The 55,167-nt window shown below is 31.2% G+C and overlaps 5 protein-coding genes across 6 annotated transcripts; 3 read left to right on the top strand and 2 right to left on the bottom strand.

Annotated features, from left to right (window-relative positions):
- Positions 1-306: 306 nt before the first annotated feature.
- On the bottom strand, positions 307-5,885 carry LOC124928065 (coatomer subunit alpha-1-like). Of its 2 annotated transcripts, XR_007098448.1 has the most exons (5): positions 5,710-5,885; positions 5,269-5,508; positions 4,150-4,644; positions 636-3,691; positions 307-486 (listed from the first exon to the last, which is right to left on the bottom strand). XR_007098448.1 is itself a non-coding variant. In XM_047468598.1 (4 exons), exons 2-4 carry the CDS (start codon positions 5,474-5,476, stop codon positions 738-740), a joined length of 3,657 nt encoding a protein of 1,218 aa, XP_047324554.1. In that variant the 5' UTR covers positions 5,477-5,508; positions 5,710-5,885; the 3' UTR covers positions 307-737. The 2 variants fall into 2 exon arrangements, 1 of the variants encoding a protein (XP_047324554.1); XM_047468598.1 differs by having other exon boundaries at positions 307-3,691.
- Positions 5,886-7,822: 1,937 nt separating this feature from the next.
- On the bottom strand, positions 7,823-14,090 carry LOC124923741 (coatomer subunit alpha-1-like). The gene is made up of 4 exons (XM_047463705.1): positions 13,868-14,090; positions 13,437-13,666; positions 11,776-12,270; positions 7,823-11,309 (listed from the first exon to the last, which is right to left on the bottom strand). The coding sequence occupies exons 2-4, from the start codon at positions 13,642-13,644 to the stop codon at positions 8,353-8,355; spliced, it is 3,660 nt and encodes a 1,219-aa protein (XP_047319661.1). The 5' UTR covers positions 13,645-13,666; positions 13,868-14,090; the 3' UTR covers positions 7,823-8,352.
- Positions 14,091-20,189: 6,099 nt separating this feature from the next.
- Positions 20,190-22,172, top strand: LOC124924812 (protein MEI2-like 1). Its single transcript, XM_047464802.1, has 4 exons — positions 20,190-20,764; positions 20,841-20,960; positions 21,045-21,192; positions 21,954-22,172. Exons 1-4 carry the CDS (start codon positions 20,190-20,192, stop codon positions 22,170-22,172), a joined length of 1,062 nt encoding a protein of 353 aa, XP_047320758.1.
- An 8,211-nt stretch (positions 22,173-30,383) lies between these two features.
- Positions 30,384-31,265, top strand: LOC124924811 (mitogen-activated protein kinase kinase kinase 20-like). Its single transcript, XM_047464801.1, has one exon. The coding sequence runs from the start codon at positions 30,384-30,386 to the stop codon at positions 31,263-31,265; it is 882 nt and encodes a 293-aa protein (XP_047320757.1).
- A 5,734-nt stretch (positions 31,266-36,999) lies between these two features.
- On the top strand, positions 37,000-37,902 carry LOC124924809 (mitogen-activated protein kinase kinase kinase 20-like). The gene has a single exon (XM_047464799.1). The coding sequence runs from the start codon at positions 37,000-37,002 to the stop codon at positions 37,900-37,902; it is 903 nt and encodes a 300-aa protein (XP_047320755.1).
- The last annotated feature ends 17,265 nt before the right edge of the window (positions 37,903-55,167 follow it).

Below are 55,167 nucleotides of genomic sequence, written 5' to 3'. Positions count from 1 at the left end.
TAAATATTTATCTGTCAATCTAGAAAACAAGGTCTTCTGGGAAAATCCTGTTTGATGAAGGGCCAACTTATCCCATTCTCATTCAAATTAAAGTATAAAATCCATAATAATTTTAATTTTATCTTTTAAATATTAAATACAAAATGGGTATTTTAATCATTTAACCCAAATAACCACATAAAATATACCTTTTCAAATAACCCCCTACATGAAACAAGCACAAAGAGACTGCACCTTTCCGAGAAAAATAAGAGACATGAGAAACCTTACTGGCTTTAAAAACACAATAAATAATAAGGTGGGTGCTTGAAGAAACATTTCAATATTCAACTGACAAAGTGAATGTGCACAAAAACAGTATAATGGTGAGAACTGAGAAACAGAGTAAGCAACTTCACCAAAAACACATCTAGAAAACGTAAGAAAATATGTAACATATAAACCACCGCCTTATCTACTACTTTAACAAAGACCACCTCCTCCCCTCTACAAACAACAAACAAAAAACGGTTCCAATGAAAATCTCTATATGGTAGTGGGTAGGTTATAGGTAGGTTCTTAATTATTATTATTATTACATGCAAATTTGTAATCAAGCAGGAAATGAGATGTGGAGATAGAAGAAAAGTGTGTACCTTTTAAACTTTGTTGAGTTTCTTCCTTTTAGTCGTCAATAAGATACCCAGACAAGCCTTATCGGATGGGTACAATGAAACAAGAGAAGAAGAATAACAGGTTTATCTTACTTGAGAAGGAGAACAAAGCAGGCCTGATGCATCTGCTCCAACAACTGCAAGTTCACAAACATTACAAAGCTGCCCCTCCACATTTGGCACAAACTTAGAACTACAGTATGGGCAGGACACGTCTTTCTGTCCCCTGTAAATAGGAACATAAGTAGCCCCACAAATAACAAACGGGTTTCTGAAATCATAGTTCAGCTGACACGCATCATTCATGCTCTTCTCAGAAGCCTGCAACACTTGCCTCGCCATTTTCACCTGTTTATCATTAGTTGGGTTTGTTTCTAGAAGCCTCCTGGAAAAACTAAATGCTGTTGCGAAATTCTTAGCCTTGAAGCAGACAGTCATGGCATTCTGCAAAGCAAGCCTCAAGTGAGGCATTTGGAGCTTGCAATGGGTGAAATAGGCAGCAAGCTCCTGTTGCCGCACCAAGTCATCTTTGATTTCCTTCCTTTTCACCTCCATTTTTAAGCCCAATACATATTCTTTCACTATGTTAATCAATTCCTTCACTTCATCAACTTCTCTCCTTGACTCAACTACGATTAACGGAATTGTGTGGAAGATATTGAGGAAAACTCGAAGAGCCTCACTGAATTTTCCACCTGTTGTGGCAGTGTATCCAGCCTTTAACTTTTCTTCCAACTGAGAGAAATTGAAGATAAGTGAGGGTGGCCCCCTTACATTGGGACTAGCATTTTCACTCCATCCACGCTCAATAGCCAGCGAGATGATTGGCGCAGACGAAAATGCACGTAAATGTGAATGGCTACCAAAATGAAGATCGAGAAACATGGGTTTCATCGGACCAAAATTCCTTATTCCCAATTGCCGGCTCAGCAACCTCATTGCAGTATCAAAGTGTCCAGCTGCTGCATGTTCAGCAGCAAGGGATGATTTTTGTGTCCAGATTTGGCTCACAGGCATTCCAGGGGAGGGGGGAACAAAAACCGAGCTAGTGCTAATTGAAGCCTTTGGAGTTTCGCTCTCAGGAAGTCCCAAATCTTCAAGGTCCCATCCTCCATCTTCTTCTTCAACATCACCACCAGCTTCTCCATCCTCCAAAACTGCATGAGAAATGCCATTTGGCAAACCATCTACATCAGCAATCTCCAGTTCTTCACCCCAATCAGCATCTGCATCTTCATCTTCTTCATCTGCCGCACCCCCCCTTCCAATAGTATCTAATCCACCCTCAAATATGCCTCTCATGACCCTCAAGAGTGGCCAATCAGCACCAGAAAGAATCGGGGCAGGAGGCATCAAAAGGGAGGGAACTTTCCCTTCTGGAAGATCAGGAACATTATCACCTAACTCAGCAGCTAAGCGTTCAGCTACATCCTGTAGGCCATGGAGAGATGCAGTGATATAAGCAAGAGGAAAATGACCGGCATTCTCCAAGACTTTAACACGTTCTCGGACATCACCAAGATACAGAGCATTGTGAAATTGGCCCATAACATCATTCTTCACTTCAGCAATTTTTAGCATCTTATTTAACTTCTCCGTATTCCCAGTAACGAGATACAAAAAAGATAGCCTCTCAAAATTCTTCGTCCTTTGGTAGGCATACTCCACGATCCCTGTGTTACCTTGACGTAGAGCCTCTACACCCAGTTTATACCAATAATCCTTTTCATCAATTTCCTTAGCTGAAGCAACTGCAATCTCTATGTTACCACTAGCTAGAGCCAAATTAAAACGAGTTCTCTCATCTTTGACAAAATGAAGAGCAACTTCAGGGAATCCTTTCTGCTGTAAATAAGCAATCATTGCTTGTCCACAGAGTTGATTGTTCTTTATCATGCTCATAACATGATCATACCTCTTCCTCAACAACGAGAGCTTAAATAGATACTCTGTTGCATCAATAGTTATAACTTGATTCTTTCCATCCCTGTCCAGGCAAAAGATGTTATTTCCTGAAACTTTGGAGATATATATTGGTACGTCTAGAGTTCTCACTATTCCACTATCTCCATTGGGAAGGCAATACTTGATATGATTCAAGGTAGTATAAATGAAAATTCCGTTATCATCCCAGGCTCCACTTTTAACGCGTATAGTTTCGTGGAGAGTGCACTGGTGCACGAGTTTTTTGTTGGCAATAATTACAGCATGTTTGCTGAGCAAAGCCACACTTTCCATATCATTGGACCAAACAATGTACTTAACAAAAGACGCCTGAAGATCACCAAGGATAAGTCTCTGCTGTAGGTCAAAAATTACAACTTTATCATCTGCCCTACACAGAAGGTTCCCTGTTCCAGCATAAAATATGGTGTCAGTAGCAAAAGGTAGACTACTTTTCTTAACAATCTCATTCTTGAGATTCTTCACTAACACTTGATTGTTGCTTTTGTCGAGTACTGCAAACCTATTTCGTGCCACAAAAACAGCTGATCCTCCCAGACCTCTTTTAGCTTCTGGCACTGTATCACTTCTGCTTATATTGTCCTTTGGTACAACATACAGCTCATAAGAGCCACCATCTGTATCAGAACAGATCAAAACAGCATTTTCAGTAGGACTGTAGGAGAGAGTTCTTGGACCCTGGTTTAGACTGGTAGATCCTGGACGCCTAATGGGAATAACTTGAGTGTCTTTTTGAGTGGAGAATTCATAGAATCGCAAAAATCGATCTTTAGTGTAGAACAAAGTATCACCACTCACAGAGAATGCAGGCCTCTCCCTTTCCAACTTAAATACAACCATACCGCTATCATGACCAGCAGCCAAAAGATTCATTTCCGGGTGAGCTGAAAGAATCCAAAAGCGATCATGCTCACGCCGAAAGGTCTGCAGACTTGTTCGCTTTGTTGAATCCCAAACACGGATACTCTTGTCCTCTGAGTTCGAAATAATAATATCATGTTTGGCAAGAAACATGACACATGATACATTGTTCATGTGCCCCCTCAATGTGTCCACTTCCCAAGCCTTGGTTTCTGAAAAAAAGATTATTAAGCATCATTGTTATCACATAGACATATATTAAAAGTTAAAGGTGCATGTTTCTTTCAATATCATGCTTTGATAGCAGATCACATTGATCATGTGGCTTAATAAAGATTAAGGAAAACTGTATGATTGAAAATGGAGTAAGAAGAAAAATGTAGGGGGAGAAGAGGGAGAACTCACTTCTCCACAGTGGATTGTTTCAGTACATTTTTGTAAATCTCTATATAAAGTTTTTGCCTATGAAAAAAAAAACAAGTTCTAAATAGAAACTACTTTTAATGACAGTATTCTAAAACCCTTGTTTGCCTAAACCTATTAAATGAAGACAATAGAAATAGGAATAAACAGTGCAATGCAAGCTCATCAAAAGTTTAGTTCTATGATTCTAGCTAAAGAAGTTGGATTATGATGCACCTACACAACAAGCTGAAGATTAAAACCTTACCATTCATGCGCCATAACTTCACTTGACGATCATCTGCTCCAGAAATAATTAAAGGTAGGGTGGGATGAAATGATGCCCAATTGACACCACGATCATGACCTTCCAATACATATTTAACAACAGCATCAACACCACCAAAAAGATCCGTGTTCATCTGACTTAGCCGCATAATGTCATCTGCAGGGGAGGCTGTCTTTTTCCTCAAGGCACCAATATCCCAAACACGTACAGTCTGATCCAGGGAAGCGGACACTAGAAGATCTTCTTTTGGATGAAATGTGGCACACATTACATAGTGATTATGGCCAGTCAGCACAGAGATGCACGTCCTCGACTGCCAATTCCAAATCCTGATAGTCTGATCGTCACTGGCACTTACAATCCAAGGATGTTCGTGATGAAACTGCACAGTTCTGATGTAATCTAGATGCCCAAGAAGGGTAAAAAGACACCTATGAAGCTTGTAGTTCCAAACCTTAATCTTGTAATCATCTCCTGCATACAGTGAAAAAAACATAAGATTATATCAGATTATGCGGCATCAAAGTGAAACAAAATCTTAACCATTTGAAATTCGCATTTCCAATTAGTATTGCAGGGTCAAAGAGTTTAAAAATAAAATAAAATCCACCCAATCAAACCACGTAACTTGACATCAAATTAGAAAGATGAAGATAAGACAACAAAGCACCTATTATCTATGAATAGATCAATAACATTTCAATCAGATCTAATCAAATACAGAAAAAGATTGTACAAATTGGGAGTATAGTAACTCCGCAAGCCATTTTTTAGCAAACTCACTGGAACCATGTAACAAATAGTAATTGCTTAAACAGCAAAGTTACCCTCACATTTTAATCACGTGGGCTATAGAACTCCAATCAGTCTGCAGCATCAAACAGTTAAAAAAAAGGTTCACCAAATGAATCCCATTTAGCTAGAAACCACATAAAAGGAAAGTTGCTATGTAATTCAAAACATAGAGGTACATTTTATCATTACATAGATCTCTATATAACATAACAATAAGATTGAATCAAATGTCACAAATTTCCAAATCCCAAAATTATGAAAAACAATATTCATGCATCATAAAAGAGTATAAAAAAACAGCACCTCCAGATACAAAAAGTGGCTGAGACTTATGAAAGTGAACACCACGAACAGGACCCTCATGTTCGTCGAATCTATCAATTAAAGTCCCCATACGATAATCCCATAGTTGGACAACACCACTGTGAAGACTTGCTAGGATCCATGGTCTCTTGCTGTGGAAACTCAGTCCCTTAACTCGATTGCTCTTTGTCTCGAATTTCGTCAACATCGCCAATGATCACAGAGAATTTCCGAGGTTCTCTACATTACATTACACTTGGAACATTAAGCTATGGAAATTCCAAAGTAAATAAGAGTATACGGACAAAACTTCCAGAATATAACCATTACTTATAGCGATTGATTTCATGAAATGACATATCTAAGGCGTAATAAGTAGCAACGATCATCAAGAGAGGAAAACAAAAGATTGGAAGTAAAATGAATGAATCGAAGATTTACCTCGGATCAGGTAGAGAATGTTGTGTAATTTCCACCAACGGAGACTGTTAGATGAATGAAGATTACAGGATCGTAGATCGGGATTCTCAGATTAAAAGGATGGAAGAGAATCAAGAGGGTTTTTTAGTTCTCTTTCAGTACTACTAGCAGATCTGGCTGATCATCAAAGTTGAGACTAGAGAGCTTCATTGTTAAAAACACGCCTCGACTTTTTCGGAAAATTAAAATAAGTCCTTCTACTGTTTTTCCAAATCCTTTTGGACTTCGGGCATAAATTTGTCTGTAAAATACTAAAATTTTTGCAGTAAAGGAAATGAAATAATCGAAGGTGAAATAGGTAGATGGTTCATTTTAATTTGGCAGAGGATAGTTGTACGTTGCTTACTAATCATCGGTTAAGAATAATAATTTTAATTGTCGTTCAGAATATTTGGTAAATATTTTTCCGACATCGTTTCATTGGTTAATTCGGCTTGCTCTAGTTCAATACTCAGCATTCGCTCCCTCTTCTAGCCTAGCGGCAAAAGAAGGTGGATACCCCAAGTCCTCAGCCTCTTAAGGTTCTGGGTTTGAGTTCGTCAAACGATAAGTTCTACTCTTCTAGTTAAATTGGTTGAATAAATTTGTGGATTATGAGCTTAATCCGCGTGGACTAATCGTATTCCGAAGAAGCAGAACTCAATGTTCTAAAAAAACTTATCATTAATGAATTTAAATGAGTTCATATAAACGTTAAATTTTTTTTTATTATGAATTTATTTTTATAAATTGTTTATACAATTTGATATTGATATAACAATTATTTATTTTAATTTTGATTATGCCGAATGATATTTGTATTATTTACTAATTAATTTATAATATATAACTCTTATTTGAATTTAATAAAAATATAATTCTTATAAAAAAATGTTCTAAACACACTTTTTTTTTAATACATTTCTTTCAATTAAATTAAACTAGTTTAAATTTATAAGTTATAACAAACTTAATGGACATTGATATATTTCAATTTCAAGTAAAAAGGCTTAAAAATAATGTCTCAAATTGAAAGTTAAAGTGAAAAGTTTTAATTTTAATAAGCAAAATTTTCAATTTATAAGCATTCTAAATTATGTGGAAATATTTTAGCGAAATATTATATTAGACTTTTTTGAATAATAAAACACGATCAGACAACAAAATTACCTAATTATTTCCGTTAATTGAAAAAAAAAATGGTTTAAGAATATTTTAGACTTCCACACCTTGTTGGACCTTCATTGCTATAATACTATTTACATATGCTATTTGCCCCCATCTCATTTAACTATTTCGCACAAGAACGTGAGTATTTTCTTCGGTTTACTCATCCTTTATCGATCTGATATTTGCCCCATCTTATTTCATTGCTATTTGAAATCCTTATTATGTGTATTTAGAAGATTAATCTAGTGTTAATTCCTAACACCTTATATATTCGTTCATAGATCAATCAAGGGAATCAATGAGCATAAAAACCTTCAATAGCCTACACAAATTTAAGGTTTATCTCAACCAAGAACTCCATGCTATAAGTTGATCTCGAGAACCTCTACCATCATTCATGAACTGGCAACAAAATTTCAATACCAATTTGAGAAACATATCAAGTGCATTGGTCAAATTTTCAATCACTAGGGTGAATCATCTAAACATAGATCATGGTAGTGAAATTGTCTATAAGAGAACAGGTCGATGAGAGAATAAACCGGAAATTTATATATTGTTATTATTAAGCTTATTTACTTTTATAAGAGGTTTCTTCTCTCGGCCATGTAATTTCTAAATCTGTCTGAATTTGGATGTAGATAAGTAATCGTCAAGGAAATATCTCACGAGCCAAATGAGATCAGATTGGAAACACAACTTAGTTAGATTGGAATTTCCCATATAAATCCGAATCCATACCCAGATCTAGAAAGTGTTTTCAAATGAGCTCAACAAGCAGCTTAACAAGATTGTATGTTATAAGATAACAAAACCGTATTGACACATACAACATTGTAACAAGAATTAGTGTAAAGAAGCAAACATGACGTTATTCCTGCTGAGGAACCTTACTGAGATACAGCATAAATACGACTTCCAAGAGTAGAAATCAATTCCACCACAACAAGAACCCATTGAATAATACAAAATGTTGTTGTACTACAAGAATTTGGGTGCTTTGAAACAAATATTTGATAGACCAAAGAAAATGCAACAGTATAATAGTGACAACAACAATCCGTCCTTTAACTCAGTAAAAAAAGAAAACTCAAAGATACCAAATGACTCTACATAATGAAACATGTCAACCATCTCCAGACATATTATACCAACCAACCATCTACTAAAACAAAGAAAAAAAAAAGGACCTCTGACCATTCTTGTCTTTAAACAACAAACCAACATTAAAAATATATATCCAGTCAAAATCTCTTGGGCGGTTGTTCATTATAACATTGGAAGAACATATAATCAAGCAGGAAATGAGAAATAGAAATGTGGAGCTGGTTTGATGATGGGTACCTTTAAACTTCAAGTTTCTTCTTCGCTTACAGTCAATCCAATCATATATGCTTTAGAAGGTCCACTACAACAATATAATGGTATTTAAAATATCTATGCTCAGCTACTGGTTTATCTTACCTGGGCAGGTGAACACAGCAAGCCTGATGCGTCTGCTCCAATAACTGCAAGTTCACAAACAGCACACAGCTGCCCTTCACAATTTGGTACAAACTTAGAACTGCAATATGGGCAGGAAACATCTTTTTGTCCTCTGTAAATAGGCACATAAGTAGCCCCACAAATGACAAACGGGTTTCTGAAATCATAGTTCAGCCGACACGCATCATTCATGCTCTTCTCAGAAGCCTGCAGCACTTGCCTCGCCATTTTCACCTGTTTATCATTAGTTGGATTTGTTTCTAGAAGCCTCCTGGAAAAATTAAATGCTGTTGCGAAATTCTTAGCCTTGAAGCAGACAGTCATGGCATTCTGCAAAGCAAGCCTCAAGTGAGGCATTTGGAGCTTGCAATGGGTGAAATAGGCGGCAAGCTCCTGTTGCCGCACAAGGTCATCTTTGATTTCCTTCCTTTTCACCTCCATTTTTAAGCCCAATACATATTCTTTCACTATGTTAATCAATTCCTTCACTTCATCAACTTCTCTCCTTGACTCAACTACGATTAACGGAATTGTGTGGAATATATTGAGGAAAATTCGAAGAGCCTCGCTGAACTTTCCACCTGTTGTAGCAGTGTATCCAGCCTTTAACTTTTCTTCCAACTGAGAGAAATTGAAGATAAGTGAGGGTGGCCCCCTTACATTAGGACTAGCATTTTCACTCCATCCACGCTCAATAGCCAGCGAGATGATTGGCGCAGACGAAAATGCACGTAAATGTGAATGGCTACCAAAATGAAGATCAAGAAACATGGGTTTCATCGGACCAAAATTCCTTATTCCCAATTGCCGGCTAAGCAACCTCATTGCAGTATCAAAGTGTCCAGCTGCTGCATGTTCAGCAGCAAGGGATGATTTTTGTGTCCAGATTTGGCTCACAGGCATTCCAGAAGAGGGGGCAACAAAAACTGTGCTACTATTAATTGAAGCCGAAGCCTTTGGAGTATCACTCTCGGGAAGTCCCAAATCTTCAAGGTCCCATCCTCCATCTTCTTCAACATCTCCACCAACTTCTCCATCCTCCAAAATTGCCTGAGCAGTGCCAATTGGCAAACCATCTACATCAGCAATCTCCAGTTCTTCACCCCAATCAGCATCTGCATCTTCCTCTTCTTCATCTGCCGCACCCCCCCTTCCAATAGTATCTAATCCACCCTCGAATATGCCTCGCATGACCCTCAAGAGTGGCCAATCAGCACCAGAAAGAATTGGGGCAGGAGGCATCAAAAGGGAGGGCACTTTACCTTCTGGAAGAACAGGAACATTATCACCTAACTCAGCAGCTAAGCGTTCAGCTACATCCTGTAGGCCATGAAGAGATGCAGTAATATAAGCAAGAGGAAAATGACCGGCATTCTCCAAGACTTTAACACGTTCTCGGACATCACCAAGATACAGAGCATTATGAAATTGGCCCATAACATCATTCTTCACTTCAGCAATTTTTAGCATCTTGTTTAACTTCTCCGTATTCCCAGTAACGAGATACAGGAAAGATAGCCTTTCAAAATTTTTTGTCCTTTGGTAGGCATACTCCACGATCCCTGTGTTACCTTGACGTAGAGCCTCTACACCCAGTTTATACCAATAATCCTTTTCATCAATTTCCTTAGCTGAAGCAACAGCAATTTCTATGTTACCACTAGCTAGAGCCAAATTAAAACGAGTTCTCTCATCTTTAACGAAATGAAGAGCAACTTCAGGGAATCCTTTCTGCTGCAAATAAGAAATCATTGCTTGCCCACAGAGCTGAGAGTTCTTTATCATGCTCATAACATGATCATACCTCTTCCTCAACAAAGAGAGCTTAAATAGATACTCTGTTGCATCAATAGTTAAAACTCGATTCTTTCCATCCCTGTCCAAACAAAAGATGTTATTTCCTGAAACTTTGGAGATGTATATTGGTACATCGAGTGTTTTAATTATTCCACTATCTCCATTAGGAAGGCAATACTTGATATGATTCAAGGTAGTATAAATGAAAATTCCATTATCATCCCAGGCTCCACTTTTAACACGTATAGTCTCATGGAGGGTGCACTGGTGCACAAGTTTTTTGTTGGCAATAATTATAGCATGTTTGCTGAGTAGAGCCACTGTTTCCATATCATTGGACCAAGCAATGTACTTGACAAAAGAAGCCTGAAGATCACCAAGGATAAGCCTCTGCTGTAGGTCAAAAATTACAACTTTATCATCTGCCCTACACAGAAGGTTCCCAGTTCCAGCATAAAAGATGGTGTCAGTAGCAATAGGGAGACTACTTTTCTTAACAATCTCATTTTTGAGATTCTTCACTAATACTTGATTGTTGCTTTTGTCAAGTACTGCAAACCTATTTCGTGCGACAAAAATAGCTGATCCTCCCAGACCTCTTTTAGCTTCTGGCACTGTATCACCTCTGCTTATATTGTCTTTTGGCACAACATACAGCTCATAAGAGCCACCATCTGTATCAGAACAGATCAAAACTGCATTTTCTGTAGGACTATATGAAAGAGTTCGTGGACCCTGGTTTAGGCTTGTAGTTCCTGGACGTCTAATAGGAATAACTTGGGTGTCCTTTTGAGTTGAGAATTCATAGAGCCTTAAAAATCGGTCTTTGGTATAGAACATAGTATCACCACTTACAGAGAATGCAGGCCTCTCCCTTTCCAACTTAAACACAACTATACCACTATCATGACCAGCAGCAAGAAGATTCATTTCAGGGTGAGCTGCAAGAATCCAAAAGCGATCATGTTCACGCCGAAAGGTCTGCAATCCTGTTCGTTTTGTTGAATCCCAAACACGAATACTCTTGTCCTCTGAGTTTGAAATTATTATATCTTGTTTGGCAAGAAACATGACGCATGACACATTGTTCATGTGCCCCCTCAATGTGTCCACTTCCCAAGCCTTGGTTTCTGAAAAAAGAATATAATTCATCATTTTATTACACAGATGTAAATTAGAAGCTAATGAAGCTATTTTTTCAGCCTCATGTTATGATAGTATATCAATATTTATCATGGGGTTTATGAAAAACATCCACTAATAGGAGGCTACGACGAGTATGTTAACTCATTTCCGGGTTAATTCTGGCACTCTTATCACCTTTTTGAAGAAACTCTATTCAAGCCTTTATCTATGAGCAAAAAAAATTCAAAATAGGAAATCTTATAAAGAGAGTGTTCATGAACCGCTTATTTGGGAATATACGCATATATCTATTGACAAAAGAAAATAAACATTGGATATTAATAGTGCATCCCAAGCTCACCAAAAGCATCACTCTACAATTCCATAGCAATGGAATTTGGATTAACTATTCCAAAATCGGTTATGCACCTACATAATAAATGCACACATATAATAAATCAGAAATATTACCATTCATACGCCATAGCTTCACTTGTCGATCATCTGCTCCTGAAACAATTAAAGGTAGAGATGGATGGAAGGATGCCCAATTGACACCGCGATCATGACCTTCCAATACATATTTAACAACGGCATCAACCCCACCAAAAAGATCTGTGTTCATCTGACTCAGCCGCAGAATATCATCTGCAGGGGAGACTGTCTTTTTCCTCAGGGCAGCAATATCCCAAACACGTACAGTTTGATCCAGGGAAGCGGACACTACAAGGTCTTCTTTTGGATGAAAAGTGGCACACATTACATAGTGATTGTGTCCAGTCAGCACAGAGATACACGTCCTCGACTGCCAATTCCATATCCTGATAGTCTGATCGTCACTAGCACTTACAATCCAAGGATATTCGTGATGAAACTGCACAGTTCTGATGTAATCTAGATGGCCAAGAAGGGTAAAAAGACATCTATGAAGCTTGTAGTTCCAAACCTTAATCTTGTAATCATCTCCTGCATAAGGCGTGGGAAAAACATAAGATGATGCCTAGCTGTATGATATGTCTACATAGATCATACAGACTAAGTGATACTGGAGAAGAGTTAAAAATTACAATTTTTATGAAAACCCAAAATAATCTGCATTGCTTCCTATACTGAAATCTAAACTTCACTGTGAGAAACAGAACAAACTAATCCTCTCGCCAGTTAATTAATGTATCAATCAGAATCTCCCTTCCCCATTGGCCAAACCAACTATAACAAAAGAAAGTGTTTGAAACAGAAAAGACAACCTTGATACAGAGCATAGTAGATTAATTTCATTCCAAAATAAATGACAAATTTAACAGCTGATTTGTTTTACCTACCCTTAAAAGTTAATCTTTCATCACATTAGAACATTGCTCCATTATCAACATATTCTAGTATAAAAGATAGTAGTCATTATATACGCAAAGTTGTACAAATTGTCAGTGTACAAAAAGAATTGTAGACCATCTTAGCAGATTTTCTGGACACCATGCAAACATAGGTGCATATACAAGTAAATACAGATATTAATCATTAGCGGTTTGCAATTCCAATCTGTTGTGTCAAGAGTTAAAAGTCCGTTTGGCTAGACACCATTGTACGGAAATAAGCACCAGGCCAAACTCAAGTTGTGAAATCAGAAATATCAATACAAAACATGCAGGAATTATAGATCTATTACATGTCCACGTTATTTAATCAAATATAAAAAACAAAAAATAAGGAATGTACAAATTGGGATTATAGGAACTCCATAACAACTTTTTTAGTAAATTCACTGGGCACCACCTAAAAAATGGCAAGTCAATAGATCTGTAAGGAATACTCACATTTTATTCATTTTGGAAAATAGAACTCCAGTCAGTATTGCATCATCAAACAATTGAAAATCAAGCCTATTGATCTAGACACCAGTGAGAATTTAGATAGGCCTAACTATTCAATGTTGTGTAATTCAAATCCGAAGCATCAATGCAAAACATAGAAGCAACTAATACCTATGCATAGATCTATAACATATCAACAAGATTTAATAAAATGTCCCAAATTTCCAAATACCAAAATTATGAACAAGTAACTATACATCTATCAAATTGTATTAGCAGACAAAAGAAAGTGAAAATAAATTCAGGTGAATATTTCAGAACCTCCAGATACAAAAAGTGGCTGAGACTTGTGAAAGTGAACACCACGAACAGGGCCTTCATGCTCATCGAATCTGTCAATTAAAGTCCCCATACGATAATCCCATAGCTGAATGACACCACTGTGAAGACTTGCGAGGATCCATGGTCTCTTGCAGTGAAAACTCAGTCCCTTAACTCGATTGCTCTTTGTCTCGAATTTCGTCAACATTTCCAATAATCACAAAAAGACTCTGTGCATTACAGTTTAACAAATTAAGCTCTAGAAATTCAGACGGCAAAACTATATATGGCCATACGTTTTCTAACATGAAATCTACTTAGAGAGATAGTAGATTCATGAAATTTCATATCTAAATCGTGATCATTACCAACGATCAATCAGTAGGATAGCAAAACTCAACAGCTTGAAACTAAGATGATGCAAAATTTACCTGGGATCTGTAGGAGATGCTATCTTTGATCAAGTAAAAATGCTATATCATTGACAAGGATGGAGAAAGATGTTAGCTTTAGGGTATAGCAGATTACAGGATCATAGATCGGGATTCTTAGAGAGTTTATCTCGCAGATCTGGCCGAATTCATCAATGTCGAGCTTTCTCCTGCGGTTAGTCCTAGATAGAGAAACACGAGCTTGTTAGTAAGAAGGCGCGGTGCCAACAGTGCAAGATGGAATTTTATTTAATGTAACGTCATATATAACTTAAAGTAATTTAAACTTTATTTTTTTTTACTTAATTAATTTAGTTTTTCATGATATATTAAATATTTATAACAAAAATAATAATAAAAACGTCATGACACAAATGAAAAGTAATAAAAAAAAACAGTATTAAATAAAATGAAAAAATGAAAAGATGGAAATGTTAGTACTTTATGAAATTGCATATCTATACAAAGTTTTGAAAATTTTGATCAATTTTTGTGAGTATGGCAAACAACAAAAATTTGAACAAGTTTATATATTTTTGATTATATAATAATAAAGATTTTTTATATAAAAAATATGAGGAGATAAGTGAGGAAATTTGGGAAAGGGGAGGGAGTACGTTAATGATTAATGGCGGTAAAAAATGATAAAAGATGAAAAGAGTAAGAATTATGTCACATAATTTCCTCTCAAATTCTCTCTACCAATCATTCCTCCAAAAATAAATCACTATTCAAACATTTCTAGCAACTAAGGTTTTTTTGAATTGAAATTTTTTAAATAACTTTGATGAAATTAAGATTGGGGATAATTTTTTTAATAAAAAAAGTCAAAATATTAATAATATAATAATTTAAAATAAAACATTTTAATTAATAAATGGACTCACATATGAAATGATAATTAATTAGTTTGCTAATAACATGATGCTAATTAGTTTATTCAAAATATTAAAGGACATCTTATAAGTTAGCTCCAAATTATATATATATATATATATATATATATATATATATATATATATATGAGAAATGATTAGGTGAGGGAATGACGTGGCATAATCTTATTCGCTGAAAAAATCAAATAATTTCTTTCTATTCTCTCTTTCCTCCCAATTTTACACTTTTCAACCAATGAAGGTGATGTCAAGTTATTCCCTCACCAAATTCCCTCCCTCTATCACTCCTATATATATATATATATATATATATATATATATATATATATATATATATATATATATATATATATATATATATATATATATATATATATATATATATATATAATTAATATTTTTAAATTAATATTATATATTTATATATTAAATTGTCTAAATAAAAAGTAAAATAATCTAAAAAAAATAGATTAATTCTCATTAAAATGTATTATCTTCTATGTTCACATATAATTTAATTCATTATTTAGATGAGGATGTTTAAATATTTAAAATCTTATTTTTAATAGGTTCTTCTATCAAAATGGTACAGTAGATTTACAACGGAGCCGAATAGTTTTAGACATCGATAATCAGATGTAGTATGGTCATAATTGGACTGGTTAGTTCACCAAAATGTCTAATTATTCAGCGGGGTGTAACATTTGGATGATAATTTATTTTATGTAGAAACGTTTTCGTGAGCAGTCTAGACATTATGGGGATGATTCTTCGATTAGTTTTTGAAACAACATTTGTTGTAGTGTCAAAAGTCTAACTACTATATATCATTAATTTGTTTTAATATATAAAAATGTCACAATTTTAGACAAATTTGACCATCGATATAGTAGTTTCGCTAGCTGAATTAGATATATAAGAAGATTAACCATGATAAAGTTTTACTTTTAATAAAACGCAAACAAGTGTCCCCCGTCTGAACAAGACGTTATGCGTTGACAAAATAAAGATAGTTTTCATGTGAGACATTGCTACAAGTTATTCCCTAAGATTAATCTATATATTTTTTTGAAAAAACTTTGAGGGTCAAAAATTTCATCCAATATCTCGTTATTTGAATGAAACGTTATTCATAGTTAAATTCTTATAGATGATATATGCATGAAAAAAATTGTATTATGATTAGTTGTATTTGTCACGAAGAGATTGAATCGACAACTCACTTATTTTTTATTGTTCAATGGTGACTAGTATTTGGAGTCTTTTATAAAGTATTACTAAAATTAATTGGGTGATGCCCGAATTTTTAGGTGGTTGTTTTAAAATTCAGATTGATGCAACTGATATGACACACCTACATTATCATCTCAATTATTTTTTAGTGTACTATCTGATTGAAAAGAAATCGTCGAACTTTCAATGATTCTTTCAATGATTATTGTCGTCCAATTCGTATAATTCATAATGTTATTATTATGACGTTTTTTAGATTAATTCAGGAAACCAGTAGAGTCTGTCGGGAATTTAAACGTTTTTCTCAAAAATTTATGAGCTAGATAACTTATTTAATATCGTTTTTTCTTAATTATTTTTATATAATGTTTTTGTTCGTTATACTTAAACTATTTTTATTTTTATTTTTAATATATTAAAAACACAACATAAAAAAATTATATATTTATATTTATATGCATATTATTTTTTGGGAAGAATGTCAATTTTATTTATAAAGTTTGATGGAAGTGTCAAATTTGTTTATTAAGTTGTAAAATTATATCTATGTATACAAACTTGTCAAAAAATGTCAAATTTATTGAACTTAACAGATTTCTCTAACAACGTTAACATTTAGTCTTGTTGTCATTGACATGTCATATCCACGTATTATTTTTATATATATAATTTTTGTAATCAAAATTTTCAATTCAAACTAATCTTATCATTAAAAAATAAAATTAAAAATAACTTCAATCTCTCTTCAACCTGTTATGTTACTATTTGCATCTAACATTGCTAATACAACTCCGACAACAACTCCGGCAACCTACACCTTTAAAATGATGTATCTGCACATCATCAAGAATGACGATAAAAATCGCAAGAAGGGAAGATTATTATTGAAGTCGTCTCCTTTCTATAAATAAATGCATAAACCCTAATCAATCTCTTTCGTTCTATGCTATAGCGGATTATTCATCATTATGAGCAGGGGCGGAGCCAGGATTTGAAACCTACCCGGGCTAATTTTTTATTAAAAAAATCTATCCGGGCTAGTCTTATAGTTTGCTGTCACCAATACCTTTTAGCGACGGAAAATAACCAATAACGATGGTAATTTACCGTCGTTATTGATAAAATACATGCATGTTGTTTAAGGCTACCCGGGCTACAGCCCGGGCCGGCTTGTACTTGGCTCCGCCCCTGATTATGAGACTGTGATGAGAAGAGATCAGTAGAAGAGATCCTCGGCCAAGAAATGGACAACTGTGTCGGCTTCGATCCCGACTCCGTTCTCCCAACTCACACGAGACTCGCTTCCGCAAACTTAAATCGTTCCCGGCTCCTTCTTTTGGTTCAAATCTAGGGGAAGATCCACTCATCAGTCAAATGATGATGAAGAAGAGAACAAGAAGCCAGAGCTGGAAAATTGGTATGTTTCTTCACCATCTAATTCATTGAATTCGTTGGCTGTAAAAGGAAAATATCTCGCTAATGAAGGAAATCTGAGCGGCGCAAAATATAGATCAATAATTTTACTTCGGATTCGTTAAATCTGTATTAGTCTTCCCTGTCTCCTTCACCGCCTAAGAAAACGGGTTGCTTATGGTTCTTCCCTAAGAAGGATTCGTTGTCGAAGAAGAGCAAGCATAGGGGAAAAATGATTCCGGTGGCATTTGTGTCAGAATGGGGAAACGACGGCGAGAAGGAGTTGTTCTCAGACCTGAATATGTTTTCAAAGAATGAGCGGAAGAAAGTGTTGAAGAATGTTACGAAGTAGAAAGAGAAAATTAATCAATCTATTGCAAATGGGATTGCCGGAGTTGTTGTCGGAATTGTATTATTGGTGATAGATGAAATGTAGTGAGAGAGATAAAGTTATTTTTAACTTTATTTAGTTTTATTTTTTAGTGATAAAATTCGTTTGAATAGAAAGATTTGATTATAAAAATAATATATAAAAAAATAATACGTGGATATGACATGTCATTGACAGCATGACCACATTTTAACGTCGTTAGAGAAATAGTTAAGTTAAATAAATTTGATACTTTTTGACAAGTTTATATACATAAATAAAATTTTACAACTTAATAACAAATTTGACACTTTCATTCAACTTTATAAATAAAATTGAAATTCTCCTCATTATTTTTTAAACTTTATAATCAGTACAAACAAAAGATTTTTTCTGACTTTTATGAGTTTAATAATAAATAATTCATTATTTAATTTGATATTCCTTCATATTCAAATTACAACTTTTTAAACTAGCCCATCTTTAAACTCTGTTGAGGACCCCACTACGGATGGAAAGAAAACAACAGCAGAAAAAAGTGCAAATCCGGTTTTGTGATATACGGGTGGCTGGGAAAGAAAAACTTCCTTTTTTATTTATTTATTTTTTAATATAAGATTATAATATATTTGTAGAATAATCAACCGTAAATAAAATTAAAGATTTAAAAGTTTAACTAATAAACTGTAAATGATTAACTGAATCAAATAATAGTGCATTTTATTTTTCATTGAAAACTTTTAAAATAAACAATGAAATTGACCTCTTTCTTTTCTTTATCAAAAGATTAAAATATTATTAAGCAACGACAAATAGTAATAGGTCAATGAAAAAAAAAGTCTCAAGCAAGCCCAGGAGTATATAAAAAATAATTGTATTCAGATATTAATATGATATATATAATTGATAGTTAATAAATAGTAACTTGCAATTATCTCATATTAATCTAAATAAATTGATAGACGTTTATTACATATTAATCAATAGCAAAGATATAAAAGCCACAACTGTTGCATTAACTACATTTAATTTCTAAATATTAATATTTAATAGTTTATAATAAATTGTAACATATACATTACTTACTAGCAAAAAAAATATATAGAACGATATTTGAAATTGCATTGATTACCGGTTCAATGGTTTTAATCATAAAAAGATAACAAAAATATTAAGTAAACAATATTCTGTTAACTATTACTTAATTATTATTTTTTGTTACAAAGTAAGATTGTATTTAATTGTATTATATTGAATGAATGAATAATATAATTTATTAAGTCTTTTTTAAAATTAGTATTTTGTAATAATTATAATAATTCAATTTATTTATTTATTAAAATAACATGTAAAAGTGATTTTATTTGTTAATATGAAAATTTTATTGAATTAAATTAACTTTTTAAATAATAAATAAATTTATGATAAAATTTTAAATTATGTTATTGAAAAAAAAACATTTTTTTTAGTCAAACAAATCTTTTTCATAATTTTTTATTAAGAGAAAATTTTAAGTTCTTAATACCTATTTAATATAAATAAAATCACAATTAGTTACTCCAACCAAGGTAGTATAGAGATAGGAGTCTTCTTAATTGACCAAACTGTAAAAAAAAAAAAAATCACAATTAATTAATTATTATAACTTATTTAAAAGTATAATTACTTATCTATCTTAAAACTTATAAATCATATATTTATGCATTCTAAAAATTAGTATCATCTCCACATTAAATCCATAACTAATTATTTGTTTTAATTTAAAGTGTTAATAATTTGTGACTAGTTATTTTTTAAAAACGATCTTTTCCCACTTAACTATATATATATATATATATGTAAAATAATTTATAGAAAAAAGAAATATAGTATATTTTATTATTTTAGCTAGGACTTGTTCTGAATAGATATTTTATTTTAGTTAAATTTATTAATATATATGGATAAAATAAAACTAATTTAATATTTTAATTAATGAAATAATTGTTATAATTTATAAAGGGAGGGACAGGTATGTTCTAGATTTGAACAATTTATTTTTTAATTACTAAAATAATATTTTAAATGTATTTTAATTTTTTAATTTACTAAAATAATATTTTAAATGTATTTTAATTATGTATATATTAATAAATTTAGTTAGTTTATACCTCTTTTTAAACATATTTTTTAAATGGGCTGAATTATAAAAATAAAATAAAATAATGTTTAAATTAAATTTATAAAAAATAAAAAGAAAAGGAAAGAAGAAAATATATGACATTGACGTGTCAAAAAAGGATTTTTTACCATATATAAAGGGAAGGGGAACGGGTTACATAAGTCATTAGTACCAATTGACCTTGTCGACGTCGTCTTCATTCTCTCGCCGCCCTCTCTCTCCTCTTTTCTTGTTCATTCTTTCTCTTCCATGGCTGTACAAAATCTAAATCCGTTTGCTCCCGAATACATACCAATACGAATCGTTCTTTCTCATTCACCAATTTTACTCAATCACCATGCAAACTCACAAATCCATCCCTCATTAATTCCATATAATCCCATCTTTCCATCTCCCCATCTTCTCTACCCATCACCGTTTCCACCGCCGCCACCTCCTCCTCAGGCCGCCTCTTTCTTCCCCTTTCATAACCCACCACTCAGATTCCTCCCTCCGCCGCCGCCATCTCCGGCGGCCATCCCACCGTCGACTTCCGTGCAGGGAAGAGAACTCGTATTATCTTCGGAGAGGGTGAACCCTAGACCGAGTCAAAGGAGAGAGATTGTTAACAATGGGGCCACCCGGCGTGGTAATTTTGTTAATAAGCGATGGAAACCTAGGATAAATATTGGTCATGATCATGATCAAGAAAACAACTCCGTTAGGGTTTCTGATGAATCGAAGAGTACTGTAATGGGTGGTTTAAAAAAACATGAAGTTGAGTTTTTGAGAAGTGAAGATGAGAAGACTACCGTTATGATCAAGAATATACCTTATCGATATACGTCAGTAATTATTATTATTATTATTATTAATTAATCTGTTGGATTTTTCTTTAATAATGTATTTTTTGTTTTTCAGATGGGAAATGCTTTTGAAGTTTATTGATGAACATTGCATGTTTGAGAATCAAAAGTCTAAGGAAGAAGGAGAAACAAATCGATCTGCTTATGATTTTATGTATCTGCCCATTGATTTCAGGTAATCAGTGGGTGCTTGCTGGGTTTATTTGAAAAATACAAAAAAAATATAATGTGTTTGTAATTTTTATTGAAATTTGTGCAGAAGTGGGATGAACAAAGGGTATGCGTTTGTAAATTTCACTGATCCAAAAGCAGCTTTGAAGTTTCACCATTGTTGCAGCAATTTGCCATGGGAATATTTTCCTGAAGCTCATAAGCGAAGTTTTATTGTCAGTGCTAGGATTCAGGTATATATATTTCTCATTAATCTTTCTTATTTGAGCTTCAATGGCTATAATGTTTTTTTTATTATTAAATAATTTGATTCTTGAAAAAAAAGGTTAAGTCTGTTGAAATTAGTTGAATATTATGGGTTATTAATTGGATCAAATTATTATAATATATTTCATAATATTATAAAAATATCTTCAAAGTATGTAAATAGTATTTTGTGAGATGGTTTAGGGTTTTTGTTTGATAGTGGGGTTTTTAGAATTCTTAGTGGGTTTTTTAGAATATTTTTGAAAAAGCAGTTGTTGTTTTTTTGGTATTAATATATATCTTATTATATTGTTTGATTTTTGGAATGATACATGATTAATTATTTTTATATTTAAGAAAATAAAAGTATATGGAACATTGCTATATTTTGTATATTTTTAATAAACTAAAGTTATTTGAAAAAATATATATCTAGATATAATCAAATATTTTGACTTGAGTTCAGGTGTTTCAATGGTTTTTATTATTTGATTACTTAGAGTCGAGACATGTATTAACTTTGGTTAGAAAAAAACATATAATCCGACAAGGTTTATTGGGGATAATGAAGTTGTTCCCTTACTTAATAAAGAAATGGAAAAAACCCATGATAGTGAGATTAAGGGTGGAGAATATATGAGTATGGGAAGTTATATATAATTTAATAAAATGGAGAAATTTGAGTTTTACGAGTTTCTGCTCTCTTGAATCGAAGCCACAATGTGCATATTTCATTGTTTTTTGAGTGCAGGGTTTACAGGCACTAGTGAGCCATTTTGAGAAATCGACCTTTTACTGTGAAGACGATCAATTTCTTCCGATAAGATTCAACCCACCAAGAGACGGCGGCGCCGGTGATGATGACGGCAAGACATTCATCGGAAAACGCGTCAGTCCGGCCATGCGTGCATCGTCGACGACGGCGCTACTAGAAGATCCAGCAATTGCTGTTGTTGCTGATCTGATCTGACATTTTAATCATCCTTCTATCCAACAAAATCTGACCCACCGCCATATATATCAATATATTGCCTGATTTGGTGGGCTGAGATGACAAATCTGAATGATGATGATGACCATTAATTAATGTTAATTCAGTAGTAGAGTAATAGTAGTAGTAGTGTATCTCACTTACTTACACTGTCGCTGCATGCTCCAGGTTTTACTCTCTCATATATTGTTATAGACTATCTATCTCTAGTGTTTACATATTAATTACTTGAAAATGATTGATGGGATTGTTAATTAATTTTATTCCATTATCAAATTTTAATCTCATAACTGTTATTAATTTTTATATATTCTCTCTTTCTTTTAATTAATTTTAATTATTTTAGAAGTTTTAATTTGTTTTATAAAAAAATTAAATACTGTTTCAAAATAACTCAATCATCTTTTTTTACTGAATAAGACTACTGTCATTGCTAGCTACACTAGTCTGTTATTTTAGCTATTTGTCTCTTAAAAAAAAAAAACCTTATCAGATATGATTTATTATTTAATAAAAAGTTAGTAGAGCTTATATTTTTTATGGCCGGTTTATATATGTATAACTATGGGCTATATGGAGTTTTTTTTTATTATTTCAGTCATGTAAATTATTTATTATTATTTGACATAATTTATTGAACATTACTTATCAACATAGGACTAAAAATAATTTTAATTCTAAGATATTAATTTAACAATCAATATTTAGCAACTTTGTCAATTTAAATAAGTTCGTTTACGAAGATATTCTCAACAAGTTTAGGAAGATATTCTCAACAAATTGTTTAATCGTTAATTTTTTTATTAATAATTTTATTTTGTAAATTATTTATACAAATTGATATTTAGATTATTAATGATTTATTTTGATTTTATAAATGTTTTATAATATAATTTTTAATTAAATTTAATGAAAAATAATTTCATATTAAAATAAATAATAAAGATTAAATAAGCTAGAAAAACTAATGATTAATAAATATTAAAATCCCTAAAAATGGTTTTTTAGATATTCTAATTAACTCTAATTAAAATATAAAATTATATTTTTTTTAATAATTAAATAAAATTAGTAGAGATAACAATATAAATAAATATATATATATATATATATATATATATATATATATATATAAAGTAATAAGTGAATTAAAAGAAATCTCACATGGGTGAATGGTGATTAGTGGAAATGTCATTTTTCGAGGCTGAGAGCGGTGTGTTATGACATGAGGCATCGTCTTCTCCTTAACTAATAAATAAATAAATAAATAAAAAATAGTAGAATAAAAATAAAATTTCTAAATGAGAAGGAATGAGTTAAAAGTAAAATACATATTCATTAAAATATAACTTATTATGCAAACTAGGCTTATAAGCTTTATAAACCGATTTAAATTAGTCTAAGAAAATAAATTAGAGTAATTAAACTTATAATAAACTAAATATTATAAATCAATCAAATTAAATCGTAATCAAACTAATCTTATTTTAGAGAATAAACTGAATCAAATTAGTCATTTACTTATTTCAACTAAATAGAATTAGCCCTTTAATTATTTAAACAATAATGATATATATAGTTAGAAAAAAAAAATTAATTGATATTTTTTTCACTATCAAACTTCAATTATTTAGTGTATGGAAAAACACTACTTAATATTAAATAAAAAAAATGGTTAAAATTTAGGGTTAGATCAACTTATTCATAAAACGCTATAATTCTTGTTATTGGATTTAAGTCACATCTGTTTTATATTCTGATAGATTAATTAAGTTTTTTTTTTTTTTTTTTTTTTTTTTTTGTTAATTATGGATAATTAACCTATACCTAAATTTATTAGGTTTCTTGTTTATTTTATATTATAACTTTATTCCTTATGATAAAAATTAGTAAAGGAGTTTTTTATGCATTTAAAAATAAAACAGGACTTAATTAAACTTGTGGGTCGAATCAAGTTGGCCCTTATTTGAGTAAAGGGATGGGCATAAATAATAATGATGATGATCTTATACTATAAAATATAGAGATAGAAAGAGAGCAGTGTGTGTTTTTCATTGCCTTGGAAAAGATTTGCTACACTTAGGCTAATCATTATATGCATCTTTCCATTGCATTAAATGAGCTTCAAATTTATTTATTATCATTTAAGATTAAAATTTTGTTATATGATAGAAAAAATTATTTTTTATTTTTTAAATTTTCAATTATTTTTTCATTAAAGTTCAAAATCACACAATTATATATATTAAAAAATAGAAAAAAACTATTAAAGTTCAAAATCACACAATTATATATATTAAAAAATAGAAAAAAACTTTAAAGTATGTATTATAAGATAGAGGATCATTAATTTATATAGGGAATTTTTATTTTTAAATTTATATATTTATTAATTAAATATTAATATATATATATTTTTTAACAAATTTTTATTTTTATTTTTTTTATTTATCTTTTCTTAGAGTGTTTATTAATGATTATTTTAATTTTATATTTATTCTTACTTTTTAGGTTTTTTTATATTAAATTGATAATTAATTATTTTAAAATTATTTGATTTCAATGATGGGATATAACAATAATTTATTATTTTAACAATAAAAATCCTTAAACACGTAAATAAATAATAATAATAATAATAACTTATTCATCAAATAACAAAAGATTAATAATTAATAATTAAATATTAAATATTAAATAAAATAATATTCTTTATTATTATAATCATGAATAAAAAATTAAATAAAAAAATATTAATTTAATTTTATTCATATTAAATTAAATACAAAATAAACACTTCACTCTCACAAAAAATATTATAGTAAAACAAAATTCATAAATAAATTATTAAAATTTCTTTAATAAAAATTTAAGTAATAAGAGAAATAAAAAAAAATAATAATAAAAAAAAAACTAATATAAAAATAATAAACAAAATTAAATATATTAATAATTAATTAATAAATAAAAAAATAAAAATAAAATAAAAATTTAATATGATTTATTAATTGAGGCAAAATGAGCCTATTATTTTTATAGTAAGCAAGTTTAAATTATATTTTTTTTATTAGTATATAAGTTTAGGTGAGCTAATTGCACAAATATATACGTCTAAGTGAATACAAAATTGAATAAAAACATATAGACTGACTCAAATTCAGTTTATTTTAATAAGTTTGTGTTTTTTTAATATGAAATATTTTTTTGTTAATTTTTTATTATTAAGTATTAATATATAATAATAAAATAAATTTAAAATATATCATATTTAAATATTTTAATTATTAATTGAATGATTAATAAATCACCTTAAGAATTAAATATATTTGATTATATTGAATGATTAATAAATCACCTTAGGAATTAAATATATTTGATCATGTTAAGTTACAATATTTCTTTTTAAATAATTCAACTAACAGGGATAAACGGAGAACTTAAAATAATGAATTATGGGACATCAATTTATTAATTCAAAAAAAAAAAAAAAAAATTTTAGCCAATAAAATTGCATTTTCTGGGCCTATTCCAAATTTCTTCAATCATTTATCTAATCCAACGACCTAATATTAACTCAAATTTATATTGAACATAATATTTTAATACAAAATTGTCTTGAATTCTTTTTTTATGATTATTTTAATACAAATTTTTATTTTTTTCATGTTCATATTATTGTGTTTTTTTGTATGAATTTTTTTTTTTGCACTCTCATAATTTTGTTAATTTTTAAAATTGTTTTTATTCAGCATATAAATTCTTATAATAATTTTTCTGTAATATTTTTCTAAAATAATTAACATCTAGTAATTTTAATTCATAAATAGCATCCTTGTATAAAAATACAACTTAATAGTTTAAAATTTGCAAGTCGTTAAAACACTTTGATCTCATCAATTTTGTTTTTATTTATTCTAGAAATTAAGTTGCACTTACTTTAAAATCATGTTCTCTAATTCATCTTTAAGAAATTTTTATTTGAAAAAACTTGACATGCACTTAGAGAGAACGTAGATCAGGATCATTCCTGTAAAATCCCCCTTAATTCTATTTCATTTTTTCTATGCCCGGATTGTATTTTTCATGTGTTTCAAGTAACAGTACAAGATATCTTATATTTTATTTCACTCATTTTCTATTCCACTAATTATTTTTATTTAAATTAATTATACTTATTTTTTAATTTTAAAGAGGTAGAATTTTCTCGTCTTTATTTTTCTTTCTTTCTAATTATACTATTATTTCTTTCTAATTATACTATTATCCGATTAAATTTTTGTTAATACGTATAATTGTCAACTTAATATGTATATATATTGTTTATAATTGATTTTATGTAAGTTTGATTGAATTACAATCTTAAAAATTTATTATTTTATTATTAAAAGTTTATTTTTTATTTTTTCATCACTGCACTCTTATTATTTTATTATTATTTTATATAAATAATTATTTAAATAAATATAAATAATTAATTGATAATTAAATAAAATTATATTCAAGATTATAAATAAAAAATAAATTAAAAAGTGTGAAAAGATAAAATAAAAGATGTTGGTCTAGTTTGATTCAGCTATGTTAATTTGATTTATATTTATTTTTTATATTTATAATATTATTTAAACTATATATATATATATATATATATATATAAAATGATATATATATATATTTATTGATTTAATTTTAAATATTAATAAATGATTTAAATTAAAAAATATTATATTTGAAATAAATTATATTAATATTTATAAATTATTGTTAATATATAATTTTAAATTAAGAAATAATATATTTTAAAATAAATAATATGAATATATTATTTTTTATAAATATATAATTTTAAATATATTTAATATAAATATGATATAAAAAATATATATAAAATATATATATATATATTTAATAATATTTTAAAATTCCAATCTCTTCTTTATTATTTGAAAATTTCTTTTTGTTTATATTTATTTCTATTTTTAATTTTTTGAAAAAAAATATTTAAATAATTTATTGTATGTAAATATTATTTAATGATCATATAATATAAATAAGTTGACTATAGTAAATAAAGTAAAGTAATTTATTGTTATTATTATATATATATTTTTTCTTTTTACACTTTTCTCCTCACTTTATTTCTATTATTATTCATTTCGGTCAAATAATTAATATATAAATAATTAAAAATAAATTAAATAAATGAGAGAAAATGAATAAAATAATTATAAATTTATAAAATAAATGAGAAAGAATGAATAAAAAATATTTAAAAGTGATCAGAAAGAAAAACGCTAAATTATAAGTTAAAATTTGAAATTAACTACCCATTGTAATTATATAGAGATGTAAATAAATTTATTTATATTTTTAACTATAAAACAAAATAATTGGTGCAAATTATTGAAATATATATACATAACAAAATAATTGGTGCAAATTATTGAAATATATATACATAAGTAATAACTTTATATTAAATTATTGTTTCCTTTGAAATATTTAATTTATTTAATTAAAGGATTATTTAAAAAATGTAGAACAAGTCTTATATTTTTTGTTTTAGTATTTTAGTTAATCATGACCTAATGAATGAGTTTAGAGTAAAATGAAATAATGATTAATTAAAAAAAATTAAAAGTATGTCAAATGTATGGGAAACAGGGATTAGGGCAACAAAAATAATCGTTAGTAAAAAAATTCCAAATTTCTCTAATATATATATAAATATTATAGCAACCAAACATTGCTACATTTCAAATTAATATATATAGATAGATATTATAGCAACTAAACATTGCTACATTTCAAATTAAGATGGGAGAATCTAAACCTGAATCAACATTGCTACATTTCAAATTTCAAATTAAGATGGGAGAATCTAAACCTAAACCTGAATCAATGAAGTTGTGGGAGAGAGGAAGTTGTCATTTTAATATTAATATTTTTTTCAGCACTACACTCTTATTATTTTATATAAATAATTATTTAAATAAATATAAATAATTAATTGATAATTAAATAAAATTATATTAAAAGATTATAAATAAAATGAAAAAATAAAAAATAAATTAAAAAGTGTGATAAGATAAAATAAAAGATGTTGTCTAGTTTGATTCAGCTAATTTGACTTATATTTATTTTTTATATTTATAATATTATTTAAATTATATATATATAATGTTATATATGTATTAATTTAATTTTAAATATTAATAAATGATTTAAATTAAAAAATAATATATTTAAAAATAAATTATATTAATATATTAATTTTTATAAATTATTGTTAATATACAATTTTAAATTAAAAAATAATATATTTTAAAATAAATGATATGAATATATTAATTTTTATAAATATATAATTTTAAATATATTTAATATAAATATGATAAAAAAATATATATAGATATTTAATAATATTTTAAAATTCTGATCTCTTCTCTTTTATTTGAAAATCACCTTTTGTCTTTTATATTTTCAATTTTTTAAAAAAAGTATATTTAAATGTTTCATTGTATGTAACTTTTATTCAATGGTCATAGACCACATTCAATAATAAAGTAAAATAATTTATTATTATTATTATTATATATAATTTTACCTTTTAACACTTTTAACACACTTATTTGACTCAAATTTTTTGGATTTTCTCCCATTCTTTTTATTATTATTCATTTTGGTTAATGAGTATGTAAATGATTAAAAATAGATTAAGTAATAAATAGATGAGAATGAATAAAATAATTAGAAATTTATTAAATAGATAAAAAAGAATAAATAAAAAAATAGTTAAAAGTGACTAGAGAAAATTACTGAAATTATAAATTTAAACGCTAACGATGTAAGTAGAGAAAATTTGAATTTTAACTTAAAATGTGTTTAATTATAATTTTTGTATAAGTAAAATTATTATAACAATTTATTAGACAAACACCCAAAATTATCTGTTATGATTATATATCTCAATGAGATAGAGATATGTAAATAAATTTATTTATGTTTTTAACTATAATTTAGTATAAAACAAAATAATTAGTGCAAATTATTGAAATATATACCTAAGTAATAACTTTATATTAAATTATTGTTTCCTTGGTGAAATATTTAATTTATTTAATTAAAGGATTATTTAAAAATGTAGAATATATTAATTTAATTTTAAATATTAATAAATTATTTAAATTAAAAAATAGTATATTTGAAAATAAATTATATTAATATTTATAAATTATTGTTAATATATAATATTAAATTAAGAAATAATATATTTTAAAATAAATAATATGAATATATTATTTTTTATAAATATATAATTTTAAATATATTTAATATAAATATGATATAAAAAATATATATATTTAATAATTTTTTAAAATTCCTATCTCTTCTTTCTTATTTAAAAATCCTTTTTGTCTTTATATTTATTTTTATTTTTAATGTTTAGAAAAAAAATATTTAAATAATTTATTGTATGTAACTATTATTTAATGATCATATAATATAAGTTTACACCGTAGTAAATAAAGTAAAGTAATTTATTGTTATTATTATATAAATTTTTTCCTTTCTACACTTTCCTCTTCACTTTTTTTCTATTATTATTCATTTCGGTCAAATAATTAATACATAAATAATTAGAAATAAATTAAATAAATGAGAGAGAATGAATAAAATATTTATAAATTTATAAAATAAATGAGAAAGAATGAATAAAATATATTTAAAAGTTATGAGAAAGAAAAACGCTAAAATTATAAGTTGAAACTTGAAATTAACTAGCCATTGTAATTATATAGAGATGTAAATAAATTTATTTATGTTTTTAACTATAATTTACTATAAAACAAAATAATTAGTGCAAATTATTGAAATATATATACCTAACATAATAACTTTATATTAAATTATTGTTTCTTGGTGAAATATTTAATTTATTTAATTAAAGAATTATTTAAAAAATTTAGAACAAGTATTATATTTTTTATTTTAGTATTTTAGTTAAGGATAATCTAATGAATTAATGAATGATTTAGAGTAAAATGAAATAATAATTAATTAAAAAAATTAATAGTCTGTCAAATCTGCGGGAAAAGGGGATTAGGGCGCCCAAAATAATCATTAGTAAAAAAATTTCAAATTTCTCTCATATATAGATAGATATTATAGCAACCAACATTTCAAATTAAGATGGGAGAATCTAAACCTGAATCAATGAAATTGTGGGAGAGAGGAAGAAAGCTCGGCGCCGGCGGCTATGGTTTTGTTAGTCTGGCCCATCCTTTGGCTGGACATCCTCTGTTTCTCCCTGACTCATCGTTACAAGTCGTCATGGCAGTAAAATCGGCAAAGTACGCAACCTCCTCTTCTCTCCTCCGTGAACGCTATCTTTTCAAAAAGTTCAGTGATTGCCCTCACATAATTCGTTATCTGGGCTGCGATTGCACATACGAAGAAGACGAGCGTTTCAGAAATATCTTCATGCAGTACGCCGCAGGTGGAAGCTTGCACGACCGGATTAAGTCGGCTGCATCTAGGGGCACAAGAATCTCTGAGATCGAAGCAAGAGATGTCACAGAATGTGTCTTACATGGTTTAAGGTTTATTCATTCTATGGGATATGTTCATTGTGACATTAAAACAGATAATATCTTGTTTGTTAAGGGGAAGGCAAAGATTGGAGATTTGGGTGCCACAATTAAGGTGGGGAAATACCCTGGGAAGATCATAGGTACTCGTAACTATATGGCTCCTGAGTCATTTCAGTCCGGTGACTACTCGAGTAAAGCCGATATATGGGGACTGGGTTGTTGTCTGTTCGAGATGATCACAGGAGTTAAAAAATGGAGACACATGAAGGAAGATGAAATTCATAAGATTATAGAACGTTCCAGAATGTCCGACAAAGCGCAGCTTTTCTGGAGGAAATGTATGGTTGAGGATCCGGAGCAAAGATGGGACGCCGACATGCTTCTTCAACATCCCTTCATAGTCGATCATCCTCCTCCTTCCACCACTGCCAAACAAGTCTCTAAGATTATGCCGGCGAGTAGTAATGTTGAAGAAGCTTGAAGATTATTATTTATTATTAATAAGTAAAGATACAAATTTTAAATGAAAATTATTTATTTTTAAATGTAAGAAATATCATATTTATTTAATAATTTTAATTTGTATTTATACTTCATTTATAATCCTTAAATTGAAGATAATTTCAAATAATAATTTTACTTAAAAATTTTAGTAAGATTAAAATTTTAATTTATATAAAATTATATCAATAATATATTTTATTTTGAATAATTTACTAAAATACTTAATAATTAAATATTCAACTAAGTAAATAATAATAAAAATCATTTTTAATATACATTTATGATATTATTAAAATATATAATAATTTGTGTTTATATTGGGAAATTATTCTAATAAATAAAAAAAATATATATTTCACACAATTTTATTTATAATATATTATTAAAGGTGTTCATGATTGTATTTTTTAATATTCTAAAAAAATATTTTTTAAATAGTATTTTAAATTTATTATAACTAGTTAATAATAGTAAAAAAAACAAATCTATATTTTAATAATATATTATAAAAAAATAAAAAATATATATATTAGAATTATTAATATTATTATCAAGTTTCAAAATAAAATTATTATATCAACATGTTTAATTATTATTATTTACTCTATTTCTATTAAGTATTTATTTAATAAATATTTTAATAATAATTTAAAATAAAATTTATTATAAATTAAAAAGTTTAAAATTAAATTATTATTTAAAAATATTGATTTAAAATTATCTTTAATTTTGATAATAATAAATCTGATTAAAAAGTAATAAAACATTATAATTTCAATTTTTTTATTAATTATTTTTAATAAAATAAATAAGTTAAAAATATGTAATATATATTACAAACAAATATTTGTTACACGAAATCTATAGGTGTGGATAACTAAATTTATAAAGGGATGATATTACTTGAACGTTCTATTATTGCGTCTTCTTCATCAGAAATAAACACTTCAAATCAACATGTGTTGGACCCATCGATTTTATTTAGGAAAACATAAGAGTGGATGATAACATCGTTTTACGTTGATCGAATATGCATGGTTACATGTTGAAATGCTAGTTGCTGAGATGGAAATTTCAGAAAAAAATAATATGTAAGGGAGAGATGTTGTGCACGATAAGGAGTGATGAAATGAGTCAACATATTTTCGTGAGACTGAGATCGAGTTTCTTGTCTTCACAACCCTCGGACTGTGATGTCACCCCGAATATCAAACAATGGGAAAGCCAATAGGTTGGGGAGTATCAAGAACTCACATCATTAATCCATCATATTTTGGATTTGTTGTCGAACAAAATCGATTAATTATAAAGGAAAATACTAAGATTGAAGATTTGAGTCTCACGATTAAGCCGGGGAAATACCATGGGAAGTTCATAGGGACTCGTAACTATATGGCTCTTGAGTCCATTAAGTCCGGTGACTACATGAGTAAAGTTGATATATGGGGATTGGGTTGTTGTTTGTTCGAGATGATCACATTAATTAAAAAAATGGAGACACGAAGATGAAATTCAGAAAATTATAGAATGATCTAGAATGTCGGACAAAGCACAATTTTGTTTTGGAAGAGATGTATGGTTTAGGATCCGGAGCAAAAATGTGACGCCAAAATGCTTCTTTAACATCTTTTACAGTCACCCATCCTAAGGTAGGTGCGTTTTTGCCACATTAAAAGTTTAGCCCAAATAAATATGTATGTTTGTCAATACAGAGCAAACTCAGCTTGAATTGAAATAACCTGTAAACTTTGTTCTCTTAAAAACTCATCCTACAAATTATCATACTCTCATTAACTAAACTTGAAGATTATTTTGATCATTATAATATTGGGGAATATCATATATATATATATATATATATATATATGATAAAATGAATTATAAATTGAAAATATTTTATCTTTATATATTAACTTTGGTAAAAAATGTATATGCAATTTTTTTTATCATGACCTGTTCAAGGATAAGAGAAGAAAAAGTGTGAATCCTACTGTTTTGGAGGACTCATGTACCCAATTGCCAATCAATTAAAACACTTTGAACTTTTATTTATTAAAATTAAGTTGGGTTAAAAAAAATCTCAAATAAAGCTCCACCCATTCTATTTATAACATAAATGTTCATCTGCTCTATTAATTTATCTATCATAATCGTTTCACATAAGTTTTGTTTTCTTTCAATATCAATATTTTATTACAATTATGATTTCTCTCTCTAGAGGATTCACATGTGACTTGAGAACTTGTTTCACGGTTGATTCGACTAAGGACATCAATTTGAAACCGTCCCGTGGTACCCGAATCGAATTGTCCCGTTTGAGACGGTTTTTCCCCGGTTTGACCGGTAGTTCATCGGGGATGGTATTTGTGTCCCCTGCCTCGAACCGCCCCGATTTCACCCCGATTATGCACTGAATACTAAAAACACAATTAAATGTACAAAAGCACCAATATATTTATTTTTTCATTATACTTTATAAGATTTTTTATAATAATATAATTTTTTAATATATTATAATATATATTATATTAAAAAATATGTTTATATAATTTGATAATATAAAAAAATTATGTATTTTTGAGAATATGATATAAACGGTACTACGCGGGGAATCCCCGAAACCGAATGAGGCGGGGATGGTAGTAAAAAATCCCCGAAATAAAAACGAGACGGAGATGGTAAATGCATTCCCCGCTCCGAACCGCCTCATTGTAAGACATTTGAAACGTGTTTCACCTAAGAGCGTGCTTCACTTAGAGCGTTAAGAAATGTGAAACGAACTTCACATAAGAGCGTTTCACTTGAAAAGGTAAAACAACGACATGTGAAGCGCGTTTCACTTAGAGAGTTAAGATAGGTGCGCTTCACCTGAAAGAGTAAAGTCGCGACATGTGAAACACACTTCACTTAGATCGTTAAGAAAGGTGAAGCACCTGAAAGAGTAAAGCAGCGACATGTGAAGCACGCTTCACCCGAGAGCGTACAGACCTGTGATTTTTTTAATTTAACAATTTAATTTTCAAAAATATTAATTAAAATAATAACATAATATTCTATATAATTTTAAAATAACAATACATAAATATAATAATTAAGTTTTTATTTTTTATTTTATAAGGCTTAATTTCGTTATAATTCAACTACTTATTATTTTTATTTAACAAAATAACATAATATTTTGAATGAATAATTATAAAATAAAATACAAAAATATAAAAAATAAGTTTCCGGTTGTCTCTAAATCTTCCACAATCCTATACATAATCTACCTCTCCACTTTCACGCTTTGTAACCCTATTCCACGAATTTCTTGTCAAAAACAAGCTCCATAGCTCACGAAAATGGAACGTTGCGACAATAACAAAATTGACACGGTATCCGATAACAACAAAAACAACGAAAATATCACGGTATTCGACAACAACAACAACGAAATTATTATGGTACGTTTTAAATATTGTTTGTATAAAACCTTGTTTGTAACTAAAAAATGTTATGTTTTGTTAATATTTAGGAAACAAACAATGAAATCGTTGCGGTCACTATATTCAATAACAACGATAAATCTGAGAGATAATTTTTGGAATTAAACTAATTCCATTAATTAAATGGAAATGATATTTGGGCTAATGAAATTCACACCAAATTCAAATGTGAATTAAGTGTGAAATTAATCCAAATAAAATTCACATTAAATTCAAATATGAATTAAAGTGAAATTAATCCAAATGAAATTCACATGAAATTCAAATGTGAATTAAAGTGAAATTAATTCAAATAAAATTCACATGAAATTCAAAAGTGAATTAAGGTGAAATTTTATCCAAACAATTAACATAAATGTCTTGAATGAGCCAATTAACAAATGGTGTTAATTGCTATTGTAACTATAAAATATTTATTGTAGGATGTAACTTGCAAAGATGATGAAAAGGCAAGCAACGATAACCGTTAGATGAATGGATGGTGGATTAGTGACCGTTGGATTAAAGAATTGATTATGAGTTTAATTTTCAACTATAAATATTCCTTTACATTGTATTCCTCTCCACACATTATCTTATCACTTCTCACTCTAAAATTCTAAAGTCTTTTCTTATTCTTGTGAGTGTTCTTGTGAGTGTTCTTCGAGTTTCTTGACTCGACCATTTTTGTGCAAAACCCGGTGATTGTGATTCATGTATTTTGTCTAGTTCGCTGTTGTAGTGGTTTTTCTGTGCTAAATCATTGCAGGTTCCGTTGTACCCTGGAAAACAGCCACCGACGAAACTCTTCAGCACAAACGGGAGACGGTGAAACTGTTTTAAGGGAACTGTGATTCCACAGGCCTCGGAGCAAACGAGAAGATTTTTCTTCATCTCTTAAATAATCTGTTGTATCTGTTTTATTATCATTGTATTATTTTCATATATTATTTACGTGTAAACTTTATGAGATAAGATTACCAACAATAATGTATTTCATTAATATTGTGTTTCTATTATTTCATTAATATTGTGTTTCTAGTATTTTAAGTTGACAATGATGGTTGTTGTAAATTGGTTTTGATTTTAGTGTATTTCATTAATCAATGGCTATTGTAAACTATCATGTGAAGCGCTTTCACCTGGCTACTGTACAACAACGATATTATATATTCTTCTTTTATTTATATATATCTTTTGTAGAGTTTTGAAGAAGTAATATCAAATAAAGTAAGAGGAATATGAAGTCTACTATATTCAATGATGAATCATTGAAGCCTTTATATCTCCTTGATTTTGTAGCTACTAATTATGAAAATCCAAATTCCCAAAAGAAGGAAGCTTAATTTTGAAACCAAAATCTCCCCTGAACGAACGACTTTTTTAACCTTATTCAAAACCTCTTCAACCAACAAAAGGAAGTCGTCAAGACTATCAGAATTAGTTTCCTTCTTTTATTGGGTATCTCAAAATAGTCGGTTCACTTTTCCAAACACCTCGTGAGCACTTTCCAAGCTCTTCGTTGAACTAGGCTATTTAGGTTAATTTTGCATTGGGATCAAGTCTCCTTAGACAATTTTTTATTATATGGTCATAGATTATTTTTTTGTTTATCTATTGTCAATTGATTTTGTTTATCTATTGTCAATTGATTTTGTGTTTGTACACGGAGGTTATGACATTATTGAAAATGTTTTTTTTAAGATAGTAACATTAAAAAATTCATTACCCAAACATTTTCATAATGAAAAAAATAAATTTAAATGGTCAAGAAGATCTGTTCAAACTAACTATTAAATTCCTCTCTGAAATGTTAAAAGCACTCTATCATGTAAGCTATGTCCCTATTCATATTTGAACTAGACTATTTAACCTTCTATTTTAAGGCTAATACTGTTCTACAAACCTAGGTTTTATTAGAATACTTTTTTAATAAAAAAATAGATATTAATATTCAATAATGAAATAAAAATAATGATAATAATTTAAAACCTAAAATATTTTAATTAATTAATTGAATACTTAATAAAAGAGAGAAAAAAAAAATTATTGTTTGATTAATTTAAATTAATTAAAAAATTCAAATAATTACAAAGTCCGTGTTAATCGGTTAAAAAAGGATTTGTGTCCAAAATAATAGTAGAAAAAATCTTCCAAATTTCTCTCAAATATCAAACTATATATATATATATATAGATATTATAACACATCAATGATCAAACTTTACTTCTTCTCTACATTTGAAAGATGGAAGTATCTACATCTGAATCAATGAAGTTGTGGGAGAGAGGAAGAAAGCTCGGCGCCGGCGGCTACGGTTTTGTTTGTCTGGCCCATCCTTTGGCTGGACATCCTCTGTTTCTCCCTGACTCATCGTTACAAATAGTCATGGCAGTAAAATCGGCAAAGTACGCATCCTCCTCTTCTCTCATCCGTGAACGCAATCTGTTCAAAAAGTTCAAGGATTGCCCTCACATAATTCGTTACCTGGGCTGCGATTGCACATACGAAGAAGACGAGCGTTTCAGAAACATCTTCATGCAGTACGCCGCAGGTGGAAGCTTGCACGACCGGATTAAGTCGGCTGCATCTAGGGGCACAAGAATCTCTGAGATCGAAGCAAGAGATGTCACAGAATGTGTCTTACATGGTTTACGGTTTATCCATTCTAAGGGATATGTTCATTGTGATATAAAAACAGATAATATTCTCATTGTTAAGGGGAAGGCAAAGATTGGAGATTTGGGTCTTACAATTAAGCCGGGGAAATACCCTGGGAAGATCATAGGGACTCGTAACTATATGGCTCCTGAGTCATTTAAGTCCGGTGACTACACGAGTAAAGCCGATATATGGGGACTGGGTTGTTGTCTGTTCGAGATGATCACAGGAGTCAAAATATGGAGACACATGAAGGAAGATGAAATTCATAAGATTATAGAACGTTCCAGAATGTCCGACAAAGCACAGCTTTTCTGGAGGAAATGTATGGTTGAGGATCCGGAGCAAAGATGGGACGCCGAACTGCTTCTTCAACATCCCTTCATAGTCGATCATCCTCCTTCTCCTCTTTCCACTGGCAAACAAGTCTGTAAGATTATGCCAACGAGTAGTACTACTGTTTGTCAATATAAAGCGGAGGAAGCTTGAAGATTATTATTTATTATTAATATGTAAAGATACAAATTTTACTGAAAAATGTTTTTTTTTAATTGTGAAAATACCATATTTATTTAATAATTTAATTTCTATATATTGTATATTTTATTTATTAGAAATGATTGAGAGGGGATTTGAGAGAGGGAATATGAAAGGAAATGATATGATTGGCGCAATCTGATTCACCATTGACCCGAAAAAATAATTTGTTTATAATATTAAAAAGATATTATAATTTAATAATATATTATAAAAAAAATAAAAAATATATATATTAGAATTATTAATATTATTAACAAGTTTCAAAATAAAATTATTATATCAACATGTTTAATTATTATTATTTTCTCTGTTAAGTATTTATTTAATAAATATTTAAAATAAAATTTATTATAAATAGAATTTATATAAATTAAAAAGTTTAAAATTAAATTATTATTTAAAAATATTGATTTAAAATTATCATTAATTGTAATAATAATAAATCTTGATTAAAAAGTAATCAAACATTATAATTTCAAAAATATTTATTAATTATTTTTAATAAAATAAATAAGATAAAATATCTAATATATATTAGAACAACTAATTCGTTACCCGAAATTCATATGTGTTGATAACTGAATTTAGATGTATAAATTGATGGTATGACTTGAACGTTCTATTATCGTGTCTTTTTCATCAAAAACAAACACTTCAAATTATCACATAAGAGTAGATGATAACCTCTTTCCAGTATGATAATATGCATGACTAGCCTTGTACAGGGTTGTTGAGATGAAAATTTTAGAAAAAATTGATATGTAAGGGAGGATGAAATGAGTCAACGGTGAGGCTGAGATCGAATTTTCCGTCTTCCCAACACTCGGGCTGTGGTGTCACCCTGAATATCGAAAAAGGGGAGTACCGACAGGTTGGAAGTATCAAGAGCTCACATCATTAATCCATCGTATTTTGGATTTGTTGTCGAACAAACCGATTGATTATAAAGAAAAAGACTAAGATTGAAGATTTGAGTCTCACGATTAAGCCGAGGAAATACCCTGGAATGTTCATAGGGACTCGTAACTATATGACTCACCCCACCAAGGTAGCCTAGTGGGAAGAGTAGGTTTAAAAGACCAAAATGTCACGTGTTCGATTTCATCTAAAAGCACTTTGAGTTTAAGCGGGTGACCATGACTGTGGGGTGTCATGCTAGTTCTCCTTTAATTCCCTAGAAAAAAACTATATGCCTCTTGACCAGTGACTACATGAGTAAAGTTGATATATGGGGTCTTGGTTGTTGTCTGTTGGAGATGATCACATTAATTAAAAAATAAGACATGAAGATCAAATTCAGAAAATTATAGAATTCTAGATCGGACAAAGCACACAACTTTATTTTGGAAGAGATGTATGGTTCAGGATCCGGAGCAAAGATGGGACGCCAAAATGCTTCTTCAACATCCTTTTACAGTCGATCGTCTTAAGGTGGGTGCATTTTTCCACATTAAAAGCTTGGCCTAAATAAATATGTTTGTCAATACAGAGCAAACTCGACTTGAACTGAAATAACCTGTAAACTTTGTTGTCTTAAAAACTCACCTTACCATTTGAAATATCATACTCTCATTAACTAAACTTGATCATTGTAATATTGGGGAATATCATATATATATATATATATATATATATATATATATATATAATAAAATTAATTATAAATTGAAAATATTTTATCTTTATATAATAACTTTGGTAAAAAATGTATATGTAATTTTTTTTATCATGACCTATACAAGGATAAGAGAAGAAAAAGTGGGAATCCTACTCTTGCGGAAGACTCATGTGCCCCAGTTGCCAACCAATCAAAACGATTTCCAACTTTTATTTATTAAAATTAAGTTTGGTTAAAAAAAATCTAAAAAAAATGTATTTGTAACATAAATGTTCTTCCGCTCTATTAATTTATGTGTCATAATTGTTTCGCGTAAGTTTTGCTCTCTTCCAATATCAATATTTTATTACGATTACGATTTTTCTCTCTAAACGATTCCCATGTGACTTGAGAACATGTTTCATGGTTAATTCGACTAAGGATGATAATTTTAAACCGCCTCGTGGTACTCGAACCGAATTGCCCCGCTTGGGGTGTTTTTTCCTCGATTTGACCGGTAGTTGACCGGGGATGATATTTGTGTCCCCGCCCCAATTTCATCCTGATTATACCCTGAATACTAAAAACACAATTAAATGTACAAAATTACCAATATATTTATTTTTTCATTATACTTTATAAGAGTTTTAAGTTTATTTTTTATAATAATATAATTTTTTTAATATATTACAATATATATTATATTAAAAAATATGTTTATATAATTTGATTATATAAAAAATTTATTTATTTTTGAGAATATTGTATAAACGGTGCTTCGCGGAAAATCCCTGAAACCGAATGGGACGGGAATGGTAGTAAAAAATCTCTGAAATAAAAACGGGACGGGAATGGTAAAACATTCCATGCCCCTAACCGCCCCATTTCCATCCCTAAATTCGACGCTACCCCTTCGATAGTGCCCCCACTCCATATATATATATATATATTAGCCGACACGTGTAATATTAGCTTTAACCCTTAAGCCCAAGAAGTAACCATAATTTATTTATTTATTTGACTGCCGTAGAGTAGGGTTTAAACTCAGGTAAAATATTAATTTTTACACCGCCCGTGCTCTCTTTTTCTTCTTCAGTTAAATTTGCTAACCCTCCCATCCGCCGTTGCTCTAAAATCGGTCTTCTTCTTCAGTTATATATGATAACCCGTCTCCCGTCCGCTACACTAGAATTGTCGTTCGTCGATCCGTTGTCGATCGTCTTCGAATCACCGCTAGCTGTTGATTAGTATATAGTTGTAAGACCTCCTCTATTGCATGGCTCATATGTATGTATCTATCTCGTTTCTTAGATACTAATTTTAAACTATTTGTTACCTCAACATTCAAACAATTATATTTAGCTGATGAAGATATTACATATTTGTTTAATTAAAATGATGCATAATAAGATTATATATAGGGTATAATCATCTAATTCTTAAGTTTAGATTCTGTTTGCATTTGATTGAAATAGTCATCTGTTTCCTCTACCTCATCAGATCTTACAATTATATTTGATTAAAAGGATGCATACTAGGATTATATATAGAGAATAATCATCTAATTCTTATGTTTAGATTCCGATTGAAACAGGGAACCTTGAGAAATGATGAGCGCACAAATACCACATACTACGTTTACAACTCGGATGTGGCAACTAGATATGTGATAATGGTTTTTCCATGTCTTGGTTGTTCAAGATAATTTGGTTGTTCAAGTGATGTCTTGCAAAATAAAAATTCAGGATTTGTATACTAGTTTGTTTGATTATTGATATGTTTAACTTTATTATTGAGATGTTTGGTAGTATAAACTTTATAAACTATATAAGTTTTGATATCTAATAATTGGTAATAACATAGTTTTGTCAAAATATCCAAGCATCATCTTTAAATTTGAACCTTACACTAGAATCATCATCACTATTAAAGAACAATATTATAAGAATATCTTAACATGATAAAATGAGAAAAATAATAAGAGACCCAAACTGTGACAAGTTCATAATTTTGTTTAATAGCTCTACAAATATGACATAAATATAACAGAAATATGACAAGTTTATAATTTTGATTAATAACTACAAATATAACAGAAATATAACAAAAATATGACAAGTATTACAAATGCAGCTATAGAAATATGACAAGTTCACAATTTTGCTTAATAGCTATACAAAAAATTCAGCTGCTAAAGTAGAAAATAACATGTTTATAAATTCTAGCTGATAGGTATGCAAATCCTAAAGTAGAACACCTGTCCAAATGATATTGTTGATGATAGTAATTCAAATAGAAGGTAATCGTAAATCAAACTATAAATACCTCACATAATTTTAAAGAACATTAAGAATAATACTAGTACGCTTCTGTTATTAGGATCGCGCCCCTAAACATTAATTTTTTTTGATTATATTTAAATAAGTTTAATTTGTTTACAACATTTCTTACTTGTGATGAATTAAGACTCTGAAAGTGATATGAGACCCCAAAAATTATGATGGATGAAACCCCCAAAATGAGGTCCCCCAAACTGCATTTAAAATACAAAAAATAAATATAAAATTAAATTTTAATTGTGCCCAAATTCATCATTAATATTGAAAATTAAAAAAATTTAGTTACCATAATGAAATGATAATTGTGTCCGTACGGAGATGTAAATTGAGGAGGTGCTGATATATATTGCAATAAAGTGTAATTTGAGTGTTGTTGTGATGGTATATAGTTCATTTCATGTGTGTTTGTGGCATCTTGTGAATTTTGACCCTTCTTTTTTTGTTCTTTTTGCACCTAACAAATCAAAGAAAATTACAAAATTAATGTTAGATTAACTATATACCGAGAACATGAATAAAGTTATGAAAAAGAAAAACTTACTTGAAATTTTAGCTTTTCCCTTTCCTTTATCATTTTTTTGCTTTTTGAATCCTAATGTTGTGTAATATTTGCATTTGTAACTCCTTTTGTTTTAGCAATGAGTAGGTTACATACATATATTCCATCATTTTGAATATCATCACATGGTGTCTCATCTTCTACATTCAAATTTGAGACATGTTCGGAGATTTCATCCTTTGCATTGTCAAGAAATCTACATAATATTTTTCTCGCATCCTCATGAGGTTTTCTCAGTTGAGTTAGATTGTATATCGATATCATTACTTAGTTGACAAACACCATCTCAGATATATGACCACCACTGTCACTTTCTTAAAAATCAGAGTTAATTATATTTCTTACACTTTCGTCCATCTCTTTAAAATGTAACAGTTTGGTAAAACATTGACATCCATAGAGTTAATCACCATCAAAGCATGCTTACACAAAATTCTCATTATCTCAAACTTATAACAATTTCACTTTATCTCGATCATGCTTCTATTTGAACATAACGTGTCTAACCTTGAATTTTCATCATGAGATTTTTCTTTGATCTCGATCAAATTCCAATCATTACCAAAATAATATGGTGGTTTAACACATTTTCAATTCAAATAATTAACCATTTGAACTTCAAATAATTGGTATATGGTAAGTGTATAAACATCAACAACATGAATCAACAATGAATGTTTTTTCAAAATTTGTGAAGGCTTACCATGACGACAACGAGTATCCCCGATCTTCTCTTTTACCCGCCAATTATCTTCAATATTTAGATAATTCATACAAAGAACTCATTTTATTACATGCCTTTTTTAAAACCATATTTGTGACCTCGCTCCTTGAAGTATTAAAAAGTTCCGCACTAAATTTTTCATTACTAAAAGTAGTAGCCTATTTTCTTTTAAGTAATGGAAACCAATTATGATCATCCATATGATATTTATCAATCATATATTTTCATGTGGTCACAAATTCATCTTCAGATTCATAATATGTCATGCATTTATGCCATAAAATTTTAAAAACTCGATCACTATTTAAACTTCCAAAGTGTGGGCACATTTTGATTTATATGCCATTGACATAAACGATAATGTGAATATGGAAAAACTATTTCAATGGAATTCATAATGGCCTGATATTAGTTTGAAAAGATTGTTTGTAATTCATAGAATCAAGAAATGTTCTAAACTACCATTCAAAAAACTTTCGATTTCATCTGACATAAATGTCAAGCCAAACAAAACATTTTGTATATGATGATTTATACCAACAAATGGGGCACATATCAAATTATACTTGTTTGTTCTACTTGTTGTATCAATTGATATGACATCACCAAAATATTCATCAACTGCATATCTATAGTCCCTAAAGAAAAAGTTCATCATCATATCGTCATCATCCAATTGCATATTCCAGTAAAAGTAAGTCTCTTTATTCGCCTTACTTATAAAATATTGAATAAGTGTAGTAGCATCTCCATTCTTAACTTTCGTATGTTTTCTCAACTGACTCAAATGATCATATACATCATTTCTAACAAAACCTAAATTTTCTGGCCCACATACTTCATTTTCAATAAAAGAAACAACACTATAGATAGATATTTTAGTATTTACCATAGCTTCGAGAGTAAATTTTTTTTGCATATGATATATTGCGTGTCGATCTTAACAAATGAGTTTGATTAAGTGAAAACATCTCATGGTTATGCTCTATAAAAAATCTACTAACCCTCCATTCACCCTTTTTCTCCCTTGTAATTTTCAATTTGGCTTTGCAGTTAGTTCTAGTGACCAATTGATAAAATAGAATTTTATTACTAGACCTTTCTTCGTCTTTCAAACCTTGACATTAACAATTAAATTCCTTTGATTAAAGCTCGTTCGTATGAGGAAAACATCTTTGATCACCCTTTCTCATACTAAATCTCTTGGCATGTGCATATTGACAATATAATAAATAAACATCTTCAAGATTACTCACAATCGTACCCACTAATAGTTTATTCTCCAAAACATCAACAATAGAGTTTTCAGTTTGTCCTTCAATATTTTCTAGCATGGATAAATTTGAGGCTTCTTGACTGTAGTGTCCCTCTAACTCTTCAAGAGACACTAAGTTATCTTCCATTTTAAATCAAGAAATCAATTTATTTTTTGAAATCATACAAAAATTTAAAGCATAAGAACCTAAAATGAAATATTTCAATCACATGATAAACAAACTGTAAATCATACTTCATTCAATTTTTTACAAATAAATATAACTTAAAAGTGTATTTGGGATCTCAATTCTTTATTGCCGATATCCTAAAAGGGTAAGTATAATTTATTTGAACTTTTATTTTCTTTAATAAGCTATGTTGAGTGCTTATATTGTTGCACTCAGTTAGTGAAGAGAATTGTCAACTTCTTGGAGAATTACTCAAATCATAACTAGTGAATTTATAAACGAAGATTTCAATCAAATGTAAATCATAATCTAAATTTAAGAATTATGTGATTATACCATATATATAATCATATTATGCATACTTGAGTATCTAGGAGACGAGATAGATACATACATATGAGTCAAGCAAGAGAGGAGGTCTAGCTTGCAGCTCTATACTAATCAACAACTAGTAGTGATTCAAAGACGATCGGCAATGGTTCGGTGGGCGACGATTCTAGTGCAGCGGTGGAAGGGAGATAGGTTATCATATATAACTAAAGAAGAAGACTAATTCTAGAGCAACGTCGGACGGGAGGGTTAGCAGATTTAACTAAAGAAGAAGACAACACAAGTAGGGTAAAAAATTAATACTTTACTTGAGTTTAAACCCTACTCTTCTAGAGTCAAATAGATAAATAAACTATGGTTACTTATTGGATTAAGGCTAATATTACACGTGTGTAGGCTAATATATGGAGTGGGGGCACTACTTGAAGGGGTAACGTTGAATTAACCATGTTTCACTTAGAGCATTAAAATATGTGATGCGCTTCACTTGAGATTGCGATTCACTTAGAGTGTTAAGACAGGTGAAACGTGCTTTACTTGAGAGTACACTTCATTTAGAGCGTTAAGACATGTGAAGTGAGACAAGTGAAGCGCGATTCACCTTAGAGCACTAAGACATGTGAATCGTGTTTCACCTAAGAGCTCTCTTCACTTAGAGCGTTAAGAAACGTGAAACGTGCTTCACATTAAAGCGTTTCACTTGAAAAGGTAAAACAACGACATGTGAAGTACGTTTCACTTGAGAGTGTTTCACTTAGAGCGTTGACATGTGAAGAAAGAGTAAAATAGTGACATGTGAAACGTTCTTCACATGGAGCGTTAAGAAAGGTGAAGCACCTGAAAGAGTAAAGCAGCGACATGTGAAGAGCACGCTTCACCTAAGAGCGTATAGACTTGTGATTTTTTTTAATTTAACAATTTATTTTTCAAACATATTAATTAACAATAATAACATAATATTTTGTATAATTTATAATTTTAAAATAACAATACATAAATATAATAATTAAGTTTTAATTTTTTATTTTGTAAGGCTTAGTTTCGTTATAATTCAACTACTTATTATTTTTATTAACAAAAATAACATAATATTATGAATTAATAATTATAAAATATAAATAAAAAAATATAAAAAATAAGTTTTTGGTTGTCTCTAAACCTTCCAAAATCCTATACATAATCTAGCTCTCCACTTTCTCTCTCAAGACGATTCCCGATTTGTAACCCTATTCCACGATTTTTTTGTCAGAAACAAGCTTCGTAGCTCGTGAAAATGGTACGTTACGACAATAACAAAATCGACACGGTATCTGACAACAACAACAACGAAAGTATCACGGTATCCAACAACAACAACGAAATCGTCGCAATATCCGAAAACAACAACGAAATCATTATGGTACGCGTTGAATATTGTTTGTACAAAACCTTGTTTGTAACTAAAAAAGTTCTGTTTTGTCAATATTTAGGAAACAAACAATAAAATTGCCGCGGTCACTGTATCCAACAACAACAAAAACGATAAATCTGGGAGGTAACGTATTCTATTAATATTGTGTTTCTAGTATTTCATTAATACTGTGTTTCCAGTATTTCAAGTTGACAATGATGGTTTTTGTAAACTGATTTTGTTTTTAATGTATTTCATTAATACATGGATGTTGTAAATTATCATGTGAAGCGCCCTTCACCTGACTACTGTACAACAATTGTTAGATAAAATTAGACCGGTTCACATAAACCTAACTTAAATAAACCTTTCATGCAGGAACAAGGAACCGGACCGTTCAAACAAAAGAACCGACTAAAAAGGCTAGCCGGTCAAGTCACTAAACCGACCAGGAACATGACCGCACAAAGAAAGGATCGGCCAAAGCTTAAAACCAGAAACATCAGACAGCCGATCAGCCACAAGGCAGAGGAATAACCGGAAGAAGTCCGGTTACATCACTCGTACTGGAAGCCATCCGGTTAAGTCGAATGACCGACCAGTACAAGAAGACAATTCGGGTATCTGTTGAGAATGATACCAAAGAAACAGACTGAATACTTCCATATCCATACAAGTCTGAGGAAAGTCTGCAGGCTGCAGAAGACAATCCTACAGGATCTTGCCACTTCGGGATAAGTCAGAAAGGAGATCTTCCAAGTACAGACAACTGTCTAACAGACAGTGTCCACATTGAGTAAAAGACAAACCTAGTAGGTTTGTCTTACACACCGGAAGAACAGACCGCCAGGTCTGAGGTTGACCGTCAGGTCTGAAAAGATGACCGCAGGGTCTGAATCACTGAATCACTGAATCTCTGCTCAGCCAATCAGATTCAAGGAAGTGAAATATGACCGTTGCCATATTTCACCTATAAAAGGGGTAGTTGAAGAAGAGTAAATGCTGGACAAGTAACATACAGTGAGACAAGTGAGAAATTCTAAGAGCATTTATTCTACAAGTGATAAGACTGTGCTGTTCTAGAAAGCCTAATTGCTAAAGTTAAAGTGTGTGTTTTACAATTTCGGTGTAAATTGTAAAGGTATCATCGAGCAGGAAATAAGTCTCGATCGGATTGTACTTGTATTCCTTAGTGAATATCCTTCTCGCGGTTTCGAGAGGAAGGGGTGACGTAGGAGTTTTATCTTCGAACATCTATAAAATCTGTTTTGTCATTTACTTTCTGCCGGTTCCATTATTTAACCGATCCGTACCACTATAACCGACTTAATTCTATCCAAGCCGAATCACCAGGTTACCGAAACCGACCCATCAATTTTTCAAACCCTCATCATCCGAAACCGGTTCTGCCTATTATACAAGTGTGCCGCTTCAACCTGAAAGCAAACCTCTTCCGCGCTTGAACCTAGTTCAAGGGTTTGTGACAGGTTGTGTAGTATTGAAACCCCGGTGTTAATCTCTAACCGGATTAACCACCACCCTTCGAGTGAGAACCGATAACCGGTCCAACCCCGGTCCTCTAGCGGCTATCTAGATCCTAACAATTGGTATCAGAGCAGTTAGTTTCAATACTCAAGCAAGCATGTCTTTCGATAGGCCTCCAATGCTAGAAGGTGATGACTTTGCCAACTGGAAGGCACGAATGCATTTACACTTAATCACCTTGGACGATGAGATGGAGTCCATTCTGGCCGAAGGACCAATAATTATTAATAAGGACAGAAAGGAATGGACGGCTGAAGATAGAAGGAGAAACAACCTGGACAACCATGTAAGAAACCGGATCTCCAACAGTGTGGACAGAAACACATATTGCAAGATCAGAGATTGCAAAACCGGAAAGGAGACATGGGACACGGTTATCCAGATCTTTGAAGGAAATGAAAGAACAAAGGAGAACAAGATAATGGTAGCCACCCAGAAGTTTGAAAGCATGAAGATGAAACCAGGAGAAACAATGAAGGAATACAGTGACCGGTTCACTGGTGTGTTAGATGAGCTAGCAACGCTTGGAAAGAGGTATGACAACAAAGAGGTTATCATGAAAGCATTGAGATCTCTTCCAAGTGCGTGGGGCATAAAGATAATGGTAATGAGGGAATAAAACTGCCTAAACAAGATGAAGCTGCATGATGTATTCGAAGATCTTAAGGCATATGAGTTTGAAATGAGATCTAGAACTGAAGAGGAGGTCTCGGCCTCAACCTCAACCAGAGCATTGATCACACCCATAGAACCGGTTGCTCCTGCACCAGCACCGATCAGAACCGCCGAACAGTTTACTGAGGATGCCATGGCTATGTCGCACAGAAGTTTGGAAGGTTCATGAAAAGGAGCCAACCAACAAACTACAACTATGGCGATAAATCCAATGTAAGATGTTATAATTGTAATTGTTTGGGTTATTTTAAGTGGGAATGCAGGAAACCAAGGAGGGATACCCGGAAACCGGATAACCAGGATAACTGAAACAATTATCAACAAACCGGTGAAGGAAGTGAGGTACCGAAAGCACTGATAGCCGATGATGGAGGAAGTCTATGGGCTCACAGTGACAGTGATGATGAACTCACGTGCCTCATGGCAAATGAGGAACAGGTATTTGACTCTCCTTGCGACGAATTTACTAAAGATGAACTATACAATGCATTGAATGACATGGTAGAAGAATATAGGAACCTACTAGCCATGTTGACTAAGCACCTAAACATTAGAACCGATCCTATAATACCCATTCCGACAGAACCAAATGTACCCATTATAACCGAACCTCCGGTCGTAAAACCTGATGATACCCCTATTTTAGAAACCGAGTTAGATCCCAAGACCGAACAATCTAGTGAACCGGCTAGAGAACTAACCGAGGAAGAAAATGCCCGACTTCAATATAAGATGGCTGCATATAAGAGATCTAGTGATATAGTAAAGACAATGTGTAGTCATTACAGACACCCCCGTTGCAAGTTCGGCCTAGGATACACAGAGGATAGCTCTAAAGACCAAAAACCCGTAGAGAAAGTAAGGTTTACAAGAGGTAACCTTCCCTTTATAAGATTCCTTAAAAGCTCCTGGACCGCTGAAGAAGAATTGACCGCATACTATAGGGAAGAAAAACTAAAATACGACTATGTTGGTCCAACTGACTCTGAGAAGTGGCTTGACCCTGTAAAAAGAAAAGCTGAAATTCTCAAATATATGAAAGCCAATCCTGAACCGCATAGGTCAAACCGAAGATCACCAAACCAAAGATCACCAAACCGAAGATCACCCCCATTTAAGACCTTTGTAGAAAAACCGAGATACACAAGACCGAGTGACAAAAGGACGGTTAAAACCTTAGCAAAGAAGACCGTCCGGTTTGTCAAGGTTTGGATACCCAAGGGACTAATCGTATGTGGACCCAAGTAAATGTGGGTACCAAATAGTTGTAAATATGTACATTTTGCAAGATCTAAAGAAACGGCTAGGAAACTCTGAATGGTTCTTGGACAGCGGTTGCTCCAGGCACATGACCGGAAACAACAACCTACTAACCGATATCAGAATAGTAACCGGTGCTCTAATCACCTTCGGTGACAACTCAAAAGGTAGAATTGTGGGCAAGGGTAAGATTGTCCATGGTAACCTAACTATTGATAATGTGCTTTTAGTTGAAAACCTATGTTTTAACCTGCTTAGCATCAGTTAGATGTGTGATGCTGGATACACGGTAGAATTTCTTAAACATGCATGCTTAGTTAAGAACTCTCAAGGTATCGTACTGCTAACCGGAAATAGGATAGGTAATATCTACAAGGTAGACTGGAAAACTAAAGTAGAATATCCTATATGCATGATAGCTAAGACTGATCAAACCTGGTTGTGGCATAAGAGACTAAACCATCTTAACATGAAAACCTTGAACTACATTCGCGGTAAAAAGCTAGTTGAAGGTATTCCTGACATAGTATTTAACTAGGATAAGGTTTGTTCAGCATGTCAAATGGGTAAACAGACTAGGTCATCCTTTAAGAGTAATGGAAATATCCAATCTAGCCGATGCTTAGATCTTCTTCATATGGACTTATTTGGACCGATTCAGGTCGTTAGCCTAGTAGGTATGCTTTACACCATGGTAGTTATTGATGATTATTCTAGATTTACATGGGTAATATTTTTACCATCTAAACGTGAAACCGCGTCAAACCTGATTACACTTCTTAAACGCTTGCAAAATGAAAAATCAACTCGCATTAATAGCATTCGAAGTGATCGAGGTACCGAATTTACCAATAGTACATTAACCGCATATCTTGATGAATCCGACATTAGACACGAGTTGTCCAGTGCTAGGACTCCTCAACAAAATGGCCTGGCCGAGAGAAGAAACCGGATTCTCAAGGAAGCCGCAAGGTTCATGATAGCCGATTCCGGCATTGCTCAGAAATTTTGGGCTGAGGCTATCAACACTGCATGTTATACACAAAACCGGTTTTTAATAAACAAGTTTCACAACAAAACACCGTATGAGGTTTATTTTAACAGAGTTCCCAAACTTAAGTACCTCAAGATTTTCGGTTGTAAATGCTATACATATAAATGGCAAAAATCAACTCTCTGTTTTTGATGCAAAAACCGATACCGAAATTATGCTAGGTTACTCAGCAGTGAGTAAAGCATATAGAGTGTATAATAATAGAACTACAACCATGGAGGAAACACTTCACGTTGTTTTCGATGAATCGGTTGAAAGTAATACTGCATCATGCTTTGATCTACACAACAGATTGGAAAACAATAATATCCATTCTGATAGTGAAGATGAGACTCCGGTCTTCAGGCGGTTTGTCCATGACCAAATGGGTAACATTGAAACCCAGCCGGATCAAGCTGTCCCACAACAGGAAGCTGACACTTCGGTTCAATCCGAGGAAGTCGGTCGGTCTGACAATCCTGTTCAGCCTACCGACATGTTTAGCCTTGATCAAGTAAATGTTAATTTGGTAGACATCCTGGAACTGAACCTCAGAAGAAACAGTAAACATCCTCCTGAACAAATTATAGGTGACCCTTTAGAACCTGTTCGAACTAGGCGTCAACTTCTGGAGGAATACTTTAATTCCGCTTTCATATCCCAGATTGAGCCGAAAAGAATAGATGAAGCATTGTCAGATCCGGATTGGATCTTGGGAATGCAAGAAGAGCTAAACCAGTTCGAGAGTAGTAAAGTCTGGTACCTAGTCCCTAGACCGAAAGAACAACCGGTCATAGGAACAAGATGGGTATTCAGAAACAAACTCAATGAGGACGGTTTGGTCACGAGGAACAAAGCCAGATTAGTGGCTCAAGGTTACAAACAGGAAGAAGGCATTGATTTTGAAGAATCATTTGCTCCTGTAGCTAGGATTGAAGCCATTAGGATTTTTCTAGCTTTTGCTGCTTTCAAAAACTTTAAGGTTTTTCAAATGGATGTTAAGAGTGCATTTTTAAATGGTGAATTACGTGAAGAAGTGTATGTTGAACAACCACCTGGTTTCAAAAGTGCTGCATTTCCAAACCATGTGTACCGGTTAAACAAAGCTTTATACGGTCTAAAGCAAGCACCTAGAGCCTGGTATGATACACTAACCGCATTTTTATTACAACATGATTTCACCATAGGTTCCGTGGACAAAACATTGTTTAAATTTGAAAAGAAGGAGCATATCCTACTTGTTCAAATCTATGTAGATGATATCATTTTCGGTTCAACCGATCCTAAACTATATGATAAATTTTCGACAATGATGACTAACAAGTTTGAGATGAGTATGATGGGAGAATTGAGTTTCTTCCTAGGTCTTCAGGTCAAGCAACTCAAAGAAGGAACATTCATAAGCCAACCTAAGTACACCAAGGAGCTTCTAAAGAAGTTTGGAATGGACACATGCTCCTCAGCGGCTACTCCAATGAGCTCATCGATTAAGTTGGACAGGGATGATGAGGGCCAATCAGTAGACCAGATCGCTTACCGGGGCATCATCGGCTCTCTCCTATACTTGACAGCGAGTAGACCGGACATTCTGTTTGCGGTCGGTGTGTGTGAGAGATTTCAAGCAAATCCAAAGCAATCCCATTACACAGCCGCAAAGAGAATATTGAAGTACCTGAAAGGCACACCTGATGTCGGTCTGTGGTATCCAAAGGATTCGTCCTTTAATCTAACGAGTTATTCAGATGCAGACTATGCAGGTTGTAAGATTGACAGAAAAAGCACCAGCGGAACATGTCAGTTCCTAGGTGACCGGCTTGTTTCATGACATAGCAAGAAACAGACATCGGTGGCCACATCCACTGCAGAAGCTGAATACCTCGCGGCCGGAAGCTGTTGCTCACAACTCCTTTGGATACAACAACAGCTGAAGGACTTCGGTGTCACAGCCGAAGAGTCCCCGATCTTCTGTGACAATACGAGTGCCATAGCAATCACTTACAACCCGGTTCACCACTCCAGAACCAAGCATATCGACATAAGGCACCACTTCATCCGGGAACATGTCACGCTGAAGCATATCCGACTGGAATACGTACCGACTGATCAACAAGTAGCCGATATCTTCACGAAGCCTCTACAGGAAGCTAAGTTTTCTCAATTCAGACTTACTCTCGGTTTAACCGACATTAGTCAGATCCTTCCTAAGGATGCTTAAAGGGAAACCGGTTCAGACAGACAAAACCAGTAGTTCTTCCTAAACTGTTGAACTTCAAATTTTCAGGGTACTTGTGGAAGAACCGCCCAGTTTATCAGATAGAGTAAACCGAGCGGTTACTTGGTGCATGCACCAAATAACCGCATCGGGATGAACAACTGATAGCTGACCGGTTCGGAAGCAGGTTATCCTAGATTATTTGAATCTCAAACAGAAGTGGAATAATTATCAGTGTTTAAAGATATCTGTTCTGAAACATTGCCCTTTCAAAGTAAACTGGTCGCACCTAAAAAGACGTGAAGATCTTATGATATCTTTCACAGTCCAGGTCTATGACCAACACCCTAGACTGCAAAAATGCCTATTCCATGCAATACTTCTTATCCTGCAGCTAATAGATATCATCTCATTTAATACCTGGACAATAGGATAGCCCCCAACTAGTATTTAAGTGAAGCAAACATTCACCAAAACACTCACAAGATAAAAGATCATCCTCTCACTAAGGCAAAAATGTCTCAGTTTCCCAACATTCTTCAGGTTGATTTTCAATCATGCTCTAGCACCGAGCATTACGACATATATAGAATGATCAAATCTTTGGAAGATACTGGGCTTCAGTACTTCCTGGACGATAAACATACCGTATACCCTGAGTCGATCCTGGAGTTTTTCTACAATGCCAGGGTGTTCAGGGGTACCCCCCACTTTGATACCCATATCCAATCTAAAGTGGGAGGTATCATTTTCAACTTCTTTTTTTTTTTGGGAAAACAGCTTAGTGCCATTTCATTAAAAAAACCCAAAAGAGGGAAAAAATACAAAAGTTTAAGATCAGATCTAGACAATTTCTAGATTTGACAATGAAACAATAATTGAATTACAGACAATAACAATAATCAATTAGCGCCTACAGCGTTTTTACTTTTATTCTACTTGTGACCTTCTCAAACGAAATATCCCATATATGGCAGAGTTTTCTATTCTCTTCATTCCTTTCGATTCCTCTCCAGGATTGAATGAGTGCATTTCCATCTGAAATTACATCTCTCCAAATATCTTCAGCGGTTCTACTTCTTCCACTGTGAGTTCTTGAATTTCTTTCTTTCCAGATATTGTAGATTACTACTCCAAAGTAGCATTTCAACATACTTACATAGAATGATCTTCCTTTTGCTTTATTCTTCATCCACTCTTGGATTTCTTCCCATATTCTTGGAAAGTTGATGATGTTCATGTTTGCAGCATACATCCTCCAGATTTGTATTACAAAAGAGCATTCCCCAAATAAATGGTTTATGCTTTCCTCAACTCCTGAACATAGGACACAGTTGATATCAGGAATGTTTATATATTTTCAAATTCTGTCTTTTGTTGTCAACCTTTTCCTGTATACCAGCCAGAGAATAAATTGGTGACGAGGAATAATCTTTGGAGACCATACCACATTATGCCAATCTACCTCCTGTCCTCTTGTTCTAACAATTTCCCATGCCTTTCCTGTAATAAACTTCTCATTACTTTCTGTTTTCCAGCTTATTTCATCATTATTTTCATTGAGTTGTTTCTGCCTCATTAGGTTTAGGATTCTATCACCTTCTGGAATACGCCTCAAAAGTGAATCACATCTACCTTCATATACGTCTCTAAATGAGTACTTGATGTATTCTCTTCTAACTCTGTTTCCTTCCATTTCTTCTTTGAATATAATGGGAATATTATCCAGCCAAGGATCATGCCAGAATAGTACCCCTCTTCCATTTCCAATTGTGGTTTTCACCATTTGAAAGGCATCTTTTCTTGTTTTTAGGATTTTCTTCAATGACCATGCCATTCTTTCGTTGATGCTTAGTGTCCAGATACTCCGCTCTTCTTTCATAAATCTTGTATGCACCCATTTGACCCATAGGGAGTCCGCTTTTTGCTCTAACTCCCATAAGCTCTTGATGGTGAGGGCTTTGTTCCATTCAACACAACTTTTTATTCCTAGTCCTCCTTCTTCTATGGGAGTGCAAACATCCTCCCATTTGACTTTTTTCCTCCTCTGCCTTGTGTTCCCCATATGTAGTCTCTCATGATTCTATCGAGTTCAGCCATTACTT

Source organism: Impatiens glandulifera, chromosome 2 (genome assembly GCF_907164915.1).
Source record: "Impatiens glandulifera chromosome 2, dImpGla2.1, whole genome shotgun sequence".
In the NCBI taxonomy this organism is placed as follows: Eukaryota; Viridiplantae; Streptophyta; class Magnoliopsida; order Ericales; family Balsaminaceae; genus Impatiens; species Impatiens glandulifera.
The sequence above is the reverse complement of the archived record's forward strand: the minus strand, read 5'-3'. Positions and strand labels throughout refer to the sequence as shown.

What these genes read in the sequence shown, in the direction of transcription:
- LOC124924809 (XM_047464799.1), top strand. Translation starts at nt 37,000, where the DNA reads ATGGAAGTATCTACATCTGAATCAATGAAGTTGTGGGAGAGAGGAAGA.
- LOC124924811 (XM_047464801.1), top strand. Translation starts at nt 30,384, where the DNA reads ATGGGAGAATCTAAACCTGAATCAATGAAATTGTGGGAGAGAGGAAGA.
- LOC124923741 (XM_047463705.1), bottom strand. Translation starts at nt 13,644, where the DNA reads ATGTTGACGAAATTCGAGACAAAGAGCAATCGAGTTAAGGGACTGAGT. An exon ending in GCCACTTTTTGTATCTGGAG is followed by an intron (nt 12,271 to 13,436) that starts GTTCTGAAATAT and finishes CGCCTTATGCAG; the next exon opens with GAGATGATTACAAGATTAAG. An exon ending in GAAGCTATGGCGTATGAATG is followed by an intron (nt 11,310 to 11,775) that starts GTAATATTTCTG and finishes TTCTTTTTTCAG; the next exon opens with AAACCAAGGCTTGGGAAGTG.
- LOC124924812 (XM_047464802.1), top strand. Translation starts at nt 20,190, where the DNA reads ATGGCTGTACAAAATCTAAATCCGTTTGCTCCCGAATACATACCAATA. An exon ending in AATATACCTTATCGATATAC is followed by an intron (nt 20,765 to 20,840) that starts GTCAGTAATTAT and finishes TTTGTTTTTCAG; the next exon opens with ATGGGAAATGCTTTTGAAGT. An exon ending in TATCTGCCCATTGATTTCAG is followed by an intron (nt 20,961 to 21,044) that starts GTAATCAGTGGG and finishes AAATTTGTGCAG; the next exon opens with AAGTGGGATGAACAAAGGGT.
- LOC124928065 (XM_047468598.1), bottom strand. Translation starts at nt 5,476, where the DNA reads ATGTTGACGAAATTCGAGACAAAGAGCAATCGAGTTAAGGGACTGAGT. An exon ending in GCCACTTTTTGTATCTGGAG is followed by an intron (nt 4,645 to 5,268) that starts GTGCTGTTTTTT and finishes CACTGTATGCAG; the next exon opens with GAGATGATTACAAGATTAAG. An exon ending in GAAGTTATGGCGCATGAATG is followed by an intron (nt 3,692 to 4,149) that starts GTAAGGTTTTAA and finishes TCTTTTTTTCAG; the next exon opens with AAACCAAGGCTTGGGAAGTG.